Source organism: Sceloporus occidentalis, unplaced genomic scaffold, assembly GCF_023333645.1.
Source record: "Sceloporus occidentalis isolate IW3139 unplaced genomic scaffold, rSceOcc1.0.p SCAF_17, whole genome shotgun sequence".
Lineage (NCBI taxonomy): Eukaryota > Metazoa > Chordata > Lepidosauria > Squamata > Phrynosomatidae > Sceloporus > Sceloporus occidentalis.
The window spans coordinates 14,586,656-14,658,744 of record NW_028316997.1 but is presented as its reverse complement, the minus strand read 5'-3'; the positions used below and the strand labels follow the sequence as shown (position 1 = coordinate 14,658,744).

Genomic DNA, 72,089 nt, shown 5'->3' with positions numbered 1-72,089 from the left:
ATCACATGCTATACATATAATAATAATTCATATTCAATACACACAAAGTCACATAATATGCATGAAGTAAGTATTTTGGAGAGAGATAGATAACATAAAGGAGACATATGGAACCCTTGACGCATCATCAGGCTCAACTGTAGGTGTAAGTGATAACTCAAAAGGTCATAAATGTATTGCTTTAAGAATTAGCAGTGCCTGCGTTCCAGTGTGATACAGACTTGTGCAACATAATGTGTAATGTTTGCTTTATAATGCAATCCTCCTTTGTGACATCTAGCATTATATTTGTTTTGGTATCAGTTTTTTTCCATCAGTTTGGAATTAATAAAATAATATGGTACAGAGACCCAAAAAATTTGTCAACATACATTTATGCAAATCATTATTGCACAATACCAATTTTAAGTTTTCTTCCTGACTCTCCATATGTGTCATTATATAGCATTGGTTGCAGTATATCAGGAAACTGGGTAGTGGAGACAATGACCTCAATTTTTAGTTTATTATTTGTAACAAGGTGCGGGGTGTTGTCGTGGAAGGGGTATACATTCCCCCTCGATTTTGCAGGGTTTTATACGACATATAGGGCAGGCTGGTTCTCCACCCCGTAGTTTACATGCACCTGGACTGACACGGGTTCCAGGCCGGGAGTTTAAGCTGACTCCAATGCACTCCAATGCAAGTAATTGGCTGCACTGACTGCAATATAACCTGACCTGTTGGACAGAGGGAGAGAAGAGAGTTTGTTTGGAAGCAGCAGAGCTTGCTATGCCCAAAAGAGACCATCAAAGAGGTTGGTGGGATTATGTTTTGTGTTAGTTTAGACCCTTCGTAGTGAGGGAGTTATATGTTAGTAAGCGCTCAGACGAGCTAGGCTTTTGTTTGTAGCGAATTTGTGTTCTATGTAATCCTGTAAATATCTTCATACGTGGACGACAAATAAATCGGTGATTACCTAACTGAGATGTGGCGTTAATACCCTAGAGGACCGTGCTGTTTGGTACCCTGTGTGGGTGCGGGATCACATATTATTATCACTTCCTCCATTAGAGGCGTGTAATGAAACAAATACACATTTCATCACATACAGTAGACTGGGTTGAATAATACATTTAGGCGTTTTGCAAATACCAGGTGGTCTCTAAACGCCTTTGGCCTTGTTTTATTATCGATGGCCAAAAAACTGTCTGATGAAAAGGTTGTGTGTGATCCAAAACAGTGTAAGTTTGATGTAAGTGATCTGCTACTGGCAGCTACAAAATGCTTACAAGGTAACTTATACAATGTATTGTCAAGTGTCTTCATTACCAGACAATACTCACTAATAATATGAGTACCATTTAGTGAACTGATTATACTTCCGAAAAATACTAAAAATACTTATTTTTCACCATATGACTCGTTAAGGTTGAAATAGACAAATCAAGTGACTTAGCAACTACCAGTTCCTCTTTTGGTTCTGAATACAAAGCAAAAACCCTCATAACATGATCTGCCAATTTTTTTTTATCAAAGAAAGAAATTACATCAATGTGTCACTTCAAAAAATAAACCTTTGTATTAATAGTTGTGGTATATAAACTGCTTATATGTTGTTTTCACATGTTAATGGTTTTTTTTTTAGATATCTTTAACAAAAAATATTTACTTAATTTGTTTCTGCATTGTTTCTATAAGGAACCTCCTTGGAGAACCTAGTAATCATGAGTGGAAAAACACACAACTCCATCGTTACTATTCAGAAGAAGGCAACATTTTGAAGGAAAATACTTCAGCATGCAACTTAATATCAACGTATTCTGGCTTAGGCCAACTAGGTTTAGGCATACCGTAGCAGGTCCAAGGTCGGCTATCTCTTTTGCCACAAAACAGGCAGGGAGGCCTTCTTGGGCCATCAGCCAACCCCCAGTGCACTATGAACTCACTGCTAAATCTAAGGGCCACTACTCTGTGCCAATCTTACTCGACCTTTCTGCTGCTTTTGACACTGTGGACCATCCTCTTCTCCTTTAAACACACAATCTTGGTCTCACTGCTCTCTCATGGTTCACATCCTACCTTTCTGATTGTACCTTCAGCCTCTCCCTCTCCACTAATACTTCCCTTTCCTCTCTGTCAGGGTACCCCATCCTCATCTCAGCTATTGGTGTTCAATACCACATGTATGACAATGATACCCAGATCCACCTATCCTCTCCTGGTCTCTCTCTCCCTCTTAAAATGTGTAACTACCTGCCTCTAACTGGATGTCTGCATGTTTCCTAAAACTTAATCTCTCCAAAACCAAACATCTTAACTCCCTCCAATGCTAACATTCCCTCAACAGTTTATCTCAATCTTAATGGTGCAATCATCCCCTCATCCCTTCATGCTTGCTGCCTTTGTGTCACCTTTGACTCTGAGTTATCATTTACCTCCCACATCCAATCTATCTCAAAAATCTCCCATCTTCATTTTAAAAACATTTCCCACATTTCTCCCCTCCTAACAAAGCTCTTGTGCATGCCCTTATTCTCTCTCACCTTGACTATTGTAACCCTTTGTTTGCCTGTTTTTAAACTTTTAGCTGTGTGTAGGTATTAGAGTTTCTTATGGTTGCTATAAATGAGGAAGGGGTGTCATGCTTCTTCAAGATGGTGATGACATGTGTGGATATATAGATCCAAGTGGTATCTTAGCCCAAGGTAAAAGTTCAATCGTAGATCTTAACTTATAGATCCTCTAGGGAGGCAATTCATTAGCACCCTTTTATCGAATATTTCCAGAAAGTTGTGGTAGTCTCATGGAATGAGGGCATTCTTGTCAGGGTTAGACAGAGTGTGAAACTGTTAGGCCAGTCTTCTACTCCCTGCTAATTGTCCCCCTGTGTTTATTGCCACCTAATGAAGTCCTTTCGTGTATGGATTTTGGTGGTGTTATTTGGATTGTGTTCAGTTTGGCAGTCTCGTTCTCTGCAGCGTTGGATTGTTTTCTCTGCATCTTCAATTTGTATTGCTTGGACGCTAGATCCTAAATCTGCTGACCAGGTAAGCCTGCCCCCCGTAACGGAAAATGTCAATTTTCCTGATGACTATGGTGGCCATGACCATGGATGTCCTAATACCTGGGGAACAAGGTAGAGGAGACAACATACAAAACATAAAAGTTCATTGTAAGAGGATCCATGTCCTGTACAGATATGGTTTTTTATGTGTTACTGTACCGGAGAAGATGACTGAGCGGTTTGGATGTGCAGGCTTTTTATTTTACCGTACCATACAAGGACTTAACAAAATCATGGTCTGTTTGTTACCCTTCAGGGATTGAGTTTGACACCCCCTGAAGTATGGAATGTGTGTTGAGGTAGGAGTAGGTATAATTAAAAGGCATAAAGGAAGGCTGCCAGTTTCTACAAATTTGAGAATTTCAAATGTGATGGTGCTGTATTGAATCTTGGGACATTGGGTTTATAAAATGTAGATGTCCATGCGCTCCTTTATCTCCAGTGCCACCTATAATATATGGTAAACATCAAAGTCAGCTTCAATTAAATACAGCCAGTTTATTTGTAGAGGTAAATTCATATTCTAGATTAATTCCATATTCCTACACTGGTATATGGGGCATTTATTTGGATCAGCTGACATCACCAATAAAGTTACCTATGAAAAGGTCAACAGGCAATTTAATTTAGAAGGAGATTGAAATTGCATGTGTCAAAGAGCAGAGCTAGAAGAAATGCAGCTGGTGCGCAGTACCTCCAGGAAGAGAAGCATTTTAGTTGGACTGTCCTACTATTCATTATATTACTGGAAGAAAATATTTATCATAGATAACAGTAGTGTTTATTTAAAAAACCCTCCTCTTTTCAAAACATAGTCTATTTTAAATGTATTTATTTAAATAAGAGTGATTCCTACATACTATTATAGACCAACGTATCACTGTAATAGCATTACACATATGTTAGACATACAGTTTCAATGAAATCAAAGCAATAGCATAACTTCTGAATAATTCTTCTCCTTAAAATGTAATCGCATAAAAAAAAAAAACAATATAGAAAATGTACCTAGATGCTTTTTTTTTCATTTTGCCTGGTAACTACATATCACTCCTTTTGTATCAAAATGTTCCTGACAAAATAATTGTCTGTTGTATTGTTTTAATAGGTGATTGTGCTCTATTTTTGTACCATTTGCAGCATTTGTTTTGACACTTGGTATTTTATTATTTCATTTTATTATTTCATATTTTAAATCTGTCCTTTTCTCATTGGCCACCTTACAATTTCTTTTTTGCAAAATTAAGAATAAAACAAGATTTTACATGATTACATAAATATTTCTAGGAAGGAAGTGGACATTCAACAATTATATTCATAATGGTGCCATTAGTTACAAAATATTGCATCACATATGATACCACTGAGGACAATATATGTAAAATGAAATATATAACATGCATTAAGCAAACAAATAATCATAGAGAAGAATAAAAGAACAAATGTCAAATCACAGCAGAAAATTTAACATAGTTGTAAGAGTATATTATTTTAATTGCCAGTTTTACTAAAGCAGTATCCATGTATCATTGGTTGGATATCTCTGCAGTTGTGTCAGTCTTTGGTTCTTATGCATATAGAGTGAGTTTGTTGCCAGGTAGAATCTAATTAAGGTTTGCTATTTATAAGCTGTTCACGGTAATAGTATATATGACTCGTATACACAAAGTTCATTATGTGGCATAGAAAATAAGTGAAACTTGTCCTGCAGTAGAAAGATGTCTGAAATGGTGCATATGCCTTTCATAAAAAAATGTGGATCACAATTTATAGAAATTAGAAATACTGTATCTAAGTACACAGTCTCCTTCAAACAGCATCTTAATGTAGTGCAGAAATCACTCAATGTTTCAACACACCTGAAACCACTGCACCATTGGAAATCCATTGCATCATATTGTAGAACTTAACATAAACAAAGGCTAGGTAAAGAATTTAAAGGTCTGCTCCAGCCCTTTTTTCCTTATATGCATATTGGATTCCATTTTGTCTGGACTCCAGTGCATTTTACTTCCTTCCCCAGCTGCCTCTTCTAAAGTAGCGAGTATACCACAATATGCTTCTCTTACATGCTCAGTGGTATTCCCATTTTAGCCGAGCTTCCATTCTTGATTACAGGAGTAGCAGCAGCCAGTCACATGTATGCCGAACATTGATGTTTTGCTAGCATACGTGCTATGAGTAAGAGGATTACAAACATGCCTCCCGGTTTTGGTAGAGGCAGCTAGGGGAGGTGGAAAATGAGGCAGAAACCTAGTTTTCTAATTCCAATAACCAAAGAATGCATATTAAAATTTACATACTGTAAATACACAGGAGTTCATGCAAAATAAGGACTCCAGCATTCATTAAAAAAAAAAACTTACCATGTTGGGGACAACACTGTGTTTGATAATCTTTTTCTCTCAAGAAAGACTGATACACTAAACCACAAGCTGTCACTCAAGCGATATATTTTCATGTTACTTGACAGGGTTGGGGAGCATCCTGACTCTCCACTAACATTTCATTGAAATTTAGAAACACAAGCGAACTGGCAACTTCATCTTCTTTCCCTTCATGAATGAATGTAGCCTTGTATGGGTGTTAGTCAATCTAGCATAACTATGTCATTACATGCAAATGGTTGCTAGTGGATATTTTGGAATTCTCATCTTTTGTAACCCACCAGATACCTGGTAGACTAAATAAAACAGATGTCCAATAATAGAAACTGTTCCTTGCCTAAAGTAAAGCATTGTACAGTGGAATTTGGCTTTACCTGCCTCACCCCTAACAAGAAACCATTTACCAATGCACAAAGCAGCAGAGGGTTTATGTCAAGGTTCAGTCGCTTTTAGTCTTCTAGTAGAGAATTAACTACAAATGTTATATAAAGTCACTACACTGTTACAGTTTTCCTTTTAGCATAAATAGCACAATTGATTGCAATGTATGCAGTACATATGCTACTCCCTAGTAATTCTGTTAAATAACTGTTTAATTATTTGTTTAAAATACTTTACTTTTCTACCATGATCAGAGCTCTACTTGGAGTTCTGTCTTAGCATTTGCCTTTAAAATATAAAGGTGATTAGAATTGCTGCTGGATAAATCATCCTAGTTCGACCTATGGTCATGATACATCTAACTCATCATATTATATTACTTGCTTTATTAATCTCTATAACAAGGTTGAAGTATTTCAGAAAGCAGAAAGAGTGTATGGCCAAAGGTCAAAAGAAGCAATAAAGCAGGTTTGTCACTTGGATTTATGACCATCAGTAGAAAAATGTAAATGTAGCACAGATAAAAGTGGGAACTCCTACAATCCTTTCCCAGCATTGTACAGAGAAGAAGAAGGAAGGAGGAAGAAGAAGATGAAGAAGAAAGGGTGTTATGTCCATTATTTCTTCTGCGCTCAGGAGGACAAGCTGCAGTGATAAGAGAAACAAAATTGAGCTGCTTATCTTCATAATATTGTGTTTTGGATTGAAATACTATGCTTTGTTATAATGAAAGTTAGTGTTTTTTTTAATTAATGAATAACTGTCACAACTATTTGATTTTGCAGTTCAGTGCACTTTATAAAATTGCACAGGCCCCTCTGCTCCCACCTGTCCTGCTTCCAGGTGCCCTGGTAACCGAGGCACCCTACAATGTCACAAAATAGCATGGCAGCTCACACAGACAGTGCAAGCTACACTGAAGATAACGACTTAGGTTGAGATAAGGGGAAGGGGGAGAACTGTGAGAGAGGGAGAGTTGTGGTAGAGAACAGGAAGAAAAGGGGTGTGAGAGTGTAAGTGCATGTCCAATTGTATAGTGTTAGAGTGTGTATCACTGAATAGCTTTCGAGAACGATGTTAGTGTGTTTGTGAGTATATGGTGTTAATATGGGTCACTGTATTTTACTTGGAGCCGTAATCAGTTAACAATACCATCCAAATGTATTTTTAGTCACAAATTCAAATCTCATAATTATGGCACAAATCCTGCTCACAAAAAGCTAGCTGGCAAGAGTACCTTTTTTATTCATTGCACCTGCACTACTAGGCAGCTTGCAGCGCAAAGGGAGTGCTGTCTAAGCCAGATACCTGAAAGGGGTTAATTCATCATGGGGAGTGTGTTGTGTCTGGCGCATTGTGATGTTATTGTGGTGTATAGCGTTAACATGCGTGTTAGTGTATGGTGTTAGGGTGTGTGCCACTGTATGGTGGATGGTGTTAGAATGTGTGTGTTAGTGTATGCAGTTAACATACCTGTGCATATTACTGTATGGTGTTGGTGCAGAGTGTTAGCATGAGTGTGTGGTGTTAGAGTATCCAAGGTGAGCCTAGTGTTAGTGGAGCCTGAAAGAAGGGAACAGAACGAGAGAGGGAGAGAAAGAGAGGGAGAATGTGTGTATATCGGTAAGTGTATGATGTGCTGGTGTTATGTTAGTGAGTGTGTGGGCGTTGTGTTAGTGTATGTTGTTAGAGCAACCAAGGTCATCAATCTGTTGGGTGGCATACAGTATTTTACTGCCCCCTTGCAGCTGCATAAGACTGCTATTTTAGATTTTTACCTTGCTTCATATTACATAGAACATATTATAACAACATTTATTAATACGTGCTATACATGCACATATATATACAAAAGGGAAATTCAGAAAAGGTTGGTAAATATTTTGGTGCACCATGGAAAACATGGCACATTTCACATTAATCATTATTACTGTGCTTTACCTCAGATCATTTTCGAACTGAGCAGCACTCATGCTTGCTGGGAACCCATGTTCGCAATGCTTTCACTCATGGCAATTTTGTGATGTTGTCACCAATGGGCCCCCCACTGCTAGAGATGGCCCTGATATTATACAATGATGCTCACCAATAAGTAATCCTGCACACAGATTTCCTGACACAAGAAAAGTCTGGGAGCAATTCCCAGCCAATAAACAGCCAGGATTTATAACTCTGTCTTGGGCTGACCAGGTTCAATCCCAAGATGGCAGGCATTGTGCTTTATTAGTCTTTTCAGGTGCTGCTCAATGGTCAGCAAGAGAGGTCCTTGTGACCAGCCATTTAAACTGAGATCTCTGCTTAGCTGATATAGTATCACTTCCCCTGTGCCTCCTGGATGACCACCAGGATATGACATTATTTCCAATGCCTCTTTGTGTAACCTGCTTTTTATTTATACTAGTTGGTTATCTTCTTACTCACAACATCAATGAATTTTCATTGACATTCAGATATTTCTCAACTTTATTTGTTAATGTTCCTCTTCAGCTGATTTGGCTGAAGCAACATTATCATGCTTAGCAATTTTTCCCTTGGAGGCACACTTGAGCACATGTGACTTAACTCACAAAGGCTTCCATCAGTCCCACTGAACATTTGAAGGGAAGTCAACAAGCATAAGATGAGCCCAGTTGTTTGGACTATGCTTGCAAATTTGGGAAGATATAACCTCAGTAGAGGAAACCAATATGATAATTGTGGAATATTTTGACACAGCTCTCTGTTTCCACAAGATAAAATACCGGTACTACTTTTAAACTAAATGCTTCCAAACCAGTTACGCTGAGAATCGCAAAGCCTATAATGTAGGTAGTTTTTTGTTTTCATGTCAGCATCTGTATGTACAAATCCTAACCTTTATTCATTTGATCCTGTTTAACTACACCATTTAAGTGATTTAACCTGCCTTTTCATTTGAGTAATCATGATTGCCATGGTAATGTGTTAGGACAGTAATACCTAAATTATATCTAAATTTTATCTAAAAAAGCACACTAGGAGAAGTAAAATCTTTATCAGTCTGCTTTTTATTGTTGATAGAAAAAAAGCAAGGAGTAGCGGACAAAAATAAGAATAAAAAATGTTCCCTTTGTCCTACAATGAAATATTGTCAGCAATGAAGATGATTTTGGGTATCTACTGCATAGGTTAACCATGTACACACATGTCTTACAACCATGAGAATCACAGTAAAATAATTGTCTGAACTGCGTCCAGGATGTAGGATCTGAAAGATAAAATGGTTGGGGCATACAGCTTCATATTACATGCAGGAATAAAGACCTTGAGAAAAAGGCAATGCTCAAATGTTTGGAGGTAAATAAGGCTAAACAGCCTTAGACTGTACAGGCTGTTGGCCATGGACCTCCTTTCCTAATTTACCAATTGTACCCAAATTAAAGTACCTGTAGACTACTGTACTTATGAGTGATTGTGCTCCATTTTTTATTGTACTGTAAGCTAAACTTGTGCATTCGGATTGGTATGAATTGCTAAATTACTGAATTTTGGCAAATACGGTGATTTGTGCAAAGACTCAAAACCCCCCATGAAGCAGAACTAAAAGTAAAAAGTTCACTCTATCCCTCACACTCTCTACCTTATCTGCCAACCACTTCCACCTATTCCAGTTCTGCATCCTCTCTCTTCTATTTTCGTTGGGATCTCCGCGGGCATATCCTTCCACCAAAAAGGTGGCTGTGGTGCCGTCCTCTCCCATGATCCTCCAATCACCTCAAGGCAATTTTGCCCTAAGATGAATTTCAGTCAAAAATGGCGACACTTTTATAGACATCCTCTCCCACGATTGAATGATCAGTGGAGAGGATGTCACCAGGCGTGCCACCATTTTAGCAGAAGTTAGCGCTAGGTTGTGTCCATGCAGACGAAGAGAAAAAATGTACATGCAGAAGTGGGGGGCAGAGAAGGTAGGGAAACATTTACTGAGCGTGTGTGTGAGAGAGCGTTATTGAGAGAGTTAATATGGGCACCGGGTAACCAATTTTGTTCTCAAATTATAAATGCCCTCCGATTTTTGTCTGAACCAAATGGGGAATGTACCCAAGCACATGTTTTGCTGTTTAGAAAGGGCAGTCAATTTAGGAAGCCAAATTCCTCTGTTTTCTTTGCCTGCTGTCCATATTTACCAGGACCCCAGAATGTTTATTGGGTATGAGGGTATCAGCGTTCTGCTACTCTAAAAGTCATTTGCAGGGCCGGACTGGCCTACCGAGAAACCGATACAAGGAAAATCTCTTTTCCCACCCAGGTTTCATCCCTTTGATGGGAAAAGAGAGTTTACTTCTACAGAGAGCGAACACTGCAGAGAAAACTGCAGGTGAGGTAAGGGGGTTGTAAGTGTGAATAAATGGAATGAGTGAGTGAGTGAGTGAGTGAGTGACTGAATGTATTAGTGTTTAGGGGCAGAGATGGCACAGACAGGCTGTTTAGGGGGCAAAGGTGGTACAGGCAGGCTGTTTAATGGGCAGAGGTGGCACATGCAGACTATTTAGGAGACAGGGATGGCAAAAGCAGGGTGTTTAGGGGCAGAGATGGCACAGGCAGACTGGGGGTGCAGACGAGCTGTTTAGAGACAAAAGATGCCATGGACAAGCTGCTTGAGGGCACAGCTGCCTGTGGTCAAAGATGGCACAGACATGCTGTTTGCTGTTCACACTGGAGCCCTGTGGTCTCTAGTTATGCCCCTCATGTGGCATGTGGGCACATAAGCTCGACCACACACTAAAATATAAGTGGCTGGTGTCCAAATATTTCCAGGACTGCTCCTTTGAAGCTGCCACTAATAACTTCGTTACTTATTACCACAGGATGTTTGGAGGCACAGCCATTTACTACTAAAAGGAGGTGGGGTGTGGGTAGCATTTTGCCTTCTGCAACGCAATAAGGGTCCAGATACACCAGCTCTGGTGATATCATCCACAACATCACCATGGAAATTCCCACTTAAGACAACTTCCAATGGTTAGGGATGGACAAATACAGAATGCACTATTTTATTGCACAAAAGATTAATTTATAATAAAATGTAGGGTAAATCGTACTTGTAAATACACCCTCTCCTCATGCAGAAATAGGGTTAAAATGGATTCAGACACTGAAATGGATGCCGTTGCTGACAAATCACAGCCTTTAGTCTCACGATCTGTATAGCTGTGTTTTAACACGGAATAGCTGTAGGGCATTGTGTTTTTCCTTTTAGTATTCACAATAACGTAATCCAGCTGCGGTGTGTTAGCTTGTTATGTGACTCCGAAGTGCGGCAATCGTTATCTGCACTACAATTCATCAATCTTCATCCAGAGACCGAGGCGCGGACGGACCACGCAATAGGCGCCGCTGCCTGTAGGCGAAATGCACCTAGAAAGGTGCCCGTGTGACGTCAGACAATCAGATGCTGCGCCTCACGTGACACACCAAGTCACGCCCCGCCCTTTCCAGCTTGTCAACTCTTCAGCACCCAGTGCCAGCATTCAGTCTCTCGCTGCCCGCCCATCGCTTGTGTTATTGGGCGCACAGCCGGGCACGAACGGTTCTCAACTGTTGGGAGTATCGTACAAACATGTTCAAAGTCATCTGAAAGTAGCGGAACGCGCTTGTGACCGGCACATACCCACTGACTGCAGCGGGAGAAGAGAGAAGTCAGGGCGGGGGCCACACTGAATTACATAGGGTCTGCTCACCCGCTGCGGGGGCTTCACCCTGAATAGAGCGGCCTCGCGGGCTTGCACTTTGGGTTTGAATTTGAGGCGCTCTCGCTCCAGGCCGCCCTGACTTGCGCTCTCCCTGATTTCAAGGGACCCGAGCGCAAAGCAACCCTTCTCCCCTTTCTACCTATGTCCCGCAAAGCGAGCGATAATGTGGAGTACACCCTGCGGAGCTTGAGCAACCTAATGGGGGAGAAGAAGAGGAGGAAGCAGGATGAGGGAGCCGGGGAGAGGAGCCTGATTGCCCCAGCCGACTCTTGCACCAGCATTAACAGCCAAGGGATGCCCGTGGGAGCCGGTCCTACCGCGGCTGGCGGGGACTTGGAGCGGGCGGCCCGCAAGCAGTTCCAACAGGATGTCACCCCGGCTTTTGTGTACGTGGTGTCCGTGTTTTCGGCCCTAGGAGGCTTTCTGTTCGGCTATGACACGGGAGTGGTGTCCGGAGCCATGCTGCTGCTCAAGAAGGAGATGAACCTGTCGGCTCTATGGCAGGAGCTGCTGGTCTCCAGCACGGTGGGGGCGGCGGCGCTGTCCGCCTTCGCCGGCGGGGGGCTCAATGGACTCTTCGGGCGCAGACCGTGCATCCTGCTGGCCAGCCTGCTCTTCTCGGTGGGAGCTGTCGTGCTTGCCGCTGCCCGGGACAAGGAGACGTTGCTCGGGGGACGCGTGGTGGTGGGACTCGGCATCGGTAAGTGATGCTCTGGGCAGCATAGGCAGGCTCGGTATCCGTGTTATGTAAATGGAGGGACATTAGAGAATGCACACAGACCGGGGATACGTGTGTCCGGGACCCGCCTGTACACCGCGTACCGTGCCTTACTCCTAGCTGCTTCAAACTTTGTATTGGGATTGGAGTCGTTGGGTAGCCTGATTCACAGAATCCCATTTTATCATCCTGCAAGGAGTCCTCGAGATGATCTATTCACAGAGATGCTCATTTTACTCCTCGCATGCTAGTTATCTCTTTATGGACCCTGTGGTTAGAGTTCCAGCGTGATGTCATACAACTCACCAGGATGTGACTGTAGCAGAGAATCCTGACGTTGAACATTAAGGTGCCTTCATTTGACATGTCATCAGACAGATAACACATGCACATCATATCATGGACAATGACTGGGATGGGCTGTGACTGATGGATGTCTTGGTATTTATTAATTATGCATCCGTGCTCTTTATTCTACATCTGCAGAGCTTTACACACACACACACATCAGTACGTGTATCTCACACTATAAGGATGACCTCAAAGTTCTTTTTCATCTAAACTTTTTATTTGATGGGTAGGAGTCATTTTTTCTTAAAGGACCTGTTGCTGCATACAGTATATCTTTGTGTTGAGCACCATAATGGTCTATTGTATTCAGGGTGGTGGTTAGTTAATAGCTATACAGAAAAATAGGTAAAAATAAACTTGTTAATTTTTAATTTATTATATATTGGAAAATGCAGCTGTTTTAAATTGGGTTTTATGTACATTCAAATGAAGCCTCCCTATTCACTTATAAACTCAATATTAAAAAGACGGGCAGCGTATTTACCACAACTGTTTTGAATTTTTAGAGATGCCTTTGTTTTATCATCGCATCTTTAAAATGGCAATTTAGTTTACAGTTTAGAAAAGAACATTACACAATATTTCCCTCTACTTAAAATGTAGATCCTGTAATGACGATAAAGAGAAATTAAGTGTCCTGGGCACATTGCGTGAAATGCATGAGCAAGTCACACACTTTAAATAAAAAGCATCCATCCTCTGTGTTTGCATAATGTAGCACATGTTACCGTGGGGTAGGGTGTTTATCTTGAAGGAAGGTACTGTTCTTGATAAGGGATTGAGTGATTCCGAGCGTATTCCATGTATAAATCGTTTTTAATGACATTTTTCATAGATAGCCATAGATTGCCATATGCCATCTAGAATTGTATCATGGCTGCTTTTTGTTTTCCTGGCTGCCCTGTAAATACATAACTGTCACATCTGTTATTTTATATGTAGCTTCAACGTATTACATGATAACAAAAGTTTTATAGAGTGTTGCATAAGTATGGTGGAATTAGGCAAGAAATATCTGATGGTATGTCCACAATAGTAGGTGAGAATACATTAATAGAATAAATCTAACCCTACACCGCCTCTGCAAAGGCTTGTTAACAAAGATGAATTCTAATGTGTACATTTTCGAGCAGGGCTGATTAATGCATGTCCACCCTGCTGTGCAAATACCATAATACTCTGCTTCCTAATACATCATTCAAAGGCTCTGACGTACATGACATCAACATACATCAACTAACATAGATCTACATAGAATTTAGTAGTCTTGATAGATACCAACATTTTGGAGCCCTGGCCATGTGCAATTTCTCAATCCTTCTTGAAGCTTCCTTGATAAACCTTCTTTATTAGATTGATACTACAGCTTCTTTGTACCTGTCACTGTCAAGCTAGTTAAAGGTAGAACACCACACCTCCCTAAAACAGGTCATGTCAGATTCTAAATATGTCCATCGCCCTTTAATAATTATCAGTCTGTAGCATGTTGACTGATAAAGCAACTCCTAATATAACTTGTCAACTAGCCATTGAGGAGTTTATCGCTCTATGTCTGTTTAAAGGATATACTTGGAACTCATTGGCTGCTACCATAGAAGATACCAAACAATACCGTTTACATCAGCTTTGATAAAAGGGACTCGGAGGAAAGCTGAAATCAATTAATTCTATGCAGAATACAAATTTAAAGTTCTGGGTAATTTAGGAATGTTGAATGATTATAGTAAAATAAATAAAAAAGGAGCAAGGGACATCTTCGGATACTTTCTACCATACCACCCAGCACCACTTTGTTTTTTAAGCGCTTTTTGTTTATATCTGAAAGCACTACCTTTTTGTTATGCATTGATTCCCTGAGAGTAAGGGCAGCCTGTTATTGTATGAAAACCTAAGGTATGATCCAACAATTACTTAGCTGTTTTTACTGCCCAAACAGCAACAAAGGAAAAAGATGTAGGATGAGAAAAGAATAGGACTTGGTATAACTCTCTAACTATATTATGGAGAAGTTTCCCATTTGTCTGTCTACATACTCCAAAATATGTTTTTCAATACCAACTGATCTTAGAAATTCTGTTATAGGATGGCTTTCCAGGAAAGTGAAATAAGTACCAAGGCAGCAGATTTCCTTCAAAATACCAGTTAACACTCTAAAGCAAAACTTGCAGGAACATTGCACATAGTGCTACAAGGGCAAACGGACAGAAAAATCCCAGCTGTCCTGATTTGTCTTCTGTGTCCTGTCTCTAACCACAGAGCTGCAAGACGCAATAATTACTTTCAAATGTGTCTTTTTTTTTTTTTAAGTTGCTATGTGTAACTTTCGGAAAATGACTACAAAGCTAGCAAAATTCCCAAATGCTCTGCTCTAGTTAGTTGACTGGAACTACTAACAAAACTATACGTATTGTGCATTCTTCGCAATTTGAGAAATAGCCAAGTATAATAATTAAGTAAAAAGAAGTAGTGGCAGCCAATGTTCTGCTAGAATACATGCGATTGACTACTGCTTCCCATTGCTTTCAGTGATGGGTTATTTTCTTTTAGTTATTTCTGGTACTTTTTCAACAAATGTAGGTTAGTGGGTGATGTCAATATAAAGTCTGTGTTTGAAACAGTATGGGTAATTTTTGCCAAAATAGTTTAACATCTTGTTTGTATGTACATATTATAAATACTTAACTGCAATATTTGTTTCAAGAAGTATTAATTTGAATAACTGCTTGCTTTGGCTCAAATGATTAGCGTCCATAAATATTTTTTTTTATTTTAGTATTTTAAAATAATAGACTTTGCAGGTCTATTTTGCTAATGTGAACTTGTATTATTTGAATACTCATCCAGTGCTATGTGGCTAAAAATTGACTCAGATAAAATTAAAAGCTAGATTTATTTAGCTAAAGTGGACAGTCTTAAGTTACAAGCTCAGAAAAATTTTGAAGACTTACATTTTGGCTACCATGATGGACATTTTCTTTTTGTTTTTTTTTCTTGCTGCCAAATACATTTTATAAATATGTATTTTTTCTCATGACAAACCTGACAAACTTGTTTAGCAGCTAATGTTTGTAGTAGGCATTGAATTAATGATGTTTATTTAGAAAGTGTTATTTCCATCTATCATTTAACAACGTATCATTCCTATGGGTGTACTATTAGCGTTACAAAAAGGTGTCAAGATGACCTTTTGGGTGTAATAGTAAGACCTGTTTTCTTTTTCTTCAATGGTGGAGAGATCTTCCTGCTGAAAACCGATTGGCCTATGTCAGCAGGAGGTATCATGGCCTGCTCCATGATTACTGTTCAGGAGCAAGCAGAGCGCCGGTCTACCTGTTATTGTTTGAATATCCAATTACTCAATAATGCATTGTCTTCACAGCTGACACTTGCTGGAAGGATTGAAGGGTGTGGGTAAAGGCTCAAGAAATAACCCAAGTGCATAAGTATTTGCTGTTTGGAAATGTTTAGCAGCCCACCAATTCAAGATACCCTCACAAAGATAGCCAAATATTTTCTGCTCTTGTATGCGACTGTTTCACCACCAGTCTCTGCCAAAATTACACATAATACTACTTTTTCTGTGGAGGGTGTCCCTAATTCCCCTACCTGTTGTGGTCCTTACAGTTGGGGGATGAAGGGCTGATGAATGCTCCTTCTCTAGTCTCCAGAGCAGCTCTATTTCTGCTGAGGGAACCTTGGTCTGGGAACACTCCATGCCTGGCCCTGGATAGGATAAAGTTGCTTATTTCCTTCACTATGGGTAGGATTGATTGGGCTCACCTATGACCTGCCTCTTTTCAGAGTATTCTCAGCTGTGTTTTTTTTTTGGGGGGGGGGTTTGTGCTCTTTTATTCTCATTCAAGTAGGAGTACTTTTTAGATACTCGTGGTTATATGTTGAATGACATGATTGGTTTTTTTTTTTTTTATAACAAAACTGAGCTTGATGGTAAGTGATATAATCAAGTTTAGTTTTACCTAACAAACATACTCTATGGGTCTGATTTCAAGACTGATTCAAGTGAAACTTATTGTCATCAACAAGTTCATTGTTTGCATCTAGAATTGCTGCTATATCAATATTAGTCAATTTGTACAGCTTGAAATAAATGCCAAATGAACCTCAAAATATATTACGTGTGAAGTATTGATAGGGCTGTATCCTGTTTCCTTCAGGATGTCAGCCCCTTAGCTTTTGTCTACAAAAACAAAGCACTCTTTTTCTCAGTTTAAGACTGTACAATCCTCCTTTAAAGGTGTGCTCCTTTTTTTCCAGAGCTAAAGACCTGACAGCGTCTTGATTTCCTCTCCTGGATGAGGCAAGAATTCCTAATGACTCTGGCCCCTAGGGAAGTGAAACCATTAGTGTCTAAAGTTACTATACCTTTTTGAGGAACTATCATATTTTTACAAGCACATGTATTGTAACTTAGAAAGTTCCCAAAAAAGAGCTTCTGAATCTGCTACTATTCGCCTTAAACCTGCTATTGCCTCAGCATTTGAGACAAGGGCCATTAAATCCTGGCTACATCAGTTAGAAGGGTATATTCCTGCTGATTGTAGCCATCAAATCTGCTATTACGGTATTTTTGTGAAAAACCTATTGAGAATGTAAGCTGGCCCTAACTGCCCTAACTGTTTCTGCCATATGCACACTATGGCTTAGGCAATGGTCTGTGGATTGCGCCTTGTGTGCCATGTCTTTCACTGACGGCTTGCTTTATGGCACTAAACTGGAGTCATTTCTAGAATAGGCTGCTAGAGACATTCTGGCTTTCAGATGAAGGGACTCATAGCTTTGCTCTAGAGGAAGTGGAATAGAATCTGACAAATCAACCTGCTATCTCTAATGCCTGGAGGTAACTCGTGGGAGGCCATCTTCTCTGCTTCCTTTTTATGGGAGCTGTCACGAGTGTCGGCTATAAGGGCCTGGCTAAGACAGTGGGGTGAGTGTGGGAGTGAAAGGGTTAGTAACACCAGATCTCTATTACTATTCCCAGCAACCACCAAACTAACCCCTGAAATCCTTCCTACACTATCACCGAAGTACTACAATTCACTGTTACCACCTAGACTTTTATATACTTATGTTTCCCAAACGCAATATAATGATAGTACAAAAAAAAAAATCACTTTAATAATCAGAGCTATATGATAACTGTCAGAGCAGTGAGGTTATGTTGCGGGACAAAGACCAGAGCCGATTAATTGAACAGGAAAAAATGACATACAGAAAATAAAGGTTACAAATCAGCAAGACAATTATAAAATGAAATGGGAGATATATCACAAGATATATCAGTCCTTGTGGAGGATTCAGATGGTAAAGATCTCCATGAAATCTCTCTCCCATTATCCAAAGCCTATATTATATAGATACCAGAGTTGTTTCCAAATGGTCGGATAATCTGTGTGCTGCATGGCGTGACAATATATGGCCCGCTCAATCAGTCCTGCCAGGGTTTTTGCCAGATATAATGTCCCATGACCTATCTTTCATTGACAAAAATGTTGGAATCCCACTGAAGTTCAAATGGTCCCTGACATGGTTTTTGGTTCCATAACATTCTCTATTTGGGGCATCCTTTACATATCCCCTCCTGTAGTGTTACTACAGATGCATGCTGTTTTGGTTGGGCTGTCTATATGAAATCAGAAACCTTGCAGACACCCTGGTCTTTAAAATAATACAGTTTTTATTCAATCTACATGTAACTTGTGGTAGTTTTGGCCTAACGCATTGGGAAATCGTGTCTGTGGCAAAGTTGTCGGCAGTCAGATAGTTGTATGACGGTGCCATACATCAACAAGCAAGGATGTACTCAGAACAGAAATTTGGATTCTGTCTCATCAGAATTATTCTTGGGTTAAATTTAGCGAGTATTTCTGCAGCAACATCATGTAATTTCTCCAGGATCTTCAATGGACTTTGAACAAGGAGGTTTTGCGTATCAAAGTTATTTCCTATCACAAAAAGTCAAGACAGATGTTTTTAGACGCTATATTTCAGCCAGTGGAATTTTCCCCTGGCGTATGTGTTCCATGCGCTTGCCTTCATCTCCAGGGTGATCAAAAGCATCAAAATGGGCATAGCCTCAGTAATCCCAATTGTGCCAGTCTGGCTAAGAAGAGTGTAGTGTTTGGAACTCATCAGATTCTCCTTCAGGCAAGCCTTCTTACTTAAGGTATGACTTTTGGCACCAAGGTCCAATGTTCTATCCGCAACTGGGATTGAGAGTAGGCTGCTTTTACATAAGGTGCTTTTCCATGAGTAGTGGCTACATTGCTGAATAGTAGGAGAATAACTATTTTAGAACACAATTTGGATTTGGAAGATCTCTTACTCCTGGTGCTTCTTTTTTTTATTTTTATTTTTTTTAATCAGAACATTAATCTCTCTGCTTCACCTTTAGGTTATTCTGGATTTTCTACAAGGAAGATTTGACATGAGACCGGTCATGCTGAAAGTATATACATCTGCTTAATTCGTGGACTTTTATCTGGGTCAAACATCATTTTTTTAATTATTAATATTAGACATTGCCCTTTATAACCCGACATCTTCTCCATTTGATTTTGTTTTGTGTGAAACTGTTTGTTTCCAGCCTATTTCTCGTAGGACACACAGATACTGGGTCCATTCTCTGCATTGTAACTGTGGGAAAAAAAGCCATAAAAAACGCCAAGGCAAAAAACCCACATGGCTTTTTCATGGCGTTTTTTCTCTCCCATAGACTTCTATTGGAGAAAAACGCCAAGATTTCCTTGCAAAAAACGAGTGTCAACATGCTGCGATTTAGAAAAACTGCCACAGAGCCCAAAAAAGCAGAAAACCGCCAGAGGACTGAAGAAACGCCAAACAGTGGATATGGCATTGTTTGATTTCCTGTTAAAGACCAGCTAACATCTGGCCGCAGCGTTTTTTCACTAATAAAACGCCGTGTGGCTGAATTGGCGGTCCTGTTTTTCCGTGACGTGCCCTGACCGGCAATTGTCATCAAGTGGTTAAAAGAGAGACACAGTTAAGAGCATATGATGGCTACAGTGTCTCTTTTAAAAGTGTTATGTAGGGTCATGTAATACTTTTTAATAGTAACTAAGTATATCTGTATTTGTGAAATCCTGAGTTGAGCTAAACCCAAAAAACGATGAAAAAGGTGTAACGTATAAACTCAAGGGTTTTTTCAGCGCAAATACTCAGAGGTCTGACTATAAGACTAAGCTCCAGATCCCCCGTAGCACTGCAGAGGACCTGGATCCTCCCCTCTGGCAGCCGGTGAACATCTGTGTGATGCACATCAGGCCCGGACTGGCCATCGGGCACACCAGGCATTTTCCCGGTGGGCCGGGCGGCCCAGGGCCGGATTGACATAGGGGCTGATGGAGCTGTAGCTCCAGGCACCTACCTTAAAATAGGCTCAGTCAGCACCTGCCCCTTATGCCCGTGTCTATCATGAATGTTTAAGTGATTTGGGGAAATGCACATGAAGGGTGGGCTTTAAAAATAAATAAATAAATAAAAATGGGCTGCTCAGTCTTAAATGCCCGGGCCTATTTTTTGTCCCAGTCAGGGCCTGATGCACATGAACAACTTCTGCTCCTGCCCGGCACTTCTGGCGGCGTGACATGACCTTCTGGTGCTCCGTCAAAGAAGCCCCAGAGGAAAAGCCAGGCAGCAGCAGAGGTTGTCTACGCTCATCGCGCAGACATCCACCGGCTGCCCCCACTAGACACTAGGAAGTGTGGAGCACGGGGGGCAGGTTGGCAAATAAAAGGAAATAAAAACAAGAAATGAATTTTCCTCAATCATAGTTTATTAAATCTGAAAAACTTTACATGTGAATAAATATTTACTAGTAAAACTTTTTTTCCGATAGAGTAGTCTTATATTCAGAGAAGCTGAAAATGTGTATAATTTTTGTTTTTTCTATCATCGAGAGAGAGCATCAATAGATTCAGTAGTAGGTGTGTGTACATTCAATATTTGATTTTTCAAAATAGCATTACAAAAATAGCTGTAATAATCTGAAACCAAAATAACACAACAGTTTATTTTATGAACTGTAATGGTAAAATACACAGCTTTTAATGCAAGTGGATAATGATTATCCAGCTGCATGGATGGCTGTTATATACTGCATTGGCTCGAATATAGGCCGCATTCGATTATAGGCCGCACCCTAAAAGTTTGGTGCTATTTTAAATAAAAATTTTATTTTTAAAGAAAAAATACACAGTGGAATGGTAAAACGGTATTTTTACCTAATGAACAGTAATACATGTATTTTAACATTTTTGGTATCTTCAATACAGTTAGTCAGCATATGTTATATATAAACAGAAATTTGGAAAACCAATAGCCATTTTAAGGTCCCCCCCTTAATTCATTATGCACCTTACTTCTAGATATTCCCCCCTCCCCCCTGCAGATGTCACCCAAATATGCTTTATGCCCCCTTGAAGTGCCCCCCCCTCCCAGACTTACCAATGCACCCCCCAGTCTCCCTGGTGTCTAGTGGGTCCGGCCAGTGAACATCTGCACGATGCGCTTAGACAGCCTCAGCTGCCGGGGCTTCTATGTTGGAGCACTGGTGTGACATAACCATCTGGTGCTCCACGGCAGAAGTGCCAGCAGCGGAGGTTGTCTACGCGCATCATGCAGACCTCCACAGGCTGCTGGAGAGTAGGATCCAGGTCCCATGCAGCTCTGCGGGGGTTCTGGATTCTAACCCTGCTGCTTGCCCGCACGGACCTGCATGCCCCGGGCGTTGGGCAATACAAATTTTGCTAAACCCCAATTATAGGCCGCACCCCCACTTTAAAGTATGGTATATTCTGGTAAAAATGCATAAAATTCATCTGGATTTTTTTTTTTTATTTCCTTTCTACTTTCCTTTTAGAGTGTAAAGTTTCTATCAATGGAAAATTGGTGTTAATTTGATAAACATTAGATATTGCCCCTTACTTTGAACACACATATTCTACACCTATGCCAGTCCCATGATACCTTTTTGTTTGTACTACTTTCTGTTCATTTCTTTTAGTTGACCCCCTTTATGGCTTAAACATTTTTCAAGGCAACGCCTAGATTTGGATCAATATTGGTTTTAGGTGACATTCTCCTTTCCACTTAGCAGTCTTCTGTCTTCAGACATGTGTGAAACACTTCAGACTTGGTATCTATGTATTCACATGTGCTCTGACATGGCTTGATTTTCTATAAGGCAGTCTAGATATAATCCCAAGATGCTATGCGAGGGGGGGGGGGAAGGATTTCCCTCCTTTTGGTGATCATTTTCAAGCATTAAGCACCAATTTTATTATATTTCCTGTACGTGCCCACGTAAATTGTTGGATGTGTTTTGTTTTTCTACTTTATGATCGGAGTTAAGAAAAAAAAAATGGTGTGTTTGTGCCTAGCTGCCCCGGCAATTCGCTGTGTATTTTATAATTTCAGGTCCATGTTTGTGCGATTATTAACCAGATACAGTGCTCGCATGATCAATTCCAGATAATACTGCTTAGAATATTAGTTAATTCTTGTTCACTGTAGTTAGATTCTATAAAGGTGCAGTAAATACTGAACCATTGTTCCTAGGGGAAACAGGTTCATGCAAGCCTTTGGTCTCAACATTTTCGCCAGCTGATCAATGCATAACATTGTTTTATGTGTGTTTCTGCTTAGTTATACAACATACACATAACTTCTTTGCCGTATACACATACTGTACAGTACTCACATTAAATACATACTAACATACTTACACACACACTCATACTAACACACCCTAAAACAGACACACATATTGTATGTCAAATATAATTGTGTGTGTGTATATACAATATATATAGTAGAGGTTGTAGCTGTATTAGTTCAGTGGTGTCAGTATCAAATAACAGATGGAATAAGTATCTTGTGATAATACCTTTTTTATTGGACAAACAGAATTTTGGAATGACAAGCTTTTGGGAGCTCTGAGACTTTAGAAAGGGAGAAGAGCTCCCAAAAGCTTGTCATTCCAAAATTCTGTTAGTCCAATAAAAAAGGTATTATCACAAGATACTTATTCCATCTGTTATTTGATATATTATACAACACATACATGTAGTAATGTCAACTCTGTGTCTGAAACTCTGTTGATAGACTAATTTTTTCCCCCTTTTATCTAGGCATTGCTTCTATGACCGTGCCAGTGTATATTGCAGAAGCTGCTCCGCCACATTTAAGAGGAAGACTGGTTACAATTAACACATTATTCATAACAGGAGGGCAGTTCTTTGCAGCAGTTGTGGATGGTGCTTTCAGTTATCTTCGAAAGGATGGATGGAGGTAATTCTGTAAAACTTTATACCAGGTTAATAAATCTCTGTAAGAGGAGGGCCAACAAAACATATTAAAGAGAGTTCTCACAACCATGTGAGAGACTGATAGTCGTACAGAAAATGATTACTTCAAGTTATGTATATATGTCTATGTATGATCATCATTTCTCGTGTTGTGTAATTCATTTAATTACATACTATTTATAGGAATAAAGATAACCATCACAATTCATATAATACTGGAGGTATCATTCAAAACTGTACAGAAGGCAACTGTACAGAACATCACTTGTGTTTTGAGATATCAACGTAAGGTATGAACTTTGCAAAAAGTTAAAGAATGATAATTTACTAATTTAATTGTACCAATACTGGATTTGGGGAGGTCTACGTCTCTTAGAGAGAAGTGTAAGAATACTCATTAAGGTAGAATAATGCAAAAAAAAACTCTGAAAGTGTAAGGCATTTGCTTGGACATTCACTTCTAGAAGTAGGATGAGGTGGCCAGATTTACTGCCTAGCTTTGTGCTAATGGATGAAAGAGAACTTGAGCCCAGCCAGAGCTGACAGAAATCACAATCTAAGCATCTCTGGGCAGATTGTCCTTCTGGGTCTATCTTTGTCTAGCATTAGAGAATGGTGCTGTGTAAAGCAGGGCTCGACTAACCACGTGCGCCAGTTTGCCATGGTGAGAAGAAATCCCTTCCTGGTGCCAAGGGTTTTGCAGAACATGCTCAGGCAGTAGGGATAGTCAAGTCCCGACTGCTGGGTGTGTGGTTGTTCGTGTGTGTACTGTTGGATTAATCTACTTTTATTAATGAACATTTAATTTATTTTTCTCAAATTTAATGTGATTAGCAATGTAATATGTGTCCATTGTTACCCTGATTTATCAATACTTTAATGTATTAATATATTTGCTTATTAAATGGCTGGTTTAATTGTATAACTGTTTAGGATTACTATATATTGCCTAATATTTAATGTATCGATCGATACTTTATCAAAAAACTTTGTTCTGTTTATTACATATGTTTTGTTGAGATCTTTATTAATAATCTTTGTAATGGGACATATTGTATCAAATATTTATATATTCGTTTAACCTCTAAAGGACAGAGCTGTTTTTTTTTGTTTTTTTTTACCCTTAGTGACAATGGCTGTTTTAACATTTTTGCTGTGTTTTGTTTAGCTGTAAAAATATAGGGCAGTAATTACAGGTAGCATATTGCTTTTTTCTTTCTTTCCTTCAAATGCCAGGACACACAGTGACGGTTCCGGAGAGGCTCTCCGCATCGGTCAACGTGCGTCCTGGGGTGGGTTTTTCTGTGTCACTGAATGCCTCAATGTAGCTCCAGGAAGCAATAAGACTTGGGCCCTTTCGGGTTGCTGAATGCCTTGATATCAAAGCATTACGGCTACACCATGTTTAAACCCGTTTAATCACATGAAGTGCCAGGCACGTCAATTGTTGTTAAAGGGACATATTGAGGGTGGAGCATCACCTGAGAAGGGCAATATGACTGGAAATGTAACTATATCAAGGGATTAACCCCTAAAGGACTTTTTACCTCTATAAAGCCAGAGCAATATTTTTGGCCTTTTTTTCCATACTTATTTCCCTCTTTCTCATTTAGTGAACCCACACAAATAAGTTTTTCAGGATAAGAGGGACCTTTTTAAAACCATATTTTCATATGTAAGAGGTTTTTTTTATTGAAAAATGCGTAAAAAAAAATTTGCATATGCTCTGTTTTACAGTTATGTAAATTATCCATAACTAGCATAAATAGGAAAAATCCTAAAAATATAATTTTAATTCTTCTGTTCTTTTCTATTTTTATCTGTTTTAACTAGTGCCTAACCCTAAACGAAACCTTATCTAACAAATCCCCCACTAACCTCCTTCACACTAACAGTGATTTAAAATGAATGCACAAAATGGCTGCTGCTATTTATCGTAATGCCCACACCACTAACAAAAATGGCCGCCACACATGTATGGGACGCGCATCTTCGGTCAGCTGCGACTGATGTGTTCAATATGGATGCGCCCAGCATGCAATATTGGGGGTGTGGGTATTTCCCATATCCTTGCATTAGTTTTAAATCGCTTATGTTGGTGTCTTTTCTCCACAGTTGTTCTTTAACTGTGACATGTGTATTAAAATATAGTATTAATAAAGCTAGGACTGTACTTTATTATTAAATACTGTAGTTTTCCATGGCTTTGCACCTCTGTCATGGTGTAACATCCTGTTTATTTAAGTTGGTTATGAATATGGATTACTGCCTACCCATGCATAGATTCTGTGTGACTCAGTATTCTGTTGGTTTTTGTACTTTGGTTCAAATACGTGTATTTATTGAATTTACATTTTTTTTAAGCAGCAGTTGAAAACATAATATCATTGAAGCCAGAAGAAATATTTTTGTTATATTTAGAAGTATCCTTGGTAAAGGACAGTACTACACGCTTACATTTTACAGTACACTACAACTTTTAGTAATGGTCAAAGCACTTAACAGATTGGTGCCCCCGAACACCATTCTTTAAGTCCTTTTACATATCTCCCAACAGTTGAAATTGTGAAAGAGGGACACTTTTTTATTTTTTTATCTTGCGGAACAGAGTCGCTCGTACAGACTTTTAAAATCCCAATGCTGCAACTTACCCGGCAGATCCCACTGGCCTCCCTGTTCTATCAGTTAATAAATGATAGAACAGGGAGACCAGTGGGATCTGCCGGACAAGTTACGGCACCAGGAGTTTAACAGTCTGTACGAGCGTCCCTATTGGTCGCCAGCAGGGGTCTCGTCTGCCATTAACCATTGGCAGACGAGCCCCCTGCTGACGACCAATAGAGTTCCTCATACGGACATTTAAACTCCTGGCGCCAGAGCTGCTTTAACCCCGTATTAACCCCTTAACCGGCAAAAACGAAGAAAAACTGAACACGAAGAATGTCCACGAATATTCGCCTGAAGAGAAGACAGGACCAGGTGAATATTCGCGGAATTCGGGGGGGGAAAAAAATCTACGAAGACGAACACGAAGAGCCCCCTGGTGCCCAAGTCTACTAACAATGTAATGCAAAGCCTTTCAGAACAAATGGCTAATACAGTAAGGGGATTTAAACATGCATGTGAAATGCATAAGGCTATCCTGAATCTAAGACAAGACTAAGGACTGATTAAGGTTTGAGAAGAGGGTGCACTAGATTGGTGAAATGATTCTTATCTGCAATCAAATTATGTGTTTTGTTTTAGTAGGCAGAGGACGATTTTGTCATGAGATCTGGTAACGAGGACACTTGGTGTACTCTCTCTGTCAGTGCTGCTGTTTATTTTCTTTGTGACTTTGCTATTAAAGCAGCTTGCATGTTAACCAGGACCTCAGTACCTCATGATGGTAGCGTGTATTACTATTTGGCTGAGAAGAGCTCTAAGAGTTTTATCTGTAGGATTTTTTTTCTTGAAAAATACTTATTTGGGTCAAGATCTTTTGGAGCATGCTTTGGGTGGTATTTTTTTCTCTCTCTATTAAAACAAACCCTTAAGGTTAAACTCTCTTCATACCTATAAGGATATGTCCTACATTTAGAGCTGATGTTTTGCCAAAAGAAAACAGTCCCTTTAATTCTATACAGAGCTTAAGTTTTCCATGTGTAAAAAAAAAAAATACATACATTCTCAAGTTACAGCCGCAACTTTTCAACAGTATTCAGCTGAATATAGTGAGATACACAAACTTAATGATTTGGCATGGTTGTTGGAAGATATTTATTTTGCAATCAGGTGATCCTGTTTGTCTACCATAAACTGGTTGAGGCAGGTGATTCTGAATACGTTAACAGAATCTTCCTTGTGCTCAGCAGCATGACAGGGAAGGTGATGAATCCTGTTGACAATTCGATACAGTATCATTCTCAGGGGCCCAGGACCCTAACGCACAGCTGCTCATGAACAAACACACAGACACACACCTACCTACCCATAAACACACACATACACTGCCTTTACATACACCTGCCCATTTACATGGAATACACATATACTGCTCTTACACACGACTGCCCCCACACGCTGCCTTTACAAACACCTGCCCATAAACACACACATACATACACTGCCCTTACACACACGCACATTCACACACCAGCTTACAAACACACAAATACCTACACTGCTCTTACACACACCTGCCCATACACACACATACATACATATATATATATATATATATATATATATATATATATATATATATACATATGTCCAAAATTAACAATTGCACACCAATCACCACCTTTTTAGCCCAGTGCCAAGTAGCTGTAACAGCAAATCATAAAAAATCCAAAAATAGTTACCGGCACTCCAGGGACTTCTTTAAATAATCACTCCAGAAACTGCAGTTTTCCAATCAACGTTTCAGTCTATTTATTAGACTTTCATCAGGACATCATATATATACACACACACAAACACTGGCCTTCTCCTCATCTTACCTTTCTCATCTTCCATCCATCATCCTGTCGTAGGAGCACGAGGTCTGTCATTTCAGTGCTCCTCAATCACTATGCACCGGCTTTTGATGCAGAGCGCAGGGGTATGATGTCATATCCCGGCGCTCAACATCATTTGCCGGCGTGTAGTGATTAGGAAGCACGGAAGCCGAGGTATGACATGACTGACCTCGCACTTCCTAATATTGGGCTGGTTAGAGGGAGATTATGATCTCCCCAGCCATTCCTGCAGGCTGAGCGCCCCCTCTCAGCTACGCCCGAGGCGAGAAAGTGCCTCTCTCGCCACACCGTTACTACGGCCCTGATAAAGCGGGACAGAGGAAGGGATAGGCAGGACAGTGGGACAGAGTCCCAAAATCGAGACTGTCCCACACAAATTGGGACAGTTGGGGGGCATGCCAAGGGTCAAATCCAAAATACCAAGCAAAAATATCAAAAGCCTCCATGTGCAATTAGGGCCAGAAACAAATGCTCTAGCCTGGAGCTTGCCCAAGAAGATGATCACCTAGCGAGCCCCAGGTGAGAAAGAGACAGGCATGCAGCCAACAAGCCACAGATGTGTCATAAGCAGGCCTGAAGCCAATATCAATAGGGAGGCAGAGACCAGCAATTCTTAAGCCACCTGTTGGCCTAGTGGTTAGGTATAGCACCAGTGGTTCAAAGCCACAGGATATAGATATTGATTAAATCCTTTGATTGTGAGTTAATAGCCATTTGTAATCAAACATAATCACCTGATACCTGAGCAATGCAGCTGTAGTCAGCAACAAGCTTGATAGTGGACATTGGTTATAGAGGTGTCTGAGGATAAGACAGGTGGGATCACGGAGCACTCCTGAGTATGGGGGTTGTTTTGCCCTATACGAAAGGTGGCTCTGATAACAGATACTAGGTCACTGCGTGATTCCATTTTTATTTTTTTTTAATTACTCCTGCAGATTCCAATTCTATTCAAAAATGTTGAATCTCCCCTTCAAAACCCTTCTCTTTTTCTGCGAATCTGTCTGCGTTATTCTTGCCTGTCGGAGTACTTCTCCCCTGTTCCTTTAATCCGTGAAAGGGTGTGCTCAAAGGCTCCACCTTTTTGTGGAAATGTGCAGGAGGACTGATTCATGGAAAAGTGGATAAAGACAGAAGGCAAGGAGAGAGGTGGGCAAAGATGAGACAGAAGTAAGAATACAGAAAAACAAGATGATGCAAGAAAATAAGCAGAGCTGCAGGAAAGGAAACAAGGACACAGAAGTGGTCAGCAGAGGTAGAGAGACATTGAGAGAGAATGAGTTTATGGTCAGCATAAAGAAGAAAAAGGAATCCTGGAAGTGATGGTATTGCCATTGCAGAGCCATAGTATTTAAGTTTATTATACAAACTGATTATGATAAAACAGACATCAACCTGTTTTAGCAGGAGTACATAAATCGGTATTATCGGTACAGATAGACGATAAGCAGTACTGCGACGCAGCGCAGGGCTATACACGTTACAGTACGACTTCAGTTACGGAAAGCTCAGTAGAAGCAGTGTACAATTACATTTCCAGACATGGTGCATATGGTTAGCACTTTAGTGGAACATAACCTGGGGAAATGGGGGGGGGGCCGAGGAGAATGGGGCTAGTCTTCAGCCTCTAGACTGTCCTTGAGAGAGTAGTCTCTCAGCAGGCTGTGGATATGCCTGCGGCAGTCACAGACTGTGACCTGCTCCCTCCTCAGCACCAGGGGTAACCACAAATCTGGTTTAATTCCCTCCAGTTGGTGCTCCCTTACAAATTACATTGCAGAGCCATAGTCACGCTACAGACTCCACCTTTTTGTGGAAATGTGCGGGAGGACTGATTCATGGAAAAGTGGATAAAGACAGAAGGCAAGGAGAGAGGTGGGCAAAGATGAGACAGAAGTAAGAATACAGAAAAACAAGATGATGCAAATCTGGTTTAATTCCCTCCAGTTGGTGCTCCCTTACAAATTACATTGCAGAGCCATAGTCATGCTACAGAATACATTTTGGGGCCAGTCAGATGCATTTTTAATGAAACTGCATGATGGCTAAGCATCTGCCTGTACTTATCAGCATTGAGGAGACCATTCTGACCAAATCCCCAACACCATTTCCAGAACTGCAGCCCGAAGCTTGCACGAAACCTCCACTGTGCTTCACTGCTGCCTGCAAAAAAACACTCATTCTTGTACCACTCTTTAGCCCTACGGCGAACAAACTGCCTTCTGCTACAGCCAAATATTTAATATTCAATTTTATAAGTCCAGAGCAACTGCTGCCATTTTCCTGTACCCTAGTTCCTTTGTTTTAATGAATAGTTGTTGCCTGGCCTTGGTTCCGTGCCAGAGATATGGCTTTTTGGTCGAAAGTCTTCCATGAAGACCACTTCTGACCAGACTTCTCCCGACAGCAGATGCTCCCACTGGTATTTTTTTGCCAATGCTGAGCTGAGCTAGACATCTTCTGATTGCAGAGGGGAGTAACTATGATGTGTCTTTCATAAGCTGCAATATGTTTCATTGGCCAACCACTGTGTCTATGGTCCTCAATATTCCCGGTTTCTTTGTGCTTTTTTAGTTTGGAGAAAACACATGGAAACCCTGTCTGCCTGGGAGAGACCATGCCGATGCAGTATAACTACCTAGTGTCTTGTTGCTGTGCTCAGTCTTCCCATGGCGAACACTTTTTAACACAAAACTTCAGCAACCTCACCTTGTTAGTTAATTTGGCTCCTACAGAGCTGTTTCTGTTTGTTAAAGATTGTGTTTTAACCTACATATTAAATTGATGATCATTAACACCGGTTTAGTATAATTCTTTAATCATACGCCTAACTATATGCCTACAAAATCCCTGACTTGTGCCAGTGTACCTAGATGGATTGATGCTCTTTTAAAGGCAAAGGGTGGTAACACCAAATATTGATTTGATATTTTTCTTCTGTTCACTAACCTTGCATTTTGTTAAATTGACTAGGGCTGCAACTAACAATTATTTTAATAATCGATTAGTTGGCCGATAATTTTTTCGATTAATCGGATAAAATTTCTTTTAATTTAAAATAATGTAATAAAAAACGTACAATTTACACTTTCATCTCTTTATTGCAATGGCCTCTCGCTATTCACCTTATTTTACTGACATATGTCAACTATTTTTCATATTTAATAAAAACTGAGAAAAAAGCCTTGTTTATATTTTCTTTTATTTACCAAACTGCCCCCAGTTATGCACATCTGACCCCCAGCTTGCCACTCTGCCCGATATATGCCTTATACCTCTTATATGCCAGATTCCACTGTGCCCCCGATATGCCTTATACTCCTTATATGCCAGTGATATCCAACTGAGCCCCCTGATATACCTTTTACCCCCAGATGTCTTATGCCCCCCTGATATGCCTAATATCGATATGCCTTATACCCCCTATATACCTTATAACTTCCAATATGCCACTCGCCCCCATTTATGCCTTATACCTCCCTATATGCCACTGTGTACCCTGATATGCCACTCCGCTCCCCATAAATGCCCTGCACCACCCTGAAATTCTCCCTGATTCACACTCTGCCTCCCCCAGATATGCCACTCTGAAATTCATTATACCCCCCATACACCACTATAACTCACCCATACACCACTCTGCCTCCTCCCCCCTCCCATACACCACTCTGCCTCCTCCCCCCTCCCATACACCACTCTTCCTCCTCCCATACACCACTCTGGCTCCTCCCCCTCCCATACTCCACTCTGCCTCCTCCCACCTCCCATACTCCACTTTGCCTCCTGCCCCCCTCAGATACACCACTCTGGCTCCTCCCCCCTCCCATACACCACTCTGGCTCCTCCCCCCTCCCATACTCCACTCTGCCTCCTCCCCCCTCCCATACTCCACTCTGCCTCCTGTCAGCAACAGAGGTTCACAAGACACAAGGGAGCCAGGTAGAGAGGCAGAGTGGTGTATGGGAGGGGGAGGAGCCAGAGTGGTGTATGGGAGGGTGGCTCCCATACACCCCTCTGACTCCTCCCCCCTCCCATACACCACTCTGCCTCTCTCCCGACTCCCTGCTATTTTGTGAACCTCCGTTGCTGACATGCACATATGCTGAGGCTTCTCGGCTTCAAAGATACCTGAAATAACACATGGGGCAGAATGGCCAGCTTTGGGGAAAAAAATGGTTTTGACTTATTGCCCCATAACGTGCAGAAAAAAAACATCAAAACATTGGGTATTTCTAAACTCAGGACAAATAGAATCTATTTAGCAGGTGTTTTCATTAGTTTTAGCAGATGAGTAAAAGTTGTTTTTTTTTTTTAAGTGACAGTAATTTTTTAACAAAAAATCACCATATTTTCTTATTTTTTTTTCTTTTTTATATTGTAAATTAGATGATATGATAAAAATAATGGTATCTAAAGAAAGCCCTGTTTTTGTCCTGAAAAAAAACAACATATAATATGTGTGGGAGCACGAAATGAGGAAGAAGAAAATCACAGCTAAACAGCAACACTGAATTTAGCCATTGTCCCACAATATACTACGAGTAAAAAAACTGTATTGTCATTAAGGGGTTAAATTGTATGCTTGTTATGGGGTCAGAAAAGTGAAATATTTCTGGAAAACAAGTATTCTTCCGAGCAGTCCTCTTCCATCTGTTTTAGTTGTGTCCATACCTCTATTACATTTTAAACTGAAACTCCAATTGCAGGGTCTTTGCGTTTTGTACCAGAATGGGTTATCACAATTCATGAGTATTCATTCTTTTTATATTTTGAGTTGTAATAATGCTTTGAAATCTGCGTGCACTTTATAAATTGTAATTTAACTTCTGAAAGATTGTGAATGCTCCTGAATGATTGTCATCTTTTAAACAGATATATGTGTAGTTGACCCTTTTTCTAATCTTACTGACCTTAAATAAAGGCATATCTTTGAATCCTTTCACCCTAAAAGAAAGCTGTCTTCTTTCTCTATATAAATTACCATTTTTAAAGTACACACTGACATGACCTTCTCTTTGCATTTAAGCTTGCTCAGTAGTACATTGTTCAGTATGAGCTTGCTGTTAATTAAAAAATTTTACTTTTTTTTTTTTTTTTTAATACACAGAAACAAAAAAATAAGGGGATTTAAATCTATGGTAATACTCAGTTTCGATTTAATATATGTTAAGATTTGAAGAGAAATTATTTGTCTGTATTGTCTTCATTGTTTTGTTATTCTGTATATGGTATGAAAAACGCATACTAGGTTTGCATGCTTTATTCTTTTTTTTTTTTTTTTTTTTGTTCTTCAATGGACTCAAAATAAAATTTAGCTTAATTTATTCAAATCCTGGTGTAATTACACCTGCCACAATGTACTTGTTTTTTTTGGATCTTTGTTCTGCCATTTGACCTTTAAGTTATATACATTTCAAGCTTTGGGAACAAATTTAACCCCTTCGTGACAAAGGCTGATTTTACTTTTTGTACCCTTCGTGACAATGGCCGTTTTAACATTTCTGCGCTGCTCGTGTTTAGTTGTAATTTTCTTCTTTCCCGTTTACTGAACCCACACACGTTAGATATTGTTTTTTTCAGGACAAGAAGGGCTTTCTTGAGATGACATTGTTTTGATTGTATCATATTATTTACTATTAAAAAAAGTATAAAATATGGTGAAAAATTTTGAAAAAAATGACTGTTTCTAACTTTTAGTTGAAAAATCTTTTACTCATCTATAAAAGGTAATGAAAAAACCTGCTAAATAGATTCTAATATTTGTCCTGAGTTTAGAAATACCCAATGTTTTTATGTTTTTTTGCTTTTTTTTCTACACATTATGGGGCAAAAAGTACAGGTAGCGTTTTGCTATTTCAAAGCCATTTTTTCCAAATCTGGTACTTCGGCCAATACAATTTACCCCATCAAGTCATATATTTTTGAAAACTAGACAGCCCAGGGTATTCCAAATGCTAGTATTTTAACCCTTTCCAAGCACTAATTCTACCATCAGCCTTTGTCAAACTTTATGGCTGTAAGTGCAGACCCCATACTGCTGGCAGCATCAATACACAAGGGGGCAGCTAGCCAGGTTTCAGCATGTACTGGCTGACTTGGCATGATAGGAGTGTGATTGCTAACAGCAATCACGGTCCCATCATGCCTAGATTCCAGCACTTACACATCCATGCTATCACACACACACACACACAAATTCATTCATTCAGATTAATTCCCTCAATCAGGCATACTCATTCAAACACCCACCCCCTTACCTGCACTACAGCTCTCGATGCCGCTCACAGACTTCAGCAGGGGGCGTGTGTTACAGGGTCACCGTAGCCAAGGCTGGGTACCCCTGTTTGAGGTCTGAGGAATCACCAGTCAGTCCCTCATACGGATCGCACTCAGCTATCCACGGATCATCCAGACCACCATTCGTAGTAAACCAAGAAGAACTCTCTTTATTACAAACACACAGAACTTTATATATAATCTCAATGCAATGTGTACCGAACCCAACCCCCAATCCCATCAGCCACATCCCATCACAAATCCCATCGGTATACAGGGGATGTATCAGGTGAGGGGATTACAGAATACAATGGGTTCCCCCACCTGTGTTATCCCCCCTGTAGTGCGGGGGCCGTCTGGGCAGACAGGGCTGTGCTGGCTGATTAAGAGCCCCAGCCAGATTATAGGATTGTCTCTTTGAAGGCTGGGGCTGAATCCACATCAGTCTCTGGGCCGGTTACACAATAAACACAATATAATATATTACCGGGTCACAGTATACAGAACCGGACACAAAAGCGCTCCGTGACCCGGCTAAACTTCATATGACACATGAGCCAGCTAGCCTGGCCCTGTCACAGCGTGGCCTCCCGCTTCCTCTGTGCAGGACAATAAGACCTCCCACAAGTAAGCAGCAGGGCTCTTGTGATCCTGGCTGCCGATCTCACGCAGGCCGCACCTCAAGGTCCCGCGGGCCGCATGTTGGACGCCCCTGCTTTATACGAAGCTTTGCATAGTGGATTGTAATACAATTTTTATATTTTAATAAAGTATGTATATGTGTGTGTATATATATATATATATATATAATAAAAAAAGTGCAGCAGACACATCGGCTGTTTTCTGGTGGTATATAGAAACATAGAAAGTGACGGCAGATAAGAACCATTAGGCCCATCCAGTCTGCCCAACCTCTGAGTACTTTCCTTAGTACTTGCCCTTATCCTATATCTTGCTTGGCCTTATGCCTATCCCATGCTTGCTTAAATGTCTTTACTGTATTAACACTTCTGCTGGAAGGCTATTCCATGTGTCCAATACCCTTTCCGTAAAGTAATATTTCCCGATGTTACCTTTAAACCTTTGCCCCTCTAGCTTATGACTGTCCTCTTGTTGTGGTAGTATTTCTCCTTTTACGGCCTCCAGTACTGTACACAATGCTCCAAGTGAGGTCTCACCAGTGATCTGTACAACGGCATGAGCACTTACCTGTTTCTGCTGCTAATACATCTCCCAATACAACCAAGCATTCTGCTAGCATTACCTGCTGCTCTATTGCATTGTCTTCCTACCTTTTAAATCCTCAGAAATAATTACCCCTAAATCCCTTTCCTCGCACGTTGAGGTTAGGACAGTACCAAATATTCTATACTCTGCCCTTGGGTTTTATAGCCGAGATGTTGCAAATTTTTGTTTCGTCAGCAAATAGACATACATTTCCATCAAGACATCTGCAATATCACTAATAAAAATATTAAAGAGAATGGGTCCGAGTACAGATCCCTGAGGTACCCCACTGGTTACAAGACCTTTCTCTGAATATACGCCATTGACTACAACCCTTTGTTTTCTGTCACTCAGCCACTCCCTAATCCATTCAACAACATTGGGATCTAAACCCAGAGATTGCAGTTTATTTATAAGTCTTCTATGTAGGACAGTGTCAAAGGCCTTACTGAAATCCAGATACGCAATGTCTGCTGCACCACCGCGATCAATTACTTTAGTCACCGAATCAAAAAAATCAATAAGATTCTCCCTGAGGTAAACCCATGTAGTTTTTGATCTTGAAACCCATGTGACTTCAGATCTTCAACAATCCTTTCCTTTAACATTGTTTCCATTAATTTCCCCACTACAGATATAGTACTTACTGGCCTGTAGTTGCCGGACTCCTCCCTACTGCCTTTTTTGTGAATGGGCACAACATTCGCTAATTTGCAATCCCATGGGACGACTCCCGTTACTAATGATTTGTTAACAGGTTTACTTAACGGTTTTGCTGGTATACCACCAAGCTCTCTTAATAACTATATATTTTAGACATTGGTGCTAGAAGCAACTGGGGCCTGACAGCACTTCTTACAAGACCTAGTTTTGTCCTACCTAATGTATGTACTGTAAGAAGTGCTACATACATTGTTCCATATAAATAAAAATAAAAAAATAGGGGCTTACTATATGACAATGTTGTACATTTTCTGTCTTGTAATTATCGAATATATCTGATGTGTGACATTTGTTGCTTTATTTGTTTTAGCAGTTTTCAAAACTTCCTGTATATTAATGTAGATTTTGAAACCAGACCAAAAACTATTTATATACAAAAACTATCATAGTGGAGTTATGATGGCTGTTTTTAGGCATTTTTATTTGCACAGATTTTATTTTTAAAATGTACCAATTTCAGCAATTTATACAAAACCCCGAAAACGAGGGGACCCCCAACGCAAGCAAAACCAGGCAAAGAGTTTTAAATTTTCATTTGAATTTCATTGGTCACATTCTCATTTGCTCTCTCAGAATGCCTCCCTACCTTCTAGGCTGACCACTTCAGTGTCCCTGTCTCAGTGATGTGAAGCTCTGTTTCTTATCCTGCATCTTCTTGTTCTGTGTTTTTTTTTCTTTCTTTATCTGCGGCTCAAAAAACTTTCATTTGCAAAACATGACCACTTCTGCAAAATGGCGAAGCTTTAAGGCACATTCTCTCTCCTAAATGGAAGAATAGGAAGAGCTTTGCCATTTTGCAGACGTTGTGGAGAAGCAGAACACGAAGATGAGGGAGAAGCAAGAGAAGAAGTGGAGCTGCAAGGAGACAGGGACACTGAAACGTTCAGCCGAAAACATAGGTGATGTATTATGAGAGAGTGAATGACAAAGAATTTTGTTTTCCAATGTAAAAAAAAAAAACCCACACCAGATTCCGAAACGAATGAGCAGGAAACGGAATTAGTTTTCAGGAAACGAATGGACTAAAAGCGCAACAAAAGAATTTTTCATACTATGTCTATAGGATATTATCTAAAATGTGTGTTTAAAGTTTTGTTAATAAAACAAAGCTTTCCTTTCTGTTAAAAACAGAGCTTAATCATATTGATGCCTAGCTTTTGCTTTTGCCTAGCTCGTGGTTATTTATATAACACATTTGTGTTGCAGTATTAAGTGTGGTCTAATGCCCATAGCAATACTCGTAATAGTCCAATCAGCAAGTACATTTTTATGGCAGCTATAGCGATAAGGCTAATTTTAAAAGTTTGCCCTGCGAGGGCAATATACAATAATTTTATAGGATTTCATCATCTTTTTGGTAAACGTTCTCTGTTGATGGCTAAAGCTGTGATCAATGTTAACTAGGGAAAACTAAATTAAATTACAGGTCTGCTGGGCTTTGCTATAAAAGTGCTAAGTCATTTGAGAGCTGCAGGGTTCACCTGAACTACATAGGAACTTGTCAACAATCTCTGCTGTGCAACCAATTAGCAGTGTAGTTGGGGCTTAATGGAGCAGTCAATTAAGTTATTTGTCTTCTGAATGTGTGTTGTATTTGGGACCTGATCATCTGTTTCCTAATCACCATGTATTATGAATGTGAACTTAATATAAAATAGGGAGAGTTAAATACTCCTGCTCATCATGCCTTCCTAAATGGGGAAGGTGTGTATTTAATTTGCTATTTCTCCATAATAATCAATTTGAATGCATGAGTTTAAGGGGAAAAAAAGTGTAAAAATCAATTGTAATGTTGTTTTTTTCCTTTTTTCTTTCAGGTATATGCTGGGATTGTCGGCTGTTCCAGCCATTTTACAATTTATTGGCTTTCTATTCCTACCAGAAAGTCCACGTTGGCTCATTCAAAAAGGCCAAACACAAAAAGCTAGACGAGTTTTGTCTCTGATTCGTGGTAACCAAACCATAGATGAAGAATATGATAGTATCAAAAACAGTATTGATGAAGAGGAAAAAGAAATTGGAGCAGGTAAAATGTTTTCAATGCTCGCTATTTGCCTCCATTTTGATCTTAGTTGGCTTAGTTTCAAGATGTAAAAGCTCACCCCTCTGACACACATGAGGTCAACACATCTTTACTACCAGCTACATGCATGGATAAAATCATATTATGAATAATTTTTGGAATTGCTTTTTTATGTCCAGTTGTTGTAGGATTAGTTGCTTTCACTGATTTACTAAATTGTATGCTTTAGTGATTAAAAAAAGATTAATATGGCAGCTGTGATAGTGAATGTTAAGTGCTTGTAAAAACTCATACCCATTGACAGTTCATTATTATTGGACATAAAATTTATGTATTTTCCAAGCTACACGGCTGATATTCTGATGCAGGTTTTGGTACTAATGATCTACTGCATTGATCACCAACTGCTGGGCCATGACTCAGACTTCATTTTGGCTTAATGAACCTGCGGGAATTTGTTCGCTAAAAGTTTGAGAGAAAACATTTCATCTCATGATGAAAGGAGGAACACCTATATTAAGTTAATATATTGTTCTGCCCATGAGATTAAATGTTTTTTTTTCTTAATAAACTTTTAGTGAATAAATTCCTGTTAACTTGCACTGCATTAAAAAATGACTTGACATATTTATTTAGAGAGCCCTAGTAGTGCAATTACAACAGGGCCGACAGTGAAAATTAACAACATTAAAACTGACAATGTGCCATATGACGGTAAGATTAAGACATACTGGTACAGAAGGAGGAAAGGGCCCTGCTCTTGCGAGTATATGACCTATTAACGCTCCCGGGCAGTTACTTGCTTTAAAGAGCATAGCTTAGGGGTCCAACATGCAGGAAACATGGTTCCCAGGCTGAAGGCATCCTAAACACTCAGTAAGTATAGACTCGCTGGAGTTTGTCTCATCCCAGGGCTGTTGGCTATGGTGTATCTCCACTCCAAAGCAAACTACACATATGGGTCCAGTAGAGTATGGTCTCCTTGTTGAACGCTTTTAACTCCATTACAAGCTGCTTTTCCAATAGTTGTTCAATAATTGTATAAGTGTGCACACAACCGCAAGGTAAAACCTTACTTTTGCTCTAGGCTTATGTATTGATGAAAATATGTCATATGCCAAAAGTAGTGTACAGTAGTCTTGAATAAATTGTATAAAAATGTCTACATTGGGGATTTGTAAGATTTTTCCGTTTTTACTTTTAATGATATAATTATATCAGCCGTGGGATTTTTTTTTTTACATTTATTTAATATTTTAAATTACACCAGAGCTCTGCACTGCTATTGAATGGCCAGATTTCAATGTATAAATACTTGGTAATATATCTACCCTTACTGGAACAATATGAAAGGATTCTTGAAGAAGCGTATAGCTAGGTTGCGTGCCTTATGCAGAAATCTGTGCTAAGTATGTCTCCAGCCAGATAACTATTTAGTTCATCATTGTCCAAATGAAAACGGAATCCCCTTTTGCAGTGTATCCTAGCAACGGGTAGTGAAACATATCCATGGCATAATATTAAAGGAGTCTTGAGGGACTGTGTTTCATAATAAAATGCCTTATAAATATATATATGAGCTTAAATGTAAGATTCTTTATAAAAATGGGCTGATTTTATTTAGTTAACCTGTTTGAACTCAGGATGTTTATATATAGAATACATCTGTTAAATATACAGATAGATTTCTTGGAATGTAATTATGCGTGACTTCATTTATGGTAAGACTGGATTTTCCCCAGTGTTTTGCCTGACCTACTATTTCATTTTAACAGCTGCTTCTGTTGCAAAATTTAATTAAAATTCACAAAGACACATGATTTGGTAGCTTGTTTGCACGATTGTGTATATTTTGCAACTGTTTTCTGTGTCTATTCTAAAATCTCTTCTTGCACCACCATTAAGATGAGCCCTGCTCTAATATGCAAATCAAGCTAAATTTCTATAAAAGCATTGGGAGTTATGTTCTTAAATTTAACAAACAAATTTTGACATTATGGAAATGTAACCTTTTGTGGGTTTATCAGTGTTTGCTCTTATGATGCAGTCTCCGGGTTCTGGTTTATTTAATTAACAATAAACATAGCTGAGAAATATAGCCCTTGTGATATCGTATGCCTCTTGATATAGTTATACATGATATGAGTCAAATATCCCATTTTATATATAATTTAGCCTTTTTCACATTTTCACTGTGTGTGTGTGTGTGTGTGTGTAATATATATAAATAAACACACACACACACCTTTCCATGTCCTTTGTGTAGTGTACTTTATTTCACCACTCAAAGGTCATATAATTTACAGAAACTTATGAAATTTTGATTTATTAGTTGATCCTTATGCCCCAACCCCTTTTAAATGTAAATCCTGAAACTTGCCACCAAGAAAAAAAAATGCATTAGAAGTGCTCAAACAACCTTGTTTTCTGAGCCACAGAAGCATTGTGAAACACGACTTGTTTCAATGAAATAATATAATAATGTTTGCTTTTCTGGACCATGTGAAGAAAGAGAAAATGTTCTTTACTGCCCCTTTATTGGTTTCTGTTGTAGATTCTAAAGCCTTACAATGCAGTAAGCAGATATACGGCTAAGTATGTGGAACGTTGTTAGTATGAAACTAATTTATAATAGGCAGTGGCTTAAAAAGAATTGCAAAGATGGGGATTAGTGGATAGGTATACAAATATATATGTACCAAATATTATTAATGTATTTTTATATTAATGTTTATTATAATACTATAGGACATGTAGTGACCTATCATTAAATAATAACCCCATGGTGATCCAATATTCTGAATAGAAATCTATTCACGTGTCTGTAGGAAGTGGTAAAAAAAAATTTCTTATTATGCATGATATTTGTGTCTGTCTAGAGCGAGATTTAACATACGATGTTTTTACATAGAGACTTATTGAGAGGTTTCACCTTGTTTGTGAAAGGATAGATATGTGGGTGTCTAATCAAAATCATGCTTATCAACATGAAAGACCGGAGGTATGTTCAAATAACAAAATAATGTTCACAATTCATTTTTCTAACCCCTTTTCCATCCCCTTATTGTTTCCATTGTGTGTGTCTTGGGAGGTGATTATTCATTCTATTTGCACACTCTTTGGTTACTTTAAGGCCACAAGGGAACCGTTAAGTTCCCATGCATTTTTCAAAGTACAATTTAAAGGGTAAAAGGGCACTCTAGTGTCCCAGTGTAGCCCCACCAATGAAGAATGTATATAAATGCACTTATTCTTTAGTCTTCTTTAGTGATGTAAAAAAAAAAAAAACTTACCTTTAAGGTACCACTTGCTTGAGGCAGCCAGTCATTGGCAAGAAAATATATGCATGTAGGGTGCCTTATGAGACCCCCTCGAACTCCCACATAAGCCAGCGATAGAGAGAGTGTATTATGTGTGTGCACTAGCAAGCAGGAAACGTGCTAAGCCCAACACATCTCCAGTAAGCTAAATTTCTAGTTTGCTCCCTGCATTTACAAGAATGTTAAAGGGGACATTCTGCTAGCTAGAATGTCCCTTAAATGTTACATACATATTGCTAAAAATAGTATTAACACGTTTGGCTAAAAGATTGCTTCACATTCTTTATACATTACTGCTTTAATAAAGTTGCTTAGCAACATAACCTTGAAGTAGTACATATGTCTATTGTTCCAGAGACACAGAATAAATTATCTCGTCATGGGATTAGTCATCTTTTCATGAAGTAGTCATTTTGGAAAATGTTATTGGCTATTTTGTGGAGAGCTGTTTTAGGCAGGACTACAGTCTTGCCGGAGTTCAATTATGTTAATTATAACCATGTAATTAAGCAAGTAACAATGACCACCACTAAGTAATATGCTGCATATTACAGTGACCTCAAGCACGTGAGTTAGACATAACTGTTTTTAAGACTTAAATAGCATTGTACAAATGCAGAAATGCCACTGTTTAACATATATTAATGATTTCCTTCCTACGCAACAAGAAGAGCTATTACAGAGGTTTAGTTGGATTTGGAAGGACTCATACAAAATGATACATTACAGAAAATAATCCAGTTGGTAGATGAGACATTACCATAACACTGGATGGGGAACCATTTCTTTACTATCCCATCATTTAATTAAGGTTAGCTGCGTCCTATAAAATTGTCATATAGCATTAGATTGCTTTTTATGACTATTATACTCGTCATTTGGCAGTAATGAGTTACTTTGGGGGATGTTATGCAGCAACATGTTGCCAAGGCTCTGGGCCATGCGGTTTATGGAAGACGGTGAATGACTTATTTGGAATAGTCTTGGGTGGGATGAATTGCACCTTTTCATTACATTCTTTGAGAATGGAGGATTTTTGTGATGAAACATAGCTCTGGGATGTTAGATACTGGTTACGTTTCCAGCAACTCAACCAAAAAAGCAACGGATGGCACAGGGATCATGCATATACTATAAAAAAAATGTTTGCGTTTGTAGATTACTGGGGAATATGTGTGCAGGTTTGGTTATAGGTGAGTATAATTTAAAATTGTGGGCAGCATGACTATAAGGACTTTGAGATGTGGTTTGGGAATGTCATCTAATCTGTCAACCTCAAACTTAAAATAGCACACATCTTCATAAAACATAATTTCTAAACACTTAAATGTATTTAAAGGTTTTATCTTTGTGTTCCTCCATTAAATTAGTTTAGATTTATTGTGAAATACATTTCTAAATGATATAAATGTATTCTTTTCAGGGGGTCCTGTTATATACAGGATGCTGGTTTATGCCCCAACCAGACGTGCTCTTCTTCTAGGGTGTGGACTGCAAATGTTCCAACAACTGGCTGGTATCAACACTGTCATGTATGTATTAAATGTGTTTTGAAATTTGTATTTCTTTGGATAATACATATTGATAATGAAACTATTTCTCTAATGAACTACACCTAACAAGTCCGCCTTAATTTGTGACAAAATAACAATTTTTGTGTATCTTTTTACAAAGTTCTAAGTTTGGTTTGCATGTATTTTTTATATATTTCATTTCCTAGGGTTTTTTTTTTACTTTATATTTTAGTGCTAGAATTGGTAGTCTTAAGTACTTTACGTGTATGCAAACAGTGACATTTTCAAGGTGGAGATCGGATACAATGGAAAGACAGATTCACATTAAACATTTTTAATATGGTTACCATGATCGCCAATCAGCATTACAAATCGCATGGTAAAAACACAGCCCTTGATTAAATTATGTTTAATCCTCTATTAAGTTAAATATTTTAAAGACCAGAGAAATCCGGTTGAAGAGATTTCTTATTAATGTGAGTCTCCTACATGGCATTTTAGTTCATACACTTTTTTTTTCTCGTGTACATGCTCAGCTTCAACTGAATAGATGTATTAGAATTATAATAAGAGCCTTAGAAAAAACCCTATAATGCAACATCTAGAAGTAGGTAATCGCAAGTAACGTTTAAATGTCTAGTTATTAGTAGGTACAATTCAACTGAGTTTAAAATACCAATTTAGCTGCCACGGTCTACAGACTTGTGTTTTTTTTTTTTCTGTACCGGACCTTTAATAAAGTAACGGTGAATGAAAGGTTGCTCGCATTCAGGGCTTTTTAATATTTTACCACTAAATTACGCAGTTGTACTAACAGGTGCATACAAGAGGGGCCTATGCCTATACTTGCATTATAAAAAAGGCTGTGTGTGAAAGGGAAATGAAACCTTTTTTTGCCTTGAGCAGAGCCGGCTCTTATGTGGGTCCTGGTGGGTCCATGCTATTCAGGCAGCACAGACAGACCCACAGCATGCTTCACAATTAGGGATAAAGAGGTAAGTCCCGAGTCCTGGATTTACCTCATTTTGCCCCTAGTTTCAAGAAGGAGACAGGATTGACTGTAGTCATGTAAGGTTGTGTTGCTCGACCCAGTGGGAATAGCATGGCAGTGAGCTGCATTGAAGGGAAGCTGAATACAGGGTACGTGAAATGCATGTGTCTGCCTGGATTTGTGTGTTTTGGGCTACGTTGGCATGTGTCGGTGTGGGTTTGTGTGTGTGACTGTCTAGGTGTGTGTGTATATATGTGGGGGCGCAGCATTTAATCCTTGGACCTAGGCAGCACAACGTCTTGGGCATGGGGTATTATTTTAGTAATCATTTCCACTATGGCATGCAATTAGAATTTTCTGCCACAACATCTCAGATTAGTGCTGTTGCACAATGTTTTTTAAAGGGCTTCTTACAATGACATACAGTCTGCAATTCATACCCTCAGGAACACTCAAATATTTCCTAAATACTTCCAATACTAGCTTTGTCTTTTTTGTTAGCAGGGTAATTATTTTCTCCTTTTATAATTTGAGGCTAGCTGAGAAAACAAGTCTGAGAAAACAACATCACTACATCTCGTTCCTTGGCTAACTGCAGCTCAAACCTTCACAAGAACAGTCACGTTGTATGTCAGTCTACTCTTGATCATGCCACCCTCTTTACCCTTTTTTGTCATATCATTCTCCATGAAAGTTCCGTGTGGCCTGTATAATCGGTATGATACAGTATTACTGAGCAATTGTTACCCTAAAATAATGAGCCTTGACTTTTAAGGCTAAACTTTTGATATCTTAAAAACAGTTTGTGTTTCTTCTGCAGTCAGCTGAGAAATCAATACAACAGATGTCATTTCAACAGTTATATAACATTTTATGTAAAAGAGCATGCCTCTAGCTTTCTGTTTGCGGAAACACTGCCTTATTTAAAGATTCAGCAGCAAATCCCTTTGTTCACATAGCCAGTAAACTTGATTAACAACCTTGCTGTCACTGGTTAAGCCTATATAACATGCTGACTGCTGCGTAACAAATAGTAGTACACTAGTGCTGCACAATTCAAGACTTCAAGGCGACAGGTTTGTTTCATTTTATTTTATTTATTTATTTTCTCGGCTTGAGCACAGGCATCAAATTAAAACAAATAAAAAGTTAAACTACTCGGGTCCAAGCAAGGATACACCTCTGAAGGCTTGGTGGTGTTTACCTCTGTAGTTGACTAAATGCTGCATCTGACCACTAATTTTATAGGATGCGAGGGCTGCCGTTCGGATTTGTAGGTCCTGGTGCAAGAAATATATTTGCAGGGCCTACTTGTCCTAAAATTATCAAGCGGAAATGGTGGCTTTGTTCTAGGAACAAACAAAAAGCTATTTTTTTCTTCAGGTTTTGTAGAGCTTTCATGGAATGTCATACTGGAAAATAAAGTTCCATAGCCACCTTGTTTTAGCCATCTTGCAGGCTCGCCTGTACCTAAAGGTTTGTTACAGCCATTATATATTCACTATAGAAAGAGTGAGCGACGGTGTGAATGGGTCTTGCAAGAGCAGAGTGACTGGAGAGAGCGGAGGGAGGTGGGGCAAAGGGAGCTGGTGAAAGTAAAAGGTGCCTGGGATAAGAGAAGGGGAGAAGAAAGTAATAAAAATAGAGAGTGAAGGTGCTGGAGAGAGAAATGTTCTATTGGTAAAAGCAACAAGAGGATTGTGGATATGATGCTTGGAGAATGATGGGGATGGGAGTGACATGGTAGTGAAGCATAAAGGGAGTGACGTTCATAGACAAACACACAGGTATGGCAGCAGATGATAAAGGATCAGTGGAGTATTAATTGAAGTGGTGCTTCCAAGTTCCTCTTTGTCCTTCCTTGTAAACTTTCGTGAAGTTGCTTAGTAAACTATCTACTGTCACATAGGAAATTGCAATAGAAAGCAATTGGCACAAAGATGGAAAGTGGCCTCTGCCTCCAAAATCAGTCCAGATATAAGGGATGGGTGCTTGTTGGGTATTTTACCAACTAATTCATTACTGCACAATAAAATGACAGACACATGAGGGAGAGGGGAGGATAGCCAACAGTGTGCTAATAATTCAATATGGACAAAAAAAGGAATGACACCAATGCAAAAAGAGCTAAATAATTATCAGGACAACCAGCAATGATGCAGATGAGAAGCAGAGATAAATGGGGGGGGGGGGGGGAGTGAAATACCTGCAGATGAAAGAAGAGAGATGACAAATTAGTTCCTGATAGTGACAATATGCAGTGGAATTAATCCATTGGTAAACTCCGATTTAGTGGCACTTAGATGAAAAGTTTATCACACTTTTTGGTTAACCTGCCAATTTTCTCTGTGTGGGTTTTGGTGCATCTAGTTATGTGTTTTGCTGCCTTGAGCTTAGTTTATATGTGCTTTCATCTTGAGATTGCTTATAGTTCCCCTAAATGCTACCTTCTCTTTCGATACATGTGCCACATCTGTGGAGTACCATAGTGCTTTCTTTTTTCTCTTGGTCTTACTGACAAGTTTATCTGCTGCCTTCAGTAGAACATCTCCTAAATAATATAATTTCTTCATCTAAAATTGCCCAGGTCAGACCTACATATCTTTCCATTTAAAAAAAATCAACTTGTCTAAAGTATCAACCCCTAGCTTTAGAGTGGTGCAACGCATCCTCCTTATATTAAACCATACTATCACTTGAGCCCTAACACTCTCCTACAGTGACTTCTGAAAACACGTTTGTAAATACTAAATCTAGCACAACCTCTTTCATTGTTGGCTCTTCTACCCATTGCATAACACATAATCCTGGTTATTCCTGGCTGACCCAGCTGTTTGTTTTTTCCAGTCTATATCAGGGTGAGTAAAGTCCCCCATAACGATAACCTCACCTATCATTGACACAGCTATTTCTGTAACTAGTGGATAATCAAGCTCCTCTGCTTGTGCAGGGATCCATATTTCACACCTATGCAAACAACCATTTTGTTCTAAAGTTGCTCAAACTGTATCTAGCCTCTCCCACTTACCTAAATTGAGAATACAAGTAGTGTAAGTGCCTCTGTAAATATGCAGAGAAAGTATATAAAATTATGATTTTAGAGTAAAACACGTATACAATTTAATTTGTTTAAATCACACTAAATGTTTGTAGAAACCTGACGCGTTTTACCTGCATAAAAGGGCTTCCTCTGAGGTGTTAATACTCTTGATTGAACATATGACCTGTAATTCACAGCAGTGAAACAATTTAATTAATACATAAAACAATGCCATAGAGAGACAGTTTAAAAACATATGTATCTTTAATATTGCTTAAAACACTCAACAGTTGTACACTAACAGGGTTAGTACACTAGAATACAAATATAAAATTAGATAAAAGAATAGTATTTTAAACATCATTCCTTGTCATGACCCAGGTAAGCAGGTCGGGTAGGAGCCCAGTAGCAGGGGATACAAAGGGTTCCGTTTGTACCCCACGATGCATGATGGTAAGTGGGGTGGTACGGACAGGCGCAATAAAACACAGTACAAACAGAAGACGTGGAAAGGTACTGTATTACTATAGGTGATATGACCAGCAAGTAAAGGCAGAAAGTCTCTAGGCAGGATGCCCACTGGCAGGGCTGACGGATACGGAGGCGCACTGGATGGGCTGATGGCAGGAGGCCCACTGGCAGGGCTGACGGCAGGTACAGGCAGGTAGCTCACGATATAGGCAGGTAGCTCACGGTACAGGCAGGATGCTCACGGTACAGGCAGGATGCTCAGGTACAGGCAGGATGCTCAGGTACAAGGCCAAAGCAGAGCGGTCATAACACTACAATGTAAAGGCCCTGACTGCAGGGCTGGGCAGGCTTATAAAGGCTGAGCTAATTAGATAGCAAGGTGCACCTGGACATGATAATCAGCCAGAGAGGTCCTGAGTGGCAAGGGCGGCCACTAGTGGTTGACAACGGGAATGAGCCACACAAAGTAAGAACAAGTCCAGCCAGCGAAGGGTGAAAACGTGACATTCTTATATGAAGAATTAATTATACTTAGTTCAGGAAACCACTTTTTTTTTTCAACCCAAAGAAATGTAATTTGCTTACACATATCCCATTTTCTTGGAAACCCCCTCTAGCCTGGTATGATGTACCACCATAGATGGTACAGACCCCTCAAACTCCCTGGCCCGAGGGAGGAGAAGACAGATACCACCCATATGGTTGAAAGATGCTGTCCATTTTTTTTTTTTTATTCCTTATTACACCAAATAGGACTAATAAAACTAACTCACTGTTCTTTGCACCATTTAGTCTGGGGACAGACTTTTCTATAAACATGCATGATCTATACATCTCTGACGGATACTGATACTAGATGTTCTAGTTATTATAAAACTAATAAACACCTATGAGTAAATTCTAACTTTGTAAAACACAAGTGGAAGAAAGATTTTGTCCCCTAGATAATTTTTTTACCCATTTTCAAGTGGGCCTGATGTAAAATTTACATTTGAAGTACAGCTTGGAATGTGTCGCTGTTGATTTGCAGATGTCCAAATGCTGGTTGTACAGTAGCGCCAAATGTCTACATTCATTTGTAATTTCTGAGGCCCTTCTAAGTGCTTGAATGTTGAGACAAAAGCTATAGAATAGAAGCAGGGCAAGTATGTAGTCATAGCTTCTGGGCAACTGCAGCAATGGAATTTTCTAAAACTACTGTGCTTGCATTGGAATTGTGTTTAACATTTTTGGATAACTTTTTTATTTCTATTCTATGCAACTATGATATAAAATGTATTTACCTATAATTTGCTTCGCAAACGCATCTACTTTATTATAACACCGTCACTAGTTTAACCAATACGAGCTATGAAACAATATTTGAAGTCAGAATACACCATGGCATCAGAATTTGAAAATATTTGAATAGTGTACTGGTATTTTAAAAATGAAAAGTGCTAAGGCAATTGATGTATCTGTTTTGATAAGCAAACTGCCTGGGAGCTACCATCTGCTCTCATGTTGTTATTGAAACACATTGTTGGCACACATTATCCAAGGCTATCTTTGCTTATTTTATAGTTTCAAATAAAGCAGCATGTTAAATACAGCTTGGCATATTTAATAATAAACATATATAAAACTAAAGGAACATCTAAAAAGGGTATATTAAATTATTATCATTGTAATCCTGGGGCACTTTACTCTTTCCATGAATGCTTATAGTGGACGTTGATTCTTAGTGGAATCATTAAGAAAAAAAGCCTATTAATGTCTAACATTTATCAAAATGAACATCTTGTAATAGAGCATGCACTGCAATAACAATATATACTAATAACATTAAAAAAGAAAAAACAAATGAAAAAACTTTTTTGTAAAAAGGAGGCAGTTTTATAACATAATTGGATCCTTAGGGGTAAAAAGCAAAAAAAATAAAAAATATTCATAGACAAATCTTGAAAATAAACACAGATGCTTACATTATTGTAGATTGCATAAATACAACCACCATGTAGAGGTACATTTAAGCAAGGAAAAGACTCCAATGCATAACTGTACCAGATGCCACAAACCCAGCGCCCTACGTGGTAGTTTTTTTTAATGTAAGTTTTACAGCATGATTTATATGCTAAATATTGTCGTTATTTTGTAGCAGCTTGTACTTTGAATATTTGTGCATTTGGTTAATACTGTTTATCTATTCAGTGCTTTAAAAAAAACAAAACCTTTCTGAACAACTTCCAATGATATTTTTTGATAACTGTAGTGAATCCTGAGCATACACCTGCTATGTGCATTGAGCCTCTAGGATTACATTTTTCATAGCCTGACTAAACGTAGTTTGACATACAGTCTTATGGGAGGGGAGAATATATCATGTTACGATCAAAACAAACAATACTGCAGAAAAAATCCATTCAGACGCAGTATATAGTTATAGTAGTGTATCGGTAATCTGCAAGCAATATAAACACATCATTATGAAGCCATCCTTGTTAAGAGTACCTTCATATGCATTCCTTTAACGTGCAAAAAAAGCACTTATCGCTCCCATTGAAATCAATGGTACCACTTTTAGCACATGCGCACAGGGGTCTTATTAGACCCGGGATGAAGCTGACTGTCGGTGAGTACATTGTCAGAAGATGTGTGCAGCTGAACACATCTATGATACTGCATACAGCTGAGAGGTGGTAAAAATGCAAGGAAACACAATAACAATCTTAAGGGACTTCTGAGCTATCAAATACAGTAAAAGTGCATATGATGGCTTAAGTATCCATTCAATAACCAGTAGTATTTTAATTTATTTAAAAAAGAAAATAAATTTTAAAAGTTCTTCGCTTACAGCACTTCTGATCACCCACCGTATTTTGCAATCAAGACTGTGCTATTCTTCCCCAGTGTACGAAATGATCAGAAGTACTGGAAGTGCCAATGGATTAATATGGAGGTACATACTGGCCTTAAATGAAGTCCTAATGTTAGCTGGCAAGCTCTAAGTTATTAGTATAGAGCAGATACCCAACTTTCTTTTGCCACCATATTCGGAAAGGCAGATGGTGCCATGCAGAACCTACTGCTCCTAATATCTTGGCAACTCTGACAATCACCCAGCAGTAATTCCAGTCCTATATAAATACGCTGCATGTGATACTAACTAGTGTTATGTTTTTCTTCAAACAAAACTATAACAGATGAATGCGCTTAGACTCTTTACTTTAGCATTTATGTATTTTGCAGCTGAATTTCCTTTTATTGCTGTTCGTTTTATTTTGAATCAAAGAATACAGTGAACACAATAACATTATATTGTTTTTAAGTCTGACGTAGGCTTTTACTGCATAAGCTTTTTGGAAATTGCAATCAACCAGAGTTTTCAGTTTTTCTAATTAACGGATTTTAAGCCAGCCGTAATTATAACATGGATGTTTTGTCTGCACAATGTGGCTGGCCTTTCCAAACGGATTTTATGCTGGCCTTAGGTCTTGCACACATTACGTAATTCTGGTTTAATAACAAAGGCAAAAAAAATAAAATAATAGTTTTAGGCTAGGTTTCCACTTGGGTTTTTGTCCTGCGTTTTTTTTCTTGATGAAAAACGCCAAGAAAACTGCCACTGCATTTTCCTGCGTTTTTGCGTTTTTTTTTCTGGAGTTTTTTCTGGCGTTTTAGCATTTCTGTGGAAATTGCTTTTTTTGACCTTAGGCAGTTTTTCCAGCCTTTACAAGTTAGAAGTTTCACCCAGCTAAAAGGGATTAGGAGAAATGGCAAGTATCTGCCCCCTGATGTCATTTACTTGGTAGAGTTCTACTTAAACGCCCCGGCGGACCCTTTTGTCACTTTTCTGTGGTTTGTAAGGCATGCTTTATTCCGAATGTCTGCTCCTCTAGGAAGATTGGCCCCAAATGATGGTGCAAATTGTTTGCTGTTGCTTTTGGCATGCAGGGTCCAGTTGATGCGTCGCATATGTTTGTTTGTAATGGCATGCTTGTTCCAAATGGTGTAGGATTCAATATGAACTTTGTTTTGTGTGAAACTGTTTGTTTCCAGCCTATTTCTCGTAGGACACACAGATACTGGGTCCATCCTCTGCATTGTAACTGTGGAAAAAACGCCATAAAAAACGCCAAGGCAATAAACCCACATGGCTTTTTCATGGCGTTTTTTCTCTCCCATAGACTTCTATTGGAGAAAAACGCCAAGATTTCCTTGCAAAAAACGCCAGAGTGTCAACATGCTGCGATTTTGAAAAACTGCCACAGAGCCCAAAAAAGCAGAAAAACGCCAAAGAGGACTGAAAAAACGCCAAACAAAAAAACGCCAAGTGGATATGGCATTCTGCGATTTCCTATTGAAGAACAGCTAACATCTGGCTGCTGCGTTTTTTCACTAAAAAAACGCCAGGTGGCGCTATTGGCGTTTTTATGGGCGTTTTTAGCTAAAAAAAAAACAAGTGGAAACCTAGCCTTATAGAAATTGCAGATATGCAAACCAATTCAGTAAATGTAAAGTGCTTGAAATCTTAAAATGCCAAAATGTTGAGCTTTAACTGGGTATTAAACTTTAGGATGGAATGTGAGAGAGGTACTACTGCCACTTGTAGGTCTTGTCTTGTAAATATAACTTCAAAAAATGAAAGTCTGCTTGATAAAACCTATGAATAGCAGATTACTAAATATGTACAACTCTAAATGCTCCATGCGTCTTGATAGAAATTTACCAATATATTTATTTAAACGCTTGTTCCGCTTAATTAACAGTAATTGTAGTGTAGTATGCTAAACAGATAAAACCGTATTTGGTCAGTCATTTTATTCTTCGATCTACAGGTTTAAAAATAAAAAAACCTTTTAAGCTTTTTCAGATTGGATCTGCTTTGTGACTTCATGACAAGTATCCCCAGCAAAAATATGCACACAGAATACAGCAATTTTGATATTCAGTTATTTCTTGGAAATGTTTGGGCATTCAACAGCACTAGGATCGTTACCAATGCTGCCTTTTAGTTACAGAAGTGTAAAAATTCAGCAGAGTAGGTGGAACAGCCCCACTCAAAGTATCAAGTATTGTTTATGTAATTTTCTTAGGTTCCTAATAACCTCCTAAAATGCATTATAGAGTAATAATGTTTTTTTGCGTATTTCAGGTACTACAGTGCTACTATATTCCAAATGTCTGGAGTCACTGATGACAGTCTTGCTATTTGGCTTGCTGCGGTAACCGCATTTACTAATTTCACTTTTACTCTCTTGGGTGTCTGGCTCGTAGAAAAACTTGGCAGAAGGAAGCTTACTCTTGGAAGTTTAACAGGTATGCAAATCTAAATGTACATATAGTTTTAACTGGCTTCATTAAAGGCAATCCTACTATTTTAGATCAATTAAAAAAAAATCATTTACTGACAATTGTTGGTAGAGATATGTTGAAAATGTGAGACAAGAACTGCTGGACCACAATATGCCTCTAACTGTCACAGTAAGACAAATCATTATGTCTTAAAATCGTGGTTAGACAATGCAGCTGCCATTTCATTCAAATGTTTAAATGTTTCTGTGCATATTATTATTATTATTTTTTATTTATATAGCGCCAACAGTTTCCGCAGCGCTTAATACAATACATATATTCAAGGGATATGACAAGACAAGAATTGACAGACTAAGACAAACCGATACATTAGGTGGAGAGATCCCTGCTCGCAAGATTACAATCTTGAGAATACTTCTATGCATTTGCCCTTTCGTCTACTCCTCAGCTATTTTGCTCCCTGCACATGATATAATCACCCAAATGACTAAATGATATAATCACCCAATCATTGGGTGGGCCTAACTTCCACTAATTGGCTGCCCCAAGCAGACATTCAGTGGCAATAAATGTCAGACCACGGTGGAGGAAAGCAGCTTCAGTAACAGTACTACAGTATAGTGGCTCGGGGGGGACCCTCTGACCAAAGTAGATCAATGAGGAATAGTGCTTCCATCAATAAAGACATTAAATCAGTGAATCAATAAATCAGTTTGGTGTTGGTGTATGGAACAAAAGGACAGAAAACCTGCTCGACTGATTAAGGTCTAAATCTCTACATCAGAAAAAATGGGCAGATTAAATGGGACGAACAGTTCTTATCTGGAATATATATATATATATATATATATATATATATATATATATACTCACAGAGTTTAAGGACTTCTTAATATGGATGAGAAGAAACATCATGGGAGAAAATGCAAAATCAATAGTGACATCTAACATGCAGTATCATAAAGTTTGGGGTCACAGCTGTTTACCTGGCACACAATATGCCGTTGGAACACAGGTGTGATGTATTCCAATGCAGTCAGAGAATTCCACATCCTTATAGTCCCTACTGTAAAAAAAATAAAAAAAAATATTTTATTTTGCCTTACACTAAATCTCCTTTCCTCCAGTCTAAGACATATAAGTGAAATTAAGCAAAATAAGATGGTTCAAAATAATAATAAAAAAAAGCATAAAAGTCCTTTAAATCCTGGGTCTTCTAATTTAGTGTAGTAAAGATAGAAAATTTATTTCAATATTTTGTACCTGCCATATCCTTGGTTGTCTGAGGATGAATACAACTGTCTGAAGTTAGTTAAGTTTAGTGCACATAGTAATGGCAAACCATAAGATTTATCCACTTAAGAATAAGGACTCACTTACACCATTTTACACTTGAGGGCACAAACATTTTCTCTCCTCATACTGTGTGTACAACACTGTTACAAGGGCACTTTATTTTCAAAGCTTAAATGGGTTAGAATGTTTTTCTTTCAGTCCAATTGCCGTTGGCATTTTATTCCTACGTACCTTTACTGGAGACCTTAATACACATTAAGGAATTACTGTCATTGTCCTTAAAGAATTATAAAAATATTATTTTAATTGGAGGAACAAGTCCCTGTTGAACAACGGTTTTATAAGGTAAACAATTTATTTACAGTGAATTTTATTCACTGTATGTTTAATTTTTTCCCCCCACAGGTACAGTATTGGCTCTTAGTGTCCTGGGTTTGGGATTTTTCTTATCTGCTCGGGTCTCTCCACCAGTCACATTTACACCAAGTGATCCCTCAACTCCAAATTCTACTTGCTCAAAGTACAGGTGAAATATTTGGTTTTTTTTTAGTATTGTTCAATTAAATGTTTAAATGTATATTACTTGTTCTACGCTATAAGAAATAAAACTCTTTTTAAAGTAACAGGTGCTTGTTTTAATTTAATTTTATCCTTTATTGTATAAAATGTACCAATTGAGATTGAATACAGTTTTTATATTAACTTCCTTCCATGAGTTACCCATCCCTGGCAAAAGATAGAACACAAGGTAGGGCAGCCATCTTTAATAAAATATACCATGTATATGTAGTGCACAGGGGATTTGGTGAGATGCATAGCTTTGGTTGTTGAGCATAAATATCACTCTCATGAGTTATATTGGGCTATTAGATATAGCATCACAATCAGGAAAGGGTGTCATGTTAAGTTCCTCAGGAATTACCTTGAGCTCCCTAATCAATGCTACTTATTAAACTGTAACTTATTCTGTCCTCCATTGATACCATTTTTCTTATATGAGCCATGGACAATCAAGCTGGTTATCACAACTGTTTCACAACTTGTGCGTTACTTGTTTCTCTAGTTTGAAAGCTTGTACGTGTGGCCTTAAAGGAAAAGTCTCACGCAACAAATAGTTTTCTCATTGAGCATCAAGTACAGGGCTGTATAGTGTAATGTAGATTAGCACTAACAAAACCCTGGTCTGCGGTCATGGAGGCTGCCACAGTTGTCTGTCGTTGATCTTTGGGCTGACTTTCCCTACTCAAACACCACGAGTTGATTTTTCTATGGCAATGCTAACACACGTTTTAAAAGGAGACAACACAATACTTTGGAAAATTATATATTTTAACCTCTTGTTTCAGTTTGTCTTTGTTCAGTGTAAACTAAACAAACCCAAGGTACAGCTTTTTTTTTGTCTTTTGGACAGTCACCAATTTGTACTATTTTGCTTTTCTCATCTTTTTTTAAATCTGTCTTTGTTTTTTATTTTACAGTAGTTTAAAGATCTGTTGTATTTCTTAGAATCACATTCAGCATCTGATAGTGGATTTAATACCAGATATAAGCTAAAGCACAGTTTGACAATAACAGCAGTCAATCAGTAAGCGCAGCTGCGGCTCGCGGTCACTATGGGGAGGAGTGGGAGCGAGTCAGCCAGTTAGGGGGGGGCTTGTGGGGGTGGAGCCAGGGGGCGGCAAAATTATGTTTTGCCTAGAGTGGCAAAAATCCTTGCACCAGCCCTGACAATAACCAATAACTTACAGTGCACAAGAGATTAAAATCCTGGTAAATATGTCAATTGTTGTGTTTTTCTATTTTCAATTCAGCTATGTTGTTAAGAATTTCTACCTACAACAGCTAAGGATATAAATGGCTAACTTTTACTCTCAAAAGTGTTTTTATTCATTGTTACTGTGAATGATTCTGTTTTTGCATCCTTTTCCCCCCAGCTATTGCAATGGATGTATGTTAGACCCCTATTGTGGTTTTTGTTACACAACGAATGGCTCAAATATTGTTGAATCATCATGCATCCCTGTAGATTCTGGAACTACTGCAAAATCGGCCTGGGGCAGGTAAATTATTGTCTGTTTGACAGGTTTTTTTTTTACCATATAAATACCTTGGCTGCACATAAAATGTATGGTTTTAATTTGAAGTGACTCATTCTATACTTTAGTTTAGCATCATGGTCACTTCTTTATTAGTGAAAGGGAGATAAGCCATTTATAGTGTTTTAAAAGCCTCCTGATGTATAATACATATAGAAACACTTAGGTGGTGCTTCCCATATATGTTCAGAATTAAAACACAAGAGAGTTCCCATACCAGGAGGTCCCATAAGTACTCAATTTGGCAGGAACTCCCACCTTGCAGGTCCCACCAATTGCCACAGCTGAAATTCATAAATAATGCATTTACCCCTTAGCTTAACTAATTTAAGTGCTTTTTTCCCAATTAGGGACATTAGCAAAATCCAATAAATGTTTAGGTTCACGGTACTACATTAATCAAGTATGAGTTGTGTCCTATTTGTGTTCGATAAGGCTTACAGAGGACTACAAAGGGACACCAACACAAAAAAAATGCATTTAAAAGCTTTGCAGCATAGATATTAGCATTCATATTATGCAGAATGTTGACATTTGGTTTCACCTTTAAATCTTTAAATGCTTTACACAAATTATTCTTGGTAACACCCAGGTATTATATATTTAGCAACAAAGTCAGATTTTTTTCTTAACAGGTTATCAGCTCCAAATACCAGAAATATACTTAATTTTAATAAATCTGAGATTATTTTGATTTCTATAGTATTCTAAAACCTTTGATGGCACATAATAGCCACTTTCCCCTGCAAATTGTGACATGTCTCAGTTGACATGAAATGACTGTGTGCTTATGGGTGCTTTGTCAAATATACATGTCAAATTTCTCCATGAGAGTTATGCTGACCTCTCAAATCTTTGGTGAAGCTACAAAATGGGCTGGGATGTTTGATTATCGTATTTATATTATTTATTGGATGTAGTGATTTTTCTTAGCCTGCACATTGTTTTTATATATTTTGGTACAATAATTGGTGTTTCTGTATTAGAATGGATTTATTGCGGGTGGGCATATGACCTTCCTAATCCATTTTATAAAATGTAAACGTATTTTTTTTTCTTTCAGTTGCGCAAATGAAACATCCAAATCTTTATTTTGGGCTTATAACTATTGCCCTACCTCTTATTCCTGGACTGCACTTGTTGGTCTTATTCTGTATTTGGTTTTCTTTGCACCAGGTAAGACTCTAGTAGTGAACTATAATTGTCTTATTAATGGCATTTTACCACAATCAAATTGACAGCCAGCAAATCCTTTAAAACATTTTTCACTTTTAGTCCCAAAGCACCACTAAATAGTGATTTATGGATAATAAATGTTTTAGCACAATTTAACATGGCTGCAGATGTTTGGTGGGATTCTAATATATATTTCCTTTATAGACAGGGTATAGGAGGATGTGTAGCCAGTTTACAATTGTCACTGAAGCCAGGGGATAGCTGGGAGTCATCCCTGGCAGTCATGTTGATATCCTTCACAGGTCCTTCAGAATTAGTCCTTCAAAGCTCCCAGGCAGAAGCAATATAGATAATTTGCAGTGACGTGTCAACTTTATTGGGTGGGAAAAATTACCAGTACTGAGTGTACCTATAAAAAAAAAAAAAATGGGGAACGGTAACCAATTGGGAAAGCGCCTGTACTCTACTTGTTGTTCAATGGTGATTGGCTTAACAGCCAGTTTAACTTTTATTGTATGCAGCTGCCCAATGCTGATCCTGGGATGCTTCTTTTGTTGGGTTTCTGCATTCCCATCAGACCTATGCTATTCATCACAGTCAGTGGTGACTCTAGAAACAATATATAGGGGGGGGGCACACAAGATACCACAGTCAAACTGGGGGGCATTCATAATTTCCAAAAGTAATGTGCTATGGAATTATACTTTTGTTATTGGGCTAAAATAATACTTGATCATTCAACATGGGAAGCCTGAAGCCACAATTGAGTGCGACTAATCCTTGAAATAAATATTATAACACAATAAATAACTTTTCCACTAAATGATTTCAGGGCCTTGAACGTTTTGTCCCCTGAAGTCACTACAACTTCAGTAAGGCGTTTTATCTCTGGATAAGTATAAATTAAATAATTCCTACTGTAAGTTAAGTGCCAGGAAACAGATGACCAAACACACACACCAACACAGGCTCTGTCACACCGACACCCAGACACACACCAGGACAGGCTCTGCCACACCAACACCTATACACACACACCCGAGGACAGGCTCTGCTACACTGATAACCAAAAACACACAAACGGCAGGACACAATCTACGTCACAGATGTCTACATCAGGATGGATTTTTCACACTGCATTGTCGTTTATACCCCCCTTAGTGTTTTTGCCCCTTGTGTATTGATGCCCCTGCTGCCCATATATATTAATATTAGCCCCAGTTATAGATCAACACATTAACACACAAACCAAGCTTTGCATGTATAGATCAACTGAAATTCACTTGTGATCTCAGCACTGAAGGTATATATCAAATAAACAGAATCAGACATACAAATCCTGTATTTGCAGGTATACAATAGTATATGAAACGTAGCATTGCAGGTATAGATCAAATAAATACATGGAAACAGCATTGCAGGCATAGATCAATTGGAATTCACATAAAAACACGTCATTAAAAGGTATATTTAAAACCCCCTAAATTACAGGCATAGATCACAGGTTGCACACCCCAAAGCCAGCCCTGGCGTCCACACTGCTCACACAGCAATCGCACTCCTATCATACCCAGGCAACCAGTAAATGCTGGTACCTAGGCATGATGGGACTGTGCTGTGATGGCTGTTAGTAATCACACTCCTATCATGCCAAGTCAGCCAGTACATGCTGAAACCTAGCTAGCTGCCCCCCTTGTGTATTGATGCTGCCAGCAGTATGGGGTCTACACATCACTTACAGCCACCCTGTACCAGCATGTACTGGCTGACCTGGCATGATAGGAGTGTGATTACTATCATGCCAGGTCAGCCAGTACATGCTGGTACAGGGTGGCTGTAAGTGATGTGTAGACCCCATACTGCTGGCAGCATCAATACACAAGGGGGGCAGCTAGCTAGGTTTCAGCATGTACTGGCTGACTTGGCATGATAGGAGTGTGATTGCTAACAGCAATCAAAGTCCCATCATGCCTAGGTTCTAGCACTTATACATCCAACCAGTAAATGCTGGAACCTAGGCATGATGGGACTGTGATTGCTTTTAGCAATCACACTCCTGGCTGACATGGCATGATAGGAGTGTGATTGCTAACAGCAATCACAGTCCCATCATGCCTAGGTTCCAGCACTTACACATCCATGCTATCACACACACACACATTCATTCATATACTCATTCATTAATAGATTAATTCCCTCAATCACGCATACTCATTCAAACACCCTTCCCACCCCCTTACCTGCACTGCAGCTCCTCGATGCCGCTCACAGACTTCAGCAGAGGGCGCGGCCTCCTTCTGCGTTCTCTGGTACTGCACAGAGGAAGCAGGACTGGAGCAGAGTCATGTGATGTCACGTGAACTCTGCTAGGTTCCGGTTCCTCTATGCAGTACAGAAGACCCTCCCACAGGTAAGTAGCAGGGATCGAGGTTGCGGACCGCGTAAGATCGGTTGCCCTGGCTCCCGATCTTACGCGGGCCGCACCCTCTCTCTCTCCTCCGCATTAAAAAAAAAAAAAGGGATTTAAAGTCGCATTGTGACTTTATTCCAAATTCGGCAGGGGGGCAAACGGGGGGGGCAAGGATTAACCTGGGGGGGGGCAATTGCCCCCCTGTAGCGACGCCACTGATCACAGCCATAAAGCAAAAGGACACAGCCCAGGAGCTCAGTATCTCTTAAGTAATAGGTATTTGAGTGAAACTATAGTTTTTTGCTTAATTATGTAAAACAATGATATTCAATATTTGTGTTACTTTTATAGGAATGGGACCAATGCCATGGACTGTCAATTCTGAGATATACCCACTCTGGGCAAGAAGTACTGGAAATGCATGTTCTTCTGGCGTAAACTGGATTTTTAATGTACTCATTTCATTAACATTTTTGCATACAGCAGAATACCTTACTTACTATGGTACGATAATGTTATTTTAATATCTTTTGCACATATGTCTCAGATACGGCTGTAGGACAGTAATCTTACAATATAGCTTTAGTTATTTTTCTTTGAATTTAAGCAATGTGCTGCCAGTCAAATTCATGACTAAAATGTAGACAAGCTGCAAGCAGAGTAAGGCTAGGTTTCCACTTGTGTTTTTTTTTTTCAAAAACGCCCATAACGCCAATTTTATTAGTGAAAAAACGCTGCGGCCAGATGTTAGCTGTTCTTCAATAGGAAATCGCACAATGCCTTACAATGCCTTACAAACCACAGAAAAGAGACAAAAGGGTCTGCCGGGGCGTGTTTAAGTAGAACTCTACCAAGGAAATGACATCAGGAGGGGGCAGATACTTGCCATTTATCCTAATCCCTTTTAGCTGGGTGAAAATTCCAACATGTAAAGGCTGGAAAAACTGCCTAAGGTCAAAAAGCAATTTCCACAGAAAGGCAAAAACGCAGGTAAATGCAGTGGCAGTTTTCTTGGCGTTTTTCCTGGCGTTTTTTAATCAGGAAAATAACGCAGGACAAAAACCCAAGTGGAAACCTAGCCTAACTGAGATGTACCACTTCAGAGTACTCAGTCATGTAAGTATAATGAGCAGTATAATATACCCATATGATGTAAACACTGGTATTATAATGAACTGTAACTGCAGAAGTCACAGACTCCATATTTATAATAAGTTAGTGTACATATACTTAAAAATACTAGCGTAAACTGTGTTATTGAGGCTCCTTATTATGTATATATAGTAAATCTATACTAAATAAAAAGTAGTATATCGTAGGATATGATGCAGACAAAGGCTCATGTTTACATATATATATATATATATATATACTATATAACAGACATATATATACAGATATATATAGGCCAAAAAGCCTAAGGGATATGCAGATCTATAATGTTAGCCTTTTAGCCCATCTAGTTTGTAAAATTAAAATATGACTTCAAATTTGAACACTAAATGATGTTAATCTGTAATTTTTATACTTCACTTTACAGGCGTCTTCTTCCTGTACGCAGGATTTGCATCTGTTGGACTCATATTTATTTATGGCTGCTTACCAGAGACTAAAGGGAAGAGACTAGAGGAAATTGAATCTTTATTTGAAAACAGGCTATGTACATGTGGTGCCTCCGATTCCGATGAGGGGAGGTATATAGAATATATTCGCGTTAAGGGAAGTAATTATCATCTTTCTGACAATGATGCTTCTGATGTGGAATAATTTTCCTCTGCAGATGCATGCTAATCTTTTAAAAGCCTTCTGGGCAGCTACAGGTGACCTCACAGTCCTGCTTCTGGTCTGGTTCTCTGTATATTTCATAGAACTTACTTAATATTAATTAAATCAGAAGGATGATTTCAACAGCTTAACTGCAAAATAAGTGTATAAAAATTAAAACCTGTTTTGTTCTACAAAATGTGTTTTGGTATTAGGACAATCTCCAAATTGTGCTTTGTATGAAGCCATGCATATTTTCTTATACCTCTTTCCAACTTTTTACGGTTTTAAACTGTTTGTAGCGTGCAAGTAATGCCAGCATCCCAATTTAATTCAGCAAATAGCCAGTTATAGTCTTCCTTTATGAATGGGTGGAAATTACTTTAATATTTACAATAATGTGCATATGATCAAAATCGTAAATGGTACAAAAACAACTTGCACAATTTCTTTTTAAATAGTTGTGACAATTTTTACATGAACAATGTATCCAGGGAAGTTTTCATTGTGTTATTTTATGGTTTACATTTTGTTAGGAAAAATAACCTTAACATTCCTAAATAAAAATAGATTTTTTTTCTATACTAAATTACATTTCCAACATTCAAGATGAAAAAAAAAACATATGAAAGCACAAATATTTTTCAGTTTTGTTACTATGTTTACCTGTAGAGTATCTATTTTTATTTCATTTTTTAAAATACAAAACTGAAATACTTTTTAATTTGAGAAAGTAGGATTGTATATTAGTAGCTTGTACCACAGCTCACAGATTTATATTAAATATCAACAGGCTGCATATTGTTAACTAAGATAAAATATTCCTTCCCTTAAATTTTAAAAAAATAGGTTATTCCTTCAAATTAATAAATACTTTATTTCTCATTTTCACACACTTTAATCTTAAAGAAATATGATTATCAAAAAGGCAGATCACAGTATTGCAACTTTATTTGGGAAATGCATTGTAGCTTAATGTAACGATATATATATATATATATAGATATATATATTAAACTTTCTACAGCTTTTGATTTTGTATACACTTCTTGCCTTGGTGAAGTAAAGAAAAACATTTAATATTCTTCCATTAACATTACAGCACTATCCATTTATTATTTTTATTTTTATGTTTTGCAGGAAACTCATTTAAACGGCTTTTGACATATCACTCGTGTTGGGAATTAGTTAAGTTCTGAAAAAGTCATGTTTAAAATGTAATTCTTTCTAAAAGTCTGTCTGCTTCATAATATCAGGTTACTACTCCTGAGCACAGGACATATCAATGTACGCCATATGATTATTTAAACAAGTTTATATAACTGCAGTTTTCTTTAATCAATATTTTAGCCAAATGTTCTTTTTTAAATTACCAATCCATATTTGTACAGATTACATCTATGGACCTTGGGTGTTTAAGTATATCTAAAAAAATAAAATAAAACAAACTCCAGCCAAATTAACCAAGTCCTGATCCACCCTTGCTAATTTAAGCAAGTCCAAAAATTCAACAATGTTAACAAGGGCTGGGAACGTCTCTGTAAATAGAAACTGTATCATGGTATTAAACAATGTTTATCAGTGCAGAAATTACAATTTTTTTCTAGAGATCTTTGTATAAATTAGGTGTGAGTCTAATCAACTGTGCCAAATATAAAAGAATGCTTGTTACATATATTGTTAGGAACTGTTTAAGTGATTCAACTCTAACCTTGAGTTACTTTTAAAGATTACCGAAAATAAAGATTTCATGTTGTCCCTTATAGTATTTTAAGACATGTTGTGTGGTACAGTCTTCAGTGGATATTCATTAAGCCGTAGCTTGGCTTCCCAGTGCATTAGGAAGGGCTAAACCCGGTTAGTTTCAATTGCTGTAAGGGCTGAGATAGCTGCATAACACTTTAGTTTAATCTGGGAGTTAACTGAAGAACTCTCACTGATTTAGCTGTCCATTATACAGGCCACTTTTCAGGAGAAATTCAGATATCTGAGCCTCATAAAGCAAAGTGTTTAAACTCACCATTGCCCAGTATCCTCCCAATGTAGTCTTGAATGTATTTGTATCTGAAAGAAAATGCTGATGTAACCTATAGTGTACAAAACCAAGGACCAATGTATTTTTGACCTTCTTTGGATGTTTGTATTTTTGTTGATTTAAACTGAGAAGAAAATGGAGCTGATTATTCGTGCACCAGGCCAGAAGCAGAGAATTTCCATTGTGTTCTGTTGGGAAACATTTGTACTATTGCGGGTACCCTTTAAAATGTAGCTGCAACCTCTCAAATTTCCTTTTTAAGATGAGTTAAACCTTCATGTAATACATGGTTTCATAATCTTAATAGCCTTGTGTACAGTATTGTGAACATAATTAAGTGAAATAGGTTGTGGCAGTGTTCAAATGTCAGCAAAGTAAAGTCTGGCTTACTGTAAGTTGTTAACAAATACAGTTGTTCTTGTTCTGCAAGGTAAATTATCTCAAACCAATGTCAGAGTAAAGGGTATATTCTTTTGCTTCTGTTTCACCTAGAAAAGTTTTATACGATGTGCTAATCAGCACCGTGGTGTTTTGTATAAAAGTGTCAATGGTGTTTGAACTATATTCAATTTATTTAATAAATTGGTTAATAAAGAAAACAAAGTTCCTATAATGCTTTGTTGTAGTTGGACAGTTTTATTTTAGTTATAGATGTGTGAAATGAAGATCTTCTATTCGATAAAGAAGCACAAATTACTAAGTGCCATCTCATCTTTATATACAAACAGATGTTATCTCCTTGGATCCTGGCAGATAAATATTTAAAGGGTTTGTGCTTAAACACATTTGCTCTCTAAATGCTCTATATTCCTGTCATCCATACCTTTAGAACTGCGTAAAATAAATTAACTTTAGTCACTTTTAGCTCACTGTAGTGAACACTGAAAAGTATGCCTTTTAAAATATCTTTTTTACATAAATTCAGCCATCATATTCACTTTTAAACATGGGGAGCTGGAAGCTCCCTTTACATTCTTGTTAACATGTAATGTATTAAACATATTTTAATCCAGGGCTCGACAGGCGCCAGGTCGCCATGACAACTAGAAGCCACTTCCTGGCACCCAGGGTTTTGCAGGGCTGCCATCATGAATTCAGCACCCTAGGTTGTTCTGCGGGAGCGTTGTGAACCTGGTGCCGTGAGGCTCCCACCGGCATCACGTATTGCACTGGCCTCACGCCCCCGCAGGAAGCATTGGGTGCTGGATTCACAAGGGCAGAAAAGGAGCATCGTAACTGGTCTCCACAAGGCGAGTGTGTGCATGTGTATGCTGTAGTGTGAGTCGGTGTGTGTATATGTATAATATAAGTGAGGTTTTGGCTTCCTTAGGCGAATAATGCACAATTATTGGGCAACTATTAGTGTGCAGAACTATTATGCAACTAAATGAATAAACAATTTTTCCATCTTACTTGTTTGTTTTCATCAATTAAAGTGAGAATACTAAACAACTCAAAATATACAAATAAACATTTGTGACATTTCCATAAACATCAATGACCAATATAGCCTCTCTTCTTTTTCAATAACAGTCATAAGCCTTCCATTCACGGAGTCTGTCAGTTTCTTGATCAGTTGATCAACTTTTTCTGCAGCAGCAACCACAGCCTCCCAGACGCTGTTCAGAAAGGTGTACAGTTTTCCTTCAGCGTAAATCTGCAGTTTAAGAAGGGCCCTAAACTTCTCAATAGGGTTTAGGTCCGGTGAGGAAGAGTACTGCGATTTATGCGATGCAGCATTGTCCTGCATAAAAATCATGGTTGTCTAGAAAGGTGCAGACTTTTTCCCGTACCACTGCTTGAAGAAAGTGTCTTCTAAAAACTGGAAGTAGGTTTGGGAGTTGGGTTTGAGTCCATCTTCAACCCGAAAAGGTCCAGCTAGCTCATATTTGATAATACCAGCCCATACCAGTACCCCTCCTCCACCTTGCTGGCATCAAGTCAAAGTGGAGCTCTGTGCCTGTTACTGATCCATCCATGGGTCCATCTATCTGCACTGTCAAGAGTCACTCTCATCTCATCAGTCCATAAAACCATTGAAAAATCTGTCTTCAGATATTTCTTGGCCCAGTTTCAACTCATGTGTCTTGTTCAGTGGTGGTTGGGTTTCAGCCTTCCATACCATGGCCATGTCTCTGAGCACTGAACACCTTATACTTCTGGACACTCCAGGTAGGTTGCAGTTCTGGAATATGACAGCACTGGAGGATAATGGATTCCTGTTAGCTTCATGTTTGATTCTTGTGAAATATTTGGCAGTTAATTTGCATATTTTATTCCCAACACGCTTCTTGCGACCCTGTTGGCTATTTGCAACAAAACGTTTGGTTCTGTGATCACACCCCAATATTTTAGTAATTTCAAGAGTGCTGCATCCCTCTAAAATACGTTTTACAATTTTTGATCTTTCAAAGTCAGCTAAATCTTTCTGCCCATTTTGCCAGAGAAAATGAAGCTAATAATTATGCACACATTGACATAGGGTGCGCATCTCCTTTGGCCACACCCTCCCTCATTACACAAATACACATCTGATCGGCTTAAATCCAATAAGCATTCAAGTTTATAAAGCTTGGATTTGGAAAAGATGCATTAAATTATATGGTCAAAATACTAATAATTGTTCACACAGTGTATGGTGTTTGTAGTTTGTTGCAGTATGGCATTAGTATGAGTGTGTATGTCAGCCTAGAGTGTGTGTATGATGTTAGCATGTGTGTACATAAGTGTAGAATATTAGTGTGTGTTACTGTTATGTGTTGCGGTTCGTGAGCATGAAATGTTAGCATGTTCGTGTATGATGTTAGAATGATGTGTAAATGTATGTTAGTGTATGGCAAGGCTCAGCAAAATCATACAGCCCTACGGAATATGATGGCGGTATATAAAACGATTAATAATCTATAAAAAAAAAAGCTGGCTTCTTGATCCAAAACAAATATGTAGTATACATTTTTATTAACTATCAAGCAACTCTTTTCCCTTTTGTATTGTACATATGGCAATGGTATGACTGAAACAATAATTGTGCATTCAAGCAGGACTTCTTCACATCTGCATATAGAAAGTAGCCTTCTGCTTAATACTGTTCTGTGTGCTTAGTGGAATTAATATAACACAAATTACAAAAGAACTTACTAAAATACACTTAAAAGTATAGTACAAATTTTCATTGCATAGTATTTTTGTGTATGTCTGTTTGAGTGTTGCATACTAAATATAATGCAAATCACAAATTAAGCATCAATAATGTTCTAGTACAATCTCAGGTAATAAGTACATCATTTATGTACAGAGCATATAAAAAACACTTGTTATAGCCTTTTCCACAATACTTTTTCGTGTTCAGTGCTTACTTAAAATAGAATACCTTGGCATTGTTCATGTAATATTATCTACTGCTTGGCTAGAAATCTGCTTTATACTTTATTGCAATGCAAACTTTTCTGTTCAGTGTGTGGTTTCTATCAAATATATATATATATATATATATATATATATATTAGATGACAACCGCATTCTTTGTGTACAGTGGCACTTTGTTTTTTTTGTAGTGTAGTGGAGCTATCAATCTTCTCCCTTTTGAAAGGAAGTTTCTCTGCGGTGTAGAGAACTAAGAAATGGATGAACTCAATCCAAAATCCACACAGGCACTTTCCGTGGATGCATACAGGGGTCTCCTTAGATCACATCACATTTGCACAAGCCAGCAATGGAGCTGGCTAGCAGTGACCATGAACCTTACTCTGTTCAGCCAAGCACATCTCTTGCAATGCAACTAGCTGAAGAGCAGGGAAAGAAAGCGAATGTACAGAGGGAATCCAAATAAATCCTTCTATGGATTTGCATGTAGAAAAACCATTTAAGTGAGACTTAGCTATCATATGCCTTAAAATAATTCAACAGAACCAGGCAACATGCTTGAGTATGCTACCTGCAAATGCCTGCTCAATTTGCATGTCCATGGGTGTTGTTTAACTTAGAAGGTTGAGAGTTACATTCCTACTGTATTCAATAGAAGAGGGGCTGGTTATAATGAGTTGTTTTATTTGTATTTTTCATGTTTATAGTAGTATCTTCATGGAGACATTAGCAAAGTAAAAAGAAAATGTATCAGTAATAATATGCAGAGTTCATTTGAGCTAAAGTTCTCAAATTAGCAGCCATTTGATGGCTGGGATAGCTCTGAAACAACTAATGGTATAAAGTAAAAAAAAATATGTGAAGCTTGTTTAAAATGTCTTTTGGGGAAAATGTTCCTACTCATTATTTGTACAAAGTACAGCTAAAGCTAAACTGTAGAACCTATTGGCCCAGACTGTATTTGCACACTTGAGTATTTCATCAGGTGGTCTGTGCTGCCCTCTGCTGTTAGGTAAGGAAACTTAACTGGTTAAGAGCTTCCCCAGTGCTAAGGAATCACAAACTATTCTGCACACTTGCATTTTTGCAGAATATCACACTGTACAGCAACATGGCACGCCTCAGCTACATCTGATGTCTTATCCGTTTGACACCAGGCATCCTGTCTTGCACAGATATTCAGTTTAGTTTCTTTTATAGTGTCACACATGTAAGATGCATCACAATACAGAGAAGAGTGATTTGCTTTTATATCCTTGGCATTTACATCATATTTTTGTGATGTTTGGATATTTTCATCAGGCATATGTTTTGTGTAAATTTCATTTTGGTATCCTGGCATTATTTCTGATCTTGATATGTTTTCACTTTCAGTGTCTGCAGCATCCTCATCTTCTGATTGCTAAAATAAATTTTGCAAATTATCATTCCATAATTTTAAAACTTTATGTATTTTTTTTCATATTTGTTCAAATTATTTATATTGTAACATAGTGCTAGTCCTTTTCCTTTTGGAGTGCTAAAATGAAATTGCATAATTTAAAATATGCAAGAGCTCTGTTTCATTGGCTGCAAAAGACTTCTTATTCTGATTTGTCAGTTTCACCCACTAAAAGGAAAATGGCAAACTTTTTATATATCAGGAAGCACAAAGGTGAGATAGCACTTTCTATCTAGGTAAGGCAGCAAGAAGCATAAGAAATAGCATATACGTTTCTGCAACAAACCCCGTTTGTGTGTTGTTAGCTTAACCCCTTGATGACAATTGCCGGTCCGGGCACGTCACGGAAATTCATGTCGATAACGACAAATGACGTGCCAGGACCGGCACGTCATTAAACGGGTGCAGAAAGCGATCTATTTTCGCTTTCTGCACCGAAACGGCGTTGCTGTAATGCCTCGACCTCGAGGCATTCAGCAACGCCATTATCGGCACAAAGGGGCCATCTCTGGCCCCTCCCCGGGGCGTCAACATCCGCCATACTTTGTATGGCGGCGGACGCCCGTTTTAAAAGCGTGTAGGAGGCGATCAACGCAAATGGTTTTGTTGGGCACACTGAAATGGCCCGGCTCAAAGATGTACCAAATAGGGCACGGGCAGTGGATCCCCAAATGCCAAAGTTCAACATTGAAAAATGTGCATGCCCCAAATGTGGCTATTTTGCCCCCGAACAGCCAGGCAAAATCAGTCATGTGGGGTATCACTGTGCTCAGGAGATGTTGCTGAACACATATTGGGGTGTTTTGTGATAGTGACATATACGAGAACTTTTTAATTCATACCTGAAGTAAAATGTGTGTGACAAAACAAATGCAAAAAAATGACTACCACAAAGTTTGACAAAGACTGGTGGTAGATATGGTGCATGGAAAGAGTTAAAATACTAGCATTTGAAATACCCTGGGGTGTCTAGTTTTCAAAAAGATATAGCTTTATTGGGCACACTGAAATGGCCCAGCTCAAAGATGTACCAAATAGGGCATGGGCAGTGGATCCCCAAATGCCAAAGTTCAACACTGAAAAATGTGCATGCCCCAAATGTGGCCCTTTTGCCCCCAAACAGCCAGGCAAAATCATTCATGTGAGGTATCGCTGTACTCAGGAGATGTTGCTAAACACATATTGGGGTGTTTTTTGATAGTGACATATACCAGAACCTGTTTATTCATACCTAAAGTAAAATGTGTATGAAAAAACAAATGCAAAAAAATTACTACCATAAAGTTTGACAAAGGCTGATGGTAGAATAAGTGCTTGGAAAGGGTTAAAATACCAGCATTTGGAATACCCTGGGCTGTCTAGTTTTCAAAAATATATGATTTGATGGGGTAAATTGCATTGGCCGGCTTCAAAGATACCCGAAATGGCACATGGGGGGAAGAATTACCAGATTTGGAAAAAATGGCTTTGAAATAGCAAAACGCTACCTGTACTTTTTGCCCCATAATGTGTAGAAAAAAGCAAAAAAACATAAAAACATTGGGTCTTTCTAAACTCAGGACAAATAGTAGAATCTATTTAGCAGGTTTTTTTATTACCTTTTATAGATGAGTAAAAGATTTTTCAACTAAAAGTTATAAACAGTCATTTTTTTCTAAATTTTTCACCATATTTTATACTTTTTTTAATAGTAAATAATATGATACAATCAAAACAATGTCATCTAAAGAAAGCCCTTCTTGTCCTGAAAAAAACAATATCTAATGTGTGTGGGTTCAGTAAACGGGAAAGAAGAAAATTACAGCTAAACACGAGCAGCGCAGAAATGTTAAAACGGCCATTGTCACAAAGGGTACAAAAAGTAAAATCAGCCTTTGTCACGAAGGGGTTAAGCACACCATGTTTATACTTGGCACTTAGATGTAGATCAGATGATGTTTTATGAACAAGTAATGCACAAAAGCAGGTAAGTGCAAAGGGTTCATTTACTTTTTCTTGCCCCTGTAGTTGAATGGATAAGGCACTGGCTGAGTGACAGGAGACATAAGGTTGTAGTTAATAATGTATATTCAAAGGAAGGTCATGTTAACCCCTTCAGGACCGGCGTTCTCGTACTGTGTCTTCCCTTGAAGACCTCAGTTTTATTTAAATATTTTAATTCCGTGCTCGTGATTCACTTCAAAGTGATCACGTGCACAGAATTGAGAGGGAGTGGCTGCTACGGATCGCTGGGGACACCCAGCGCGGTCAGCAGCAGCCGCCCCTCGCAATCCCAACGTCCGTAGCAATGCTGGATCGCGCATCATTGATGACGTACCTGGTACGTCCCGGTCTGTGGGCCAACCAGGAAGTACCAGGTATGTCACCGGTACGGAAGGGGTTAATAAGGGCACCTTAAGAATAGGTACCAGGACCCATACCTTAATATTTAAATCAGAGATGCTACAACAAAGTCTCAAAAGTAAGGTTTGCGTTTTTGCATATGATACACCGGTCTCCAATAGGATAGACATTCCTGGTAAAGTAAGCCAAATGGCTAATGCTTTAGGTAAACTGGAAGAATAACTAAGGGTGTGGAGGCGGCAGTTTAACCCCTTAAGGACAATAGGGGTTATTACTCGTAGTATATTGTGGGACAATGGCTCTTTTAACATTTTTCAGTGTTGCTGTTTAGCTGTGATTTTCTTCTTTCTCATTTCGTGCTCCCACACATATTATATATTGTTTTTTTCAGGACAAACGGGGCTTTCTTTAGATACCATTAATTTTATCATATCATCTAATTTAATTACTTTTTCTCACTTTTTAAACTAAAAACTTTTACTCATCTGCAAAAACTAATGAAAAAACCTGCTAAAAAGATTCTATTTGTCCTGAGTTTAGAAATACCCAATGTGTTTGTGTTTTGCTTTTTTCTGCATGTAATGGGGCAATAAGTACAGGTAGCGTTTTGCTTTTTTAAAACCATTTTTTCCAAATCTGGTAATTCTTCCCCCCATGTGCCATTTCGGGTATCTTTGAAGCCGGCCCATGCAATTTTCCCCATCAAATCATACATTTTTAAAAACTAGACACCCCAAGGTATTTGAAATGCTGGTATTTTAACCCTTTTTTTTTGTATTTTTTTCACACACGTTGTACTTCAGGTATAAATTTATACCTGAAAATCCTCGGAGCAATCACAAGGCTATCGGGGGGAGGGGGCTTGTGTTACACAGTTTATGTTTAGGAAGGGATTCCGATCACTTCCTAAGCTGTTTTAGCCCGCCGCCGCCGCCATTTTTCTTCCGGGGATGCTGCAAAGCCGCTGATCGCGGCGACAATGCCGCGATCGCGGCGATGCAGCTATTTAATAGCAGCCCGTACATGTACAGGCATTGTCGTTATCTCGTTGCACGGCAACCCCGTACATGTACGTAGATTGACGTTAAGGGGTTAATGCTGAAAAGTGTAAAATTAAGTGCTTAAGATATAAAGCTCCTAAAACAAAATACAGCATTATTTGTAGGAAAGAGGGAGGGACTACATTGATTCTGATGACATAAAGGTAAACAGGCAATGCAACAAAGCATCAGAAAAAAGCAAACAGGGTCCTACATTGAATAGCTAGAAGCATTATTAACAATAACTGAGAGGTAGTTATGACTGTTAATAGACTTCACAATATTGTGTACATTTCCAGAGATCTCGTCTTCAGGAAGATTGATACTGATATTGAGAAAAGAGTGCAGGAGAGATGTGAGTGGAGATGTGATATAAACATTTAAGTACATAAAGGGATTTAACAAAGCATAGGAGGCAACTACATTATGTATATATTTGCTAAGAGATTCAGCAGCCCTGTTGCAAAAGGGAAGTGAAAATTAAAAAACATCAAACAATATACAAAATGGCCAATAACATTAATACATGTTAAGACATACTGGTACAAACCTAAGGAGATGGCCTGAACATGCTAAACATCTGCGCAAATGTATCAATAGTCTAATACTGAATTTCTGTTTAAGACAAAATGGTCATTGTTAAGGGACAGTTTTATGTACCATACACCCTCACCCTTGAAGAATGCATATTAACCCCTTAATGACAATTGACGGCCCGGTCATGTCACCCGAAAACGAAGGGTTAACGACAATTGACGCGCAAGGACCATCATGACTTTAAACAGGTGCAGAAAGCGATCTAC

General features: G+C 38.6%; 1 protein-coding gene across 1 annotated transcript; it reads left to right on the top strand.

Moving 5' to 3' along the window:
• Nucleotides 1–11,666: 11,666 nt before the first annotated feature.
• On the top strand, nt 11,667–61,067 carry LOC149302873 (proton myo-inositol cotransporter-like). The gene is made up of 10 exons (XM_089482131.1): nt 11,667–12,225; nt 22,764–22,923; nt 37,486–37,694; nt 42,435–42,543; nt 52,162–52,325; nt 54,024–54,144; nt 55,553–55,678; nt 56,778–56,890; nt 59,652–59,804; nt 60,841–61,067. The coding sequence occupies exons 1-10, from the start codon at nt 11,667–11,669 to the stop codon at nt 61,065–61,067; spliced, it is 1,941 nt and encodes a 646-aa protein (XP_089338257.1).
• Nucleotides 61,068–72,089: the final 11,022 nt, after the last annotated feature.

What these genes read in the sequence shown, in the direction of transcription:
- LOC149302873 (XM_089482131.1), top strand. Translation starts at nt 11,667, where the DNA reads ATGTCCCGCAAAGCGAGCGATAATGTGGAGTACACCCTGCGGAGCTTG. An exon ending in TCTACTTGCTCAAAGTACAG is followed by an intron (nt 54,145 to 55,552) that starts GTGAAATATTTG and finishes TTTTCCCCCCAG; the next exon opens with CTATTGCAATGGATGTATGT. An exon ending in GCAAAATCGGCCTGGGGCAG is followed by an intron (nt 55,679 to 56,777) that starts GTAAATTATTGT and finishes TTTTTCTTTCAG; the next exon opens with TTGCGCAAATGAAACATCCA.